Below are 58927 nucleotides of genomic sequence, written 5' to 3'. Positions count from 1 at the left end.
TCATCAGACCCAGTGTCTCGCCTTGGGGAGCGCCTGTACTCTTCGTCAAGAAGAAAGATGGAACCATGAGGATGTGTATTGATTATCGAGAGTTGAACAAACTGACGCTTAAAAACAAATATCCTCTTCCAAGGATAGATGATTTGTTCGATCAACTCAAAGGAGCCAGTGTATTCTCAAAAATAGATTTAAGGTCTGGTTATCATCAACTGAAGATCAGACCAGATGATATATCTAAGACCGCTTTCCGCACAAGATATGGTCACTATGAATTCATTGTCATGCCATTTGGTCTAACCAATGCACCGGCAGTATTCATGGACCTTATGAATCGAGTTTTCCATCCATACTTAGACAAATTTGTCTTAGTGTTTATAGATGATATCCTCATCTATTCTAAGAATGACCAAGAACATGAAAATCATTTGAGAATCATCCTGGAGACATTAAAGACGGAGAAGTTGTTCGCCAAATTCAGCAAGTGCGAATTTTGGCTGAAAGAAGTAATGTTTCTAGGGCACATCGTATCAGCAGATGGAATCAAGGTGGACCCCGCCAAGGTGCAAGCAGTGCGCGAGTGGAAATCACCAACCACACCTAATGAAATCCGAAGTTTCTTAGGTTTGGCGGGATACTACCGGAGATTCATCGAAGGATTCTCTAAAATAGCGAGACCAATGACACAATTACTTCGCAAAGGAATCAAGTATAAATGGAACGAAGAGTGTGAAGCCAGCTTCCAAGAGCTGAAGAAGAAATTGACAACTGCACCAGTGCTAGCAGTTCCAGCAGCCGATAAAGAATATGTGATCTTCACAGACGCGTCCAAAAATGGGCTAGGTTGTGTGTTGATGCAAGAAGGGAAGGTCATCGCCTACGCCTCGCGACAACTAAGGCCACATGAATTGAACTACCCCACTCATGATCTGGAACTGGCAGCAATTGTGCACGCTTTGAAAATTTGGAGACACCATCTATACGGAGTTAGATGTGAAATCTTCACTGATCACAAAAGTCTTAAGTATTTTTTCGAGCAGAAAGACTTGAACATGAGACAGAGAAGATGGCTCGAGCTCGTGAAGGATTACGATTGCGGTATCAACTACCACCCGGGAAAAGCTAATGTAGTAGCTGATGCTCTAAGTCGTAAAACTCAATCCGAGTTAGGACTTCTTCTCACTCAAGAGGACACGCTTGTAAGGGATTTTGACAAATTGAAGATAGAAGTGGTTCAGCCACCGGCAACGACAAGAGCAATTATTGCAACTCTAGTAGCCGTCCCAGACCTCAGAGAAAGGATCGTCAGTGCCCAGAGAGCGGATGAGAGCTTGGAAAAAGTTCGTCTCAAGATCCGAACAGGCACGCCAGGAGGCTACCAAGAGGCAACGGATAACGCAGTTCTTTTTGAAGGAAGATTGTGTGTTCCCCATAACGAGGAACTCAGAAACGAAATCATGAGTGAAGCTCATGACACGCCCTATACCGCTCATCCCGGAAGTACCAAAATGTACCAAGATCTAAAACAGAAGTTTTGGTGGGACGGGATGAAACGAGATATAGCCTCGTTTGTAGAACGTTGCCTTGCATGCCAGCAAGTGAAAGCTTTACATCAACGACCATATGGGAAATTACAGCCATTGGAAATCCCAGAATGGAAGTGGGAGCACATAGCGATGGATTTCGTGACGGGTCTACCCAAGACAAATAGGGGCAACACATCTATTTGGGTAATAGTAGACCGTCTCACGAAGAGCGCTCATTTTATACCGATTCCAATTACCCATGGATCGGAGAAACTAGCCCAACTGTACATTCGTGAGATTGTACGGCTACATGGAATACCAATATCCATTACTTCAGATAGAGATTCAAAATTTACTTCTAGATTTTGGATCAGTTTACAGAAAGAGTTGGGAACGAGATTAAACTTTAGCACCGCCTTTCACCCTCAAACAGATGGACAATCAGAAAGGACAATTCAGACCCTTGAAGATATGTTGAGGACAGTGGTGCTAGACCGAGGAGGAAGTTGGGAATCAGTGCTGCCATTAATCGAATTCGCCTACAACAATAGTTACCAGGCAACCATTAATATGGCACCTTATGAGGCGCTGTATGGAAGGAAGTGTAGATCACCTCTTTACTGGGATGAAGTGGGTGAAAGAAAAATCCTTGGGCCAGATGCAGTAAGCGAGATGATCGAGACCATCCGCCAGATTAGAGCAAGAATTAAAGAGGCCCAGGACAGACAGAAGTCTTATGCTGATACCCGACGAACTGAACTACAATTTAAGATTGGAGATAAGGTTTTCCTTAAAATATCACCCTCGAAAGGGATCGTTAGATTCGGTGTTAAAGGTAAGTTGAGACCCCGTTTTGTAGGACCTTATGAGATCCTTGAAAGAATAGGTCCCGTAGCGTATAGGTTGGCACTGCCACCTAGCTTTGGAAACGTCCACAATGTGTTCCACGTGTCACAGCTGAGACGGTACGTGTTTGACCCCAAACACGTGATTCACCAAGATGAAATGATTCTTAACCCAGACTTGACGTACGAAGAAAAACCTGAAGCCATTTTGGACCGAAAGGTGCAAGAGTTGAGGAATAAATCGATCGCGTCAGTCAAAATACTGTGGAGACACCATGGACCGGAAGAAGCAACGTGGGAACTTGAGGACCAGATGAAAGAAAAATACCCAGAACTTTTCATATAGGTATGCAAATTTCGGGACGAAATTTCTTTTAAGGGGGATAGTATGTAATGACCCGACTTTTTATTAAGGATTATATACTTTTAATTACTGATTTAAGGATGTATTAGAGTTCAGCATCCATTTATAAAATACGAACTTATATGAAATTGATAATTTATATATGTGATGATTTATTTTTTTTTATTTTCAATAGATGATGCACTCAAAATATATTTTGAGTCCATTAATTTATTGTGGAGAATTTAACACTGAAGTGTTAAATATGAATCTTTTATCGATTGTTTACTTAAGCCATGAGTAATTTATTTTATGTTAGAAGCAAGCTCAAATGGATTTTATGCTTCAATAAGAATTAGGCTTATATGTCTTAATGTATTTAAATGAGTTTGGAACCTTATAATTAATATAATAATCTCTTAGAATTTTTTTAATTAGAATAATGGCAAGCATGCTGAATCCTAAAGCATGCTGAAGAAATTCTTGCTACGCATGCTGAAGAAATTCTTCAGTCATACATGCAGGCTGAAGGTATTCATACCTGTGAGTTGAAGAATTTCCATCCAAGCCAACCCATTTTTTTTCTTTTATAACCTACACCATATTCAGCCAAGTCCCACCTCTCACATTCATCTACCATCTCTCTCGCAGCCAAGAAACGACACCACATCTTTCATCATTCAAGGTTTATATTTCTAATTTATATATTATCCTTCAATTGTATACATCAATTCCAGAATACCAACACATGCTCATTAACTCAGATTTACATATGCTTTGATAAATGAAGAAAATGAGTAGCAAATTCATAGATTTACAGTTGCTAAATATGTACTTGTGAACTGAAGTTACAAGGAAAGAGTTAAAACTTTTATTTGAGCAATTACAGTATATGATTCTCGCACAAAAACCCTTTGTGTTGGCTGTTTGCGTGTGTGAGTCGAGGTCAGGGGGAGGGCAGCCTCGGTGGCTCGTCGTCGCCGGCGGTTGACGGACGGCGACGGAGCCGCGGTTGTCTCCGATCTGCCAAGAAAGGGAAAGAGGAGTTTCAGTTTTTAATTCAAATTTACGAACCTATCGTGAGTGATAAAACGAGAGAGAAAGGATGGTGGATTGTCGGAGCCCTGCGACTCACGGCGACGGCGGCTCCGGGAGAGGCGACTGCCGGGCTCTTGCTGCCAACAGCAGCGGCCGGCGGCGGCGCTCCTCCAGCGAGCCACTGACCACCGGACGAGCCTGCAGCAACTCCAGATCCGTCGACTCTCGGCGAAGCAGCTGCAGTCGGCGGCAACTCCGTGCAAGCCAACGGCGGCGGGAGCTCCGAGCGAGACGAACGGCTGAAGGCCAGATCCGTCGACTCCCGGCGAAGCAGCAGCAGCTCCAGCGGCTCCCGTCGACCCAAGCGGTGGCCGTGGCGTTGAACGGCGGCGGCGGATCTGCCATGGAGGAGAGGCGGAGGCGACGGAGCGGCGGCGTGCTTGCGCTGCTGCGCCTGGTTCCAGCGGCCGAGGGAGTCGAGGGTGGCGACACCTGGTGGCTGGTCGCGGTGGCCGAAGGAGAGGAGGGGAGGAGGCGACGGCGAGGCGGCGCGCCGGAGGCGGCGCCGCCCTCAGCCGAACAGAGAGGGAAAGGCGAGAGAGAGAGGTCCGAGAGTTAGAGAGAGAGAAGCTTGAATGTGTGTGTTTAAGTGTTTGTGTGTGTATATTTAGGTTAGAAAAGGGAGCCGGGTTTGGGCCGGGTTTCAGCCGGGTTTGGGCCGGGTTTGAGCCGGGTTTGGGCCGAAAATATTGGGCTCCTTCTTGGGCCGATTTAATTAAATTCTTGGGCCGATTTAATTAAACTCTTGGGCCGATTTAATTAAATTGTTTGGGCCGATTTAATTAATTGTTTGGGGCTTATTCAAAGAAAAACATGATAGACTTAATTTATCTAATTAATTTGGGCTTATAGCTATTTAAATTATTTGAGCTCTTAATTATTAATTTAAATTGAGCTTGATTAATTTAATTATATATTGACCTTTAAATTAATTATTTAAATGGAGTTCTTTATTTCAAGTATTTATAAATGGTTTATAAATAAAATATTTTGAGTTAAACTCTCATTTAAATTAATTCTTTTCAAATGACTTATTAATATGGATTATTTGAAAATGATTAAATGATTTTAAAAATAAGAAAGCATGATCTATGATGATATGATTTATCTATGTAATATTATAGGATTTATTTTTAAATAACGGAATATTTGACTTGATGACATAAATAGAACGAGTTATGATTAATGCGCATGTTGATGTTCGAATAAATAGTTTCGAACCTAAATGATAGTATGTGATAATGTTTTGAGTCTAAGGTTTTGACGAGATAAGATTAATATTAAAATTTACTAATTATTTTAAGGATGATGATGGGCTCACTTATTGGGCTTCATGATTTTATTATCTTGGGCCTCATTTGTTGGGCTCTAGAATTTAATTGATGTTGGGCCTAATATTATTAATGCACTGGGCTTCGAATTTGTTCATTTGGGCTCGAATTAAATTCCTTTTGGGCCTAGTTTATTTTATTGGGCCGGAGATTAATTCAATTGGGCTTTGCTTATTTTATTTCCATTGGGCTAATATATATATTGTTTGGACTCTATTATTTTTATAAATGGGCTCTTATTATTTATTTTGATTGGGCTTCTATTAATTGTTAATAATGGATTTATTATTTTTATTAATTGAACTCCTACTATTTTAATTGATTAAGTTCAATGAAATTTATTAGTTAAGACCAATGAGATTTATTAATTTAGGCACATTATTTAATCCTAATTATTTTAATTAGTGATAAATTTTAAGACTTACTAATTATTAATTAGTAAGTGAATTAGATTATTTTAAGATGAGTAGATTATTAAAGATTTATAATCCGACCTCATAAGACGAGATTTAATTCCTTAAATAGGATTAGCATCTCATAATTTAATTAAAGGAATATGAGTCATGCATAATCATTTCACGCATCCTCATTTATTGAGATTTTTCGAGAATTAGAATCTTATTTTATTTTCTCGGATTAAAGGTCAAGCACCAGAGTTAGAGCTAAACCGTGAGTCTGCTATTCAGGTGGGCTTTCTACGTATAAACTAAAATTATATATTATTAGAATTGTTAAGACTTTATGCTTATGAATTTAAATGATATTGTCAATGCCTAAATGCTTTATGTTTTATTATTAATTGCCTATCTGATGTTAATCGAATTCGGATTCTGGATGGGACCGCAAATCCCTTCGGAATTAGTGTACACCTTGTGATCGTGAGTCATCTAGCGGGTTGGCCGATCATAGTGTCCGTAGAGGGAGGCCTCCCTCTCGGCACGAGTTACTGATATGGTGATTAATGATATAAAATACCTGCGCGGGTTATTGATGAAAGAAATGATATTATGTTTGGTAAATACGAGTCTTTAAAGGAAAACCCTCGTATATTACTACTGTTGAAAGGCTTGACAATAAAATATTATGCATGTATGTAAATTTCGGCAAGTGTCCACTAAGTACTTTTGTACTTAGCCCTGCATGTATTTTTAAATGTGCAGGTTGAGCGGTGATCGAGGATGTAGTGTGCAAGCGGAGCTTTGTCAAACTAGGATGATTACCTCAGAGTAGAGTATATGTCTTCATACATATACTCAAATTGTTATTCCGCTGCGAACACTGATTATGTTAAGATATTATGTCAAACAATATGTATTATTTAATAATGTACTAAAAATATTGAGTACCCCGTTTTGGGATAATATTATGTACGGTCCCCTTGTGGCCTTCATTGATATCTAGATATTTCGATTGATTTCCTTATACAAGTCGAGTCATCAAGAAACCGAACATGCCCCTTTCTTACTCCCGCTCCTAAATTCCCTCCCTTAGTCGCGGTTTCCCCGAATTTGCTATCCTTAGCAAGTGCGGTCGTGACAGTAAATATGATCATGATAAATCAAAATAATTGTATTTTAAATAAAAAAAACTAACAAAATCGTGTTTATATCTTTTCCTAAAATGAAGTGCCAATTTCTATGTATAGGATCTTGATTAGTGGCCATATCAATATTTTGTTTCCAAAATTGTTGCAATAAATAAAGGGAAAAAATTCTTTAGAAAATTTCCAATATTAATTAAGGGTAATTTAGTGATAATAATAATTCAAATTAGGAAATAAAATTTCAAGGGCATTATGTGCGCACATATTATGTGTATTTAGCAGTACTCAACATTTAATTAGAAGTATTCTGTAGGCACACTTGTGTGTGTAATAAATGTTAGAGAACTAGTCTCCCTAGTGACAGACCAGTATTTGTGACGTTCGCTCGCCCTCTTTCTCTCTTGAAGATTTCCATTTCCCCTCACAAAGTGCGCTTTCGGCTCTCTCACTATCACTCTATAAATATTAAGCATTAAGTACGTCCATAAAGGTGTGTGTTTTTTTATTATTTAATCTATATATAAAAAGTGTGATATTTTTTATTTTAGAATTAATTATTTATAAATACATAAATTATACTTAAATTTTAATTCTTAACTAATCTATTTTTTAGTTAAAACTTTCATAATTTTTTTTATATACAAATTATCATGAGTCAAAAGTTTTCTTACTAATAACTTGATTGTGTGAATTTCGATGGGCAATTCGAAGGTTTCATTGAAAAGTTTTTGATGTTATCTTTCTAATAATCATATATTTATATTGTTGGATTTTGATCACCAAAAATGATGAAAAAATAGTTTGAAAGGTGGTGTCACAAAATTCTACTATATTTTTTCTATATTCAGACAATCAAGTTATTGATCAACGAACTTTTGAAGTCAGATCAAATCTAAAAAAAATAAAATTTATGTATTTTTTTGACCAAAAAATAGATCAAGTTAAAAATTAAAATTTAGGTATAGTTAATTTATAAATAATTAACCTTTTATTTTAATACATGTATCATTATATTGTAAATTTTATTTATGTTAAATATTTAGAAAAAATATATTAAATTAATTTCTTTATTTTATACACCTTTTTTCAACTATTTTAAAAAAAAGTTGTGTCTTTTAAATCACATCATACTTTTGGCCGGAGAAAATAAAAAGGAAAGTTCCCATTCATTTTCTCGTTTAGAATTAAAATATTTTCATTTTGTCAAATTCGCCCACAACTTTTGACTTCATCATAATTCTCTCTGCTCCAATCCAATCTACCTAAAGACGTGTGTGGACAATAGTCATAACGGATGCAAATAGTATAGAGTTCGTCTTCCGTGTGTAAAGAATGATACTACTTGTAGAAAATTAATTTTTTTTCTTCGAGGGGTGGTAGAAAATTAATGTATTCATCATTCTAACACATGCAATCATTTACTTCATCTACACAAGTTAGGCTTTTTTTTCTGTTATTTTAGTCGGTTCACATTTTCATCTACAGAAGTTAGGCTCTTTCTGTTATTTTGGTCCCGTTCACATTGAGGTCATCTTAAACTTTTTTTTTTTTTTGAGGAAAAGGCCATCTTAAACTTACAACTTACAATTTCAAACTTTAACAATTTCAAACTTTAACTCATTTTCAGTATTCATTATACTTTCTCCGTCTCACTGTATCTGAGACTCTTTTTATTTTGAACGTCCCACTAACTCTTTTTTTTTTTTGTAAAAGTTTTTCCCTTTAAACACCTTTTTATTTTTTCACCTACACACAAAATACACATTTCTTAATTTTCGTGCCCAAAAAAGGTCTTACTTACAGTGGGATGGAGGGAGTATTACGCTGATTCATAAATTCAAACATAACTCTACAATAAAAAAATTTATTCATTTTATCGTATACTACCTTTTATACTTTTACAATAAAACTTATATAATTTTCAATATAACACATTGGGCCATTATACAACTTTAAAATCAATTTTTATTTTAATATTGTAGTCTTCATTTAATCATTGCTCCATCCATCTTTAATAAACAATTACATTTTAAATTTCTTATCATTTTTGTGTGTCCATAAAAAATACTCTCCCCGTCCTATTATAAATGTCTCGTTACTTTTAGACATATAAATTAAGAAATATGTAGAAGATAAAATGGGTTGGTGTAAATTATTTAAATATTAAATATAGAGATAGAAGAATGATGCAGAGAGACATCAAATGATAAATATACCTTACTTAAATTTAGTGGGAAGCTTGATATACACAATGGTCTGCACTAGGCCAGACATTGCACAAGCTATAAGTGTTATGAGCAGGTATATGGTGGATCATGGTAGAGAGCATTGGGAAGCTCTCAAGAAGGTGCTGAGGTATCTAAAGGGCAGTGTGGACAGAGCTATTTTGTTCCAGAGGAAGGGAGACATCAGCAAGCCTTTCCTGATGGGATACATCAACTCTAACTATGCTACCAACTTAGACAACATGAGATCTCAGTCAGGTTACATTTTCACACTTTTTGGATCAGCTGTTAGTTGAAAATCTTCACTACAATTTGTAGTTGCATTATCAACCACTGAAGCAGAGTACATGGCTGCAACAGAAGTTGTGTGGCTCAAAGGATTAGTGCACGATTTTGGTATTGAGGAAAGTTCTGTAATTTTGAAGTGTGACAGTCAGAGTGCTTTGTATCTTATGAAATATCAAACTTTTCATGAGAGATCTAAGCATATAGATGTCAGAATGCATTTCATAAGAGATATAGTTGATCAAGGATTGGTGAAGATGGAGAAACTTGGGACAGAGGAGAATGCAGCTGATGCGCTGACTAAGGCTTTGCCTACTGCTAAGTTTGAACATTGTCTTAAGTTGGTAAATCTGCTGATTTGAAGTTTGATACAGAATTAAAATGTTTCGGAGGAAGAACTGGAGCTTTTGTTATTGTTGTCGATTATTAGCTTAGAAATCAGGTGGAGATTTGTTGTTTATGATTTCGTAAGCTTATAATCCAGTTTGTATACTCTGGTGTTGTAAAGTTTACTCTGGTGAGGTTATCAGAGCAGAGAGAGCGCGCTGCTGCCAGGGCAGAGAGATCGCGCTACTGCCAGAGCAGAGAGATCGCGAAGCTGTCAGAGAAGAGAGATCACGCTGCTGTCAGAACAGAGGGACCGCTCTGGGCAGAGTCAGAGCCGAGGCATATCAGAGTCAGAGTTGCCAAGGCAGAGTCAAACACTCCAGAGCTAGAGTCAAAGTTCCTTTTGCAGAACTAGAAGTCATAACTGTTTTGCATAACAGTTTCTTTTATGGTTGTTTACAGTTCGTTATTTTCAAAGTTTGCTATATAATGAGCAAATTGGGTGTCTAATAAAAAACACTAGTTAACACTTGTAACATTCTGTAAAATTCTCAGTTCGTGAATCAATAATAGAAGCTCCGTTTCTTGGTCCCGTGGATGTAGGGTTTCAGCCCGAACCACGTAAATCCTTTGTGTTCATCGCAATTTTTTCGTCGATTTTCTTAACAAATATATTACCAAGAAAAGAATGTGACATTTATAATAAGACATCTCATTATAAAAAGTGGGACATTTGTTATGGGATGGAGGGAGTAGTCAATTTTCATCTATAAATTCTATCCCACAACATATTATCATGATAGACCCTATTTCCACTCACAAGATAATTAATTATCATTATGAAGATTATCCTTATGTGAGTATTTATCTCCTCACAATATACTTCATTATTTTTATTAAATTTTCTTAATTATTTTTTGGGAAGAGAAGGAGTATTATTTTTAAGTACTATTTGATTAATTTAAATAGTTCTAAAATTCAGCTAGCCCAAATATAGCTTTAATACTATTTAATTAATTTAACTAATCCTAAAATATCGATCAGTCCAGATTAATCCCCTAAAAAAAGTCAAAAAACTAAATCATTAATGCATATTAATAAAAGGTTTAGGCCACTTATATGATTGATCAAACCATAGTTTTAATGGATGAAGAAAGTATATAATTACTCGTTCAAATTATTTCTAAAAAAAAAACAGTATATGGTATTATTATTATTAAAATAATTTTGTTTACTAACAATCGACACAATATATGTGCATATATTAAAAATGTAATACCCCATCACAAACTTTTTACTTTTTATGCCCATCTTTTCAATTTATTTATAATTTTATCACATACTCCCATTTTTATACTCTTATTATCATAGCACTATAATATTTATTAAAACTCATGTAGATAGAAATAATAGTACACATTTCTAAAAGAAGAAAGGGAATAGTATTCAATTTAAGTCGATAAATTAGTTACGCCCATATTTACTATCCATAATTATATTGTACTTCCTCTGTCCATAAAAATTGCACTATGATTTAGAGAACACACATTTTAATAAATAGCTCAAAGATGTATATAAACTATAAAGTGAATAACGGAATTCAACAAAGTTGGGTGAAGAAAGAAAGCCACAAAAATCAATACTACTACCTCCGTCTACAATTTTTTTTTCTTACATTTTCTTTTTGAAACGTTCATAAAAGAACTTGCTAACTATTTTTGGATTATATCTCATTACTTTTAAATATTTCATTTTTTTAAAAATTATAAGTATCTGAATATAATCAATTATGCAACTCGCACGCAGACGGGACCTCACCGTCACGCAGACAAAAGCCCTGCGTGTGAGACTTCAACACCAAACAATACAACACCGCACACAGGTGGGAATACAACACCACCTAAAATGAAAAAATATCATCGCACGCAGATAAAATTGAACCCAAGATCTATCATAAATGAGAGTTTTTAAGTGCCTCAACTTTGCCACTAAAATAAGGTCTCACTAGTAATACTAATATCTCATTTATTCTTACTTTTTATTTTTTCATCAATCTTAATACTAACTAAAATATATTTTCATCATTCTTAATATACTGAACAATAAGTTTTGTTATGTGGACGTAAAGAGGATGTAAAATCATTAAGGTTTTTGTTTTTGTTTATTTTTTATTTTTTATATATGGATGGAGAGAAAGTACTTAGGAATGCGTTGAGTGTTCCCCCGGATGCAAATACAGTGCTCACAAAACAAAACAAAACAAAAAAAAAAAAAAAAGGAGAGGAGATGGAAGGGAGAAGGGAGATTCCATCTTAAAGTTTACGCCAGTAGCCCATGGTCGTTGACGATCTACAAACTCTTCTCACTCTTCTGTGAAACTCTCTCCCTCTATCTCAGATGGCGGAGACTGCACTTACATTCCTGCTGGAAGAGTTGCGTGATACGCTAAAATGGTACAACGATCTGTTATCCGGCTCCAAAAATGATTTCGACCAGCTCACCAAGGATCTAAACATCATGAAGGCATTCCTTAGCGACGCCGGCGAAAGACGGAAGGAGAAACTGTTCAAGGAGATAGAGCAGCAGATTAGAGAAGTCGTTTACGAGGTTGAAGACACCGTCGACAAGTGCTTGGCGGCGGCCAAGGGCAAGGGCGCCATTAGCCGCCTCAACACGAAGAAGTTCACCTTGGCCAAAGAGGTTAGGTCCCTCAGAGACGAGAAAGTAAAGCCGGTGCTCGACTTGGTCAAAGCCAACTATGCTGCCCCCTCCGGGGCCGGTGCCGGTGCCGGTGCCGGTGCCGGCACCGCTGACCAACAGCAGCCGAGGCCTAAAAAGGTAAATTGTGTGTTTCAGTTCTCGCCTTAATTTGACTATTTAGTTGGTCAGATCTCGTAGGTGCCATATTTGGTGGTGAACAGTGAACTATATATAAGTGATCTGATCGTCGATAATCCGATTGTTGAAGAAGCTCCTTTGCTTCTTTTTGGCGGCGCTGCTTGATTTTGTTGTGATTTGTTGGATAATGTTGGTTGCAGAAATGATCCCCTTTCTTTCTTCTCTTTTTATTTTTGTTTTTTAACGGAAGCTCGATTGCTTTTTTCCAGTGTGCTGCTTATTTGTTATGATCGATTTGTTGGTTGGAGGAATGCTGCGTGATTTTTTAATTCTTTTTTCACAAATTATAATTTAATAGCTTTGTTGCTGCATATTCTAATCACTTTTTCCTTATGTTTGATGCACAAAACGAAATTTTATAGTATGAGATAAATGGGCATTGACCAACAATATTTTTGTTGATAATTGAGAGTTCTGAAAGGGGGAAGGAAAACTGATTATTGGGTATGATCAATTTGATGAAGGATTGGGGAGAACGTTTATTGTGGAAGCGAAATTGAAGTTTGAATTTTTTGAAGGATAAATTTTTTTGCGGGTAAAAGTTAGTTTGTTCGAATAATGTGGTATTTGATGTAAATACGTATTAACAGCTTAAGACAAGAAAGAGTGTGCTACATTTCAACATAATTGAGGATTTGTATGTTCATTTATCAGTCTATCAATTAGAGAATTAATAGTGGTTCATTCAGAAAAATTTCGAACAGCACGGCAGTAGTTTCTAATGTATCAGAACTTGCATTTTACTCAGGATCAGTGCATCAGACGAGAGAAAGTGGTGGGTTTCGAAGACGAGGAAGAAAAACTAATAGGCTATCTCATGGATGAGAAGGAGAAGCTTGATGTAATCTCCATCATCGGTATGCCTGGCTTGGGGAAGACAACGCTGGCGTGGAAGATTTTTGAGAACGAACAAATCTGTTTTCAGTTCCCAGTCCGCATTTGGGTTTATGTTTCTCAGAGGTTCAACAGTCGGGATGTGTTTCTCAACATTCTGAGAAAATTCACCAGCAACGACATGTCTGGCCTCAGTGATGAGGAATTAGCGCAGTCAGTTCGTGGGTGCCTGTCCAAAGAGAAATTCTTGTTGGTAATGGATGATGTGTGGAGGCCTGATGACTGGGAAGTCATACAAAATGTGTTGCCTAGTAGCAATAAATTGAGTAAAGTCATGATCACCAGTCGTCTGTTGACTGTTGGTCAACGAGCTAAAGTTAGCCACTTCAGCACAGAGCCCCACAGGCTGCGTTTCTTTAGAGACGATGAAAGTTGGAAACTGCTCCAGTTGGAGGTATTTGGGAATGAAGAAGATTGCTTTCGTGAGTTGGTAGGCATTGGAATGAAAATAGCCAAACAGTGTCATGGAGTGCCGTTGACAGTTGTGGTGGTTGGAGGTATTCTTGTGGATCTGTTCGTGAAAACGCATATACCCCGTCTTCTCAAAAGGGAATGGGAAACTGTGTCTGAAAATGTGAGCAAGTTTGCACAGAATAACGAGGAGAAACGCATATCAGATGCTGTGGAGTTGAGTTATAAAACATTGCCTGATTACTTGAGAGAATGCTTTCTCTATATGGCTGTGTTTCCTGAAGAACACGTGGTTCCAGCTTGGATGCTGACACGCTTGTGGATTGCAGAGGGATTTGTGCGGCCTAAAGAAACAAGTTTGGAGAAAGCTGCAGAGCAAAATTTAAATGATCTTGTCAGCAGGAACTTACTCATGCTTGATCAGAAAAACCTAATGGGCGAAATAAAAACATGTCGTGTTCATGATATGATTCGTGAATTTTGCAAAGAGATCGCTGTGGAGCAGAACTTATTCCGAGAGATAAGGAAAAATAAGGAAGGAATACTTGAACCTTCAGTTTCTGATGTTGAAAAGTTCCATCGTCTTTGTTTCCATTCTGATCTCACTACCTTATTCTCTAAAAAACTGAACGGTCCTCGCGTTCGTTCGTTCCTATGTTTCTACAAGGAGCCTGTCAAGTTGGATGCTAGATACATATCAACCATCCCGGATGCCTTCATTTTGCTCAGAGTTTTGGAGTCAATATCTATCAGATTCCATCAATTTCCTGCAAAGGTGACCAAACTAATTCATTTGAGATATGTCACTCTGCACATTGAGACTCTCACTCTTCTTCCAGAGCCCCTCTCCCAGCTATGGAACCTACAAACTCTTGTAGTCGAGACAAAGTCACGTTCCATTACCATGAAAGCAAATATATGGAAGATGTATCGTATGAGGCATCTCAAGTTGAAAGCAGCCATAGTCTTGGACCCAAAATGGGATGGTGCAGGCGGTGAAAACCTGCAAACACTGAGCAGATTGGCGCCTGAATCTTGCACGGCAAAGGTATGTGAAAAGGCCTGCAACCTCAAGGAATTGGGAATTCGTGGGAAACTTGCCTCTCTTTTTAAAACCATGTCCATGGAAAAATTGAGTCGTCTTGAAAAGCTGAAGTTGATGAATGATCTACTCGCTGATTCTGAACCTCGCCTCGCTCGCCTCCCTCAGTCCAATTGTTTCCCTCCGAACCTCAAAAGGCTGACACTATCGAATACATTCCTCGATTGGGAGCATATGTCCACATTGGCTGAGATCAACAGCTTGGAGGTTCTTAAGTTGAAAGAAAATGCATGTAGTGGAACTTCCTGGAATGCTGCTGCTAGTGTTTTCGAAAGTCTTCAAGTCCTGATCATCACAAATGCAGATATAGTTGTGTGGGTGGTTTCTGCTGATAGTTTTCCTTGTCTTAGCTGTCTCGTGCTTAAGAACTGCGAAAAACTCGAACATATTCCAGTTGAGTTGGGTAACTACTTGGAGTTTTTGGAGATTGAGCGCCTTCGCAAACCAGCAGTCGACTCTGCCAAGAGGATCATGGAGGTGAAAAGGGATGAGGAGGAACAGCGGAAACCCAAAGTGGGGGTTCGGTTCAAGCTCCAAATCGGCCCTGGATGTGGGCAGGAACCTAATTGATTCGAGCCATTGATCAAGAGAAAGACTATCTTACTAGGTATGTACCCTGCAATTCTTCCTTTCAACACATGACAAATTAACAATACACTGAATTTCATTGCTGATGAGCGTTTAAACTATGCAGTGGGTCAATGCATATTAAAGTTCAACGGAGACGCCTTATTTCGCTGGTGCAGCCTGATGTCTCGTCTTCTGTTTGCTCTTCAAATAGATGCTGCAATTTTAATCGTTTGAGATTAAATTTGTTTTTGAAAATGTTTGTTTTATTCTCTACTTTTGATGTTGTGTGATCGGGAACTCTAGTTCGAAACATAATGTGAGTTGTGTGTTTTCTGTCGTATCAATAAATTAAAAAACTATTGTTGTCAGCTATTTATCAACTGTGGTGAATGTGATTGTGTTTTTTAACTTGCCTATACTATTTATAAATGCTAGTTTTGCTTCTCTAAGAGCATCCACAATGGTGGGTGCGATGGCCGGATCGAACCCGGCCTATCGCACCCACCAGCGATGCTGCACCCGGGTGCGAAGGAGGGGGCGAAGGAGGGAGGCGAAGCTACGCACTCGTGTATTTCGGGTGCGATGGAGGGGGCGTGTAAAACACGCGCCCCTTTTCGGCCGAAAAAAAAAAAAAAAAAAAAAAAAATTTAAAAACTAGCCGTTTTTGGACCGTTTTTTTTTTCCGTTGCTGATTTTTTTTTTTTTTTTTTTAAATTTCTATACTCCCTCTATATATACATATACAACCTCATTCTCTTCTTCATCATCTATCATTCATCCATTCTCCTCATTTATCCATTCCCCTCATCTTCTAAATTATTTCAACAAATAACAATGGAAGGCGATTGGAGCAACTATTGGCGTGAACATCCTCAAAATCCATCCCCCGGCGAATCAAATGCTTCCAGGCAAGGATTCTTGCCGTTCACGCAAGAATCCAATGCCTTTCAAGCGGCGGGCACCAATTTGAACCCCCGGTTTGCCGCCGTTGCCGAGCCCGAGCCCGACGTGGAGGAGATTGCTTCTATGCCGGCGGCATCCAAACGTAGCAACTATTATCCGGCAGAAACGGTGCTAATTTGCCGTTTGTATTGCGAGCACACCCACGACTCTGTGGTGGGTGCCGATCAAAAAGGGGCGAAGTTTTGGGGCTCCATCTGCGCCGAGTACAACGCTAAAAGGCCCGAAGGATCTATTTCACGCGACGTCACGCAAATCAAATCTCACTTTCAACGGGTGTCGAAGGATACGAAGAGGTTTGAGGCCATGCACAAAAAATGCCATGATCAATGGAAATCAGGCATGAGTGATATTCAAATCCTGGAGCAAGCAGAGGCAATGTGGCTAGCCGAGTACCGTGTTCCGTTCCGGTATTCGCATGCATGGAAGATCTTGCGCGAGTCGAAGAAATTTTCAAGTCTCGGCGGGGATGTTCACTCCGATGTCCATTCGGACAAACGATCAAAGGGGTCCGACGGTCTTCCCACAACGACTTCTAGTGACGCCTCTATCTCCACCCGGCCCCAAGGCCAAAAGGCGGCCAAGCGAGACAAGCGCAAAGGCAAGAAAAAGGCCGAAGAGACGTCGGAGGATAACCAAAAAGCTCTCGGGTACATGGCGAATATGGTGAATGCAATGGAAACATTCTCCCAAGTTCAACGTGACCTCGCCGATAGCATGTTGATGAGCCGGGACACCTCTCAAATGAATCCCGACGAATTGGCGTTTCACATGTGCAAGGTGGCGGAGATAAAAAAACGACACAACATCCCGTAGATTTTTAGGATTTTTTATTTTATGTTTGTTTTAATTTAAGTAATTTAGGATTTTAATTTCTTGTATTTCTTTTATTTCTAACAATGTAGGATTTGAATTTTAATTCAATGAAATTTTAATTTCTTAATTATTGTAAAATGGAAACTAGAATAAAACTAATTCAAAAATAAAATAAAATCTATTGCACCCATAGTGAGTGCAATACCATTGTGGGAGTGGGTGCAATAGAAGTGGGACCCATGGTATTGCACCCACTATGGGTGCAAGCATTGTGGATGCTCTAAAAATACACGCTAATAATAATTATTTAATTAAATTAATAAATCTTTAATTTGCCTATACTATTGATAAATGTTAGTTTTGCTCGCATAAAATACACATTAATAGTTATTTAATTAAATTAGTAAAAAATATAAATAATTTATAATTTTTGACATTGAATTTCTTTTTATATTATAAAATTATAATAAAATTAGTACTATTTTATAGTAATTATAAAAAAATCATAAATTTTTTAACTCATATAAAATGAATCTCACCAATAGTATAAGGGTTAAAATAAAGATATTTTTCATAGTTGTATAAGTCAAATTACCAATCAATATCTCAACAATATAGTTTTATCAAATTTATATTAGCTAGTTAAAATGTCCATCAAAATATCTCTAGTTAAATAGAGATATATTCATATATGATTTAAAAATGCATTACCTTTTATAAAAAGTAAAATAAGTCTATATAATTGAATATAGAGTAAATTTTATCCACTCGTATGAGGACAATACAGATGAGAAAAGTTGGATGATTATTTTAAGCACACTAAAATTTATATTTTTTTCGATCGTTTTCGTGAGTTCAAATTGTAATAACGAATTTGATTTTATTCTAAATTTTTTAATCTTGTTCATCTTTCCTCTTTGATAGTTTGTATTTTCTACTGAAAAGTTAAAAAAAAAACTGTTAACAAATGTAATTAATCACTTTATTATCGAACACAGTTAAAATACTAGTTTCTTAAATTTTGTGCCGAAAAGAAGTTGATCAACTTAGCTGAGATTGATAGAGTATTAAAAAGGCAACTTTCAATGCAAAATTAATTTTAAATCAATTTGAAACTTGAGTGACAATTTTATAGTTGTAATAAAATTAAAGGTTTATAACTATATTTTTTCTATCTATTTCATTTTCCTTTAACTTCTTATTTTTTAATTTTATTTCTTTCTAAAATTATTAAATTCGACTAATTATAAAATATTAATATGAATTAAAGATTACGTTAAAAGCGTTAATTTGATAATATATTTACGTAAATATTTGATTTAAAATGTAAAAGTTATATTTATTAAAGATTAAAATTTTAAAAAATTCTCTCTCGTCTCTCATCTTTTTTAAATAAATCTATTTTTAAATTATGTTAACTTAGCCTTTTGCATTTACATAATATCAAATTTTATTATTGTGAATTATTTTTTATTTTTTCAATATTCATCTCAAATATATTCAGTTAAAACTAATTTTTTATTATATTTATAAGTATCATAATTAATGAACTGATATTAATTTTATATAAATATAAAAATATAAAAACATTTTCCCGCATTGCAATAGGTGCAAATACTAGTTTGTTATGAAAATGTAGTTACACATACAAACACGGTATACATATACGATTTACGAACGTACAAATATTACATTTACATTAACCAAAACAAATAAAAATTCAAAGATGAAAATGAAAACATAGTACTATAACAGAAAATACAAGTAGCAATAAAGAGAGTCATTACTTGAGTTTCCCATCATTCCATGAAGAGTGAGAATAAATACTAGGATGATAAAATTCCGAATGGGAGTAAGCATCTGTAATTTGCTTTAGACAAGTCATAACCAAAGGGTTGCTGTCGACTACTTCAATTTTTCCAAAATCTAACCCAAAACCAAGTGCCCCATGAATCTTTTCCAATAAGTGACAATGTTTTATGCTCAAGGAGTAAAGTGATGAACATCCTCCTTCTTTAACTTCCCATTGAACAAGATCAGTGTCTTCAATCACAAGATATCCAAGTTTTGGAAATCTTTTCTCTTCTACAATCCATGTCGGACCTTGAAAGGCATAGCATCGCAATTTGAGGACTTCAAGATTTGGCAATGACCCAATGATACTCATACACTCCCAAGGATAGCCCAAGCCGCTCAAATGCAACTTTTTAAGAACTAATGGGAATGTAGAAAGAGGATTCGGCCGGAGAGCAAGTGCAGACATGAGGTCAGGATTCGCGACAACACATTTAAGTATTCGCAGTCTTTTCAGATTAGAAATTTGATCAAAGAAACTCAATGGCTCAGCAACATCCGGCTCTGACTCAATTTGAATGCCTAACTTCCTTAGATTAGGAATTGCTTCAAAAATGGCATCGGTACAGCTGAGAGCACTCACATCTAAAAGTGTTGAGAGGTATGGTAAGGAAGGAAGCCCCGCAGGGATCTCGTAGGTCGCTTCCCACAATCTGAAGATGCTTTAGTTCTTTCATATCCCATATCTCCATAGGCATGTATGAAGGATCCTCAAAAGGCTTGATGCTAAGATGCCGAAACATGATCAAGAATTGAAGGCTCCAAAGTTTGGATATGGAAGAAGGGAGATCCCCATCACAAGTGAGGGCAAGATACCTCAACTGAATAAGGTTCACTACTTCAATAGGGAACTCGTAGAAACGGATTGTAAGAGCATCAAGCACCCGCAGTAACCTCAAACCAAAACAAACAGGAACTTCATAACGACAGTATGCACCAAAACATAAGAGAGAACGAGCAGTGGATGCACAATTATCCTGCATCAAGTTATGAACATCTTTGATGCTGAATAAAATGTTGTTATGGATGGATAATCGCCGTTGGCCTTGCATACCATCTTCAAGAACGTCACCATACTTGACAAAAGTATGGAAAAACTTAGTTTTCTTAGCTTCTTTGTTGCATAAATGCCACATAACTGTATGAACACCGCAAGTTTTCACTCCAGTTGATTTTCTATTCCAAACTGTGCATTGACGGTAGAGCATCACAACATTATGGTAAATAAGCTCTCTCAAAAGATGCTCACTGTAATCATTTGCAGTTTGCCATCGTAGTGGCTCAGGAAATCCCTCTACAGCCCACAGAGTGAGGAGTTTGGATTTTGGGATCTCGTAATTTTGAGGAAAAACTCCCATGAAGAGAAAGAACGTCTTCAACCTTAGAGGCAAGTACTTGTAACTTGGATATACTACTCTTGATATCGCTTCGTATGCATCCACAAAAACCGAGTTTTTCTTGAGAGCTACCTCGTTCCAGTACTCGGGCTTCCTCTCTGCTTCACATAAGAGGTTGGCTACCGCCACAATCGTGAGAGGAAGACCGTCACAATTCTCTGCAATCTTCTTCCCTATCTTCACTAGCTGATAAGGGCATAACTCTTCTCCAAAAACCTTCTCACGAAGAAGATCCCAACTTTCTTCTTTATTCAACAACCTCATTTTCACGATTCCTGATACATTATTGCTAGCACCTCGACCTACATGGTCTAACCTAGTGGTGATCAAGATTTTCCCTCCAATATTATCATCTTTAAACAAACTATTTTTCAACTCATTCCAAACTTGTTTGTCCCACACATCATCCAACACAATGAGATGCCTCTTACCCTTCAATCTTTCTTTCAAATAATCACCTATGTTTTTCACTTCTTCATCCATGATCATTTCAGCCATGTCAGCATCAACCTGAGCTACAATGGCAAGTAAGATTTCTTTCAACTGCCATTTCCTACCTACTGTCACCCAAGCACGAAAATTGAAGCGTTCCAAAATGTTGGAATCATTGAAGATTTCATTAGCAAGTACAGTCTTACCGATGCCGGCCATCCCAGTTATCGGGATCACCACATGATTCCCATCAACACGTTCCAACCGATCTGTAACTTCGAGGAGTTTATCAGACAATCCAACCATCTTTGACTCATTTCCACTAGGACGAATTCTTAATGGAACAGCAATTTCATCATCGTCGGCGTCTTCGAGCAATTTAGGATTGTCTAATTGCTGGATGTATTCCTGCTCCATCTCCTTCAACGTTTCCACGAGTAAACGAATTTCGTGCTCCGATTCCTGCAGATCGATGGAGAATTGAATCCTATTTCTGCTAATCCCTTCTTCATATTGTGAGAGAATCCGATTTGAGAATTGCGACTCGAGCACATCTTCTAATTTACAGATTGCGACTCTGATTTGGTCGTCGAAAGCGTTGGCCTTCTTCATGCTGCTGCGATCCAGTCTTAAGAGAGTTTTTCGTAAGGACTGTAGCTCGTTATTTACAGATTCTATGATTTCTGGGGAAGGGGGAACAAATGAGATTTGAGAAGATATTTGAAGATGATGAATTGTATGCTTAAGGCAAGTCAGAACTAGAGAAATTTGAGAGAATATATAATTAGTGACTTTTTTAAAGCAATTAACCAAAAAAACAAATACACGTTATATCTACAGTCACTCGCATACACATTACATTCAAATAAGAACAATTTTTAAACATGAGTATATTATAAAATACAATATCTCAGAAAGACAAGGTTATAAATAGGGATTAGGGAGCATGACTCATGACTTGAGCTTCTTATCAACCCATGAGTAGTGAAAACAAATACTGGGGTCATAAAATTCCAGTTGAGAGTAGTAAGCATTTATTATTTGCTTCAGACAAGTCTCAACTGAAGGGTTGCTGTCAACTACCTCAATTTTTCCAATATTATGACCAAATCTCCCATGAATCTCTTCTAACAAATGGCAATGTTTTATGCTCAAAGAGTATAGTTTTGGGCAGCCTCCCTCTCTCACTTCCCACTGCACCAGATCAGTATCTTCAATCACAAGATATCCAAGTTTTGGAAATCTTTTCTCTTCTATAATCCATGTCGGACCTTGAAAGGCATAGCATCGCAATTTGAGGACTTCAAGATTCGGCAATGATCCTATCACACTCATATGTTCCCAAGAGTATCCCAAGCCACCCAAATGCAACTTCTTAAGAACTGACAACGACGTTGGAAGAGGATCCGGAGGAAGAAGAAGTGCAGACATGATGTCAGGATTCACGACTACACATTTAAGTATCTGGAGTTTCTTGAGGTTGGAAATTCGATCAAGGAAACTCAATGGCTCAGCAGCATCAGGTTCCGACTCAATTTGGACTCCTAACTTCCTTAGATTAGGAATAGCTTCAAAAACGGCCTCTCTACAACTGAGAGCACTCACATCTAAAAGTGTTGAGAGGTTAGGTAAGGAAGCGCCACAAGGATCTCGTAGATCGCTTCCCATAATCTGAAGATGCTTCAGTTCCTTCATATCCCATATCTCCATAGGCATATACGAAGGAGCCTCAAAAGGTTTGATGCTAAGATGTCGGAATACAATCAAGAACTGAAGGTTCCAAAGTTTGGATATGGAAGAAGGGAGATTCCCATCACAAGTGAGGCCAAGGTACCTTAACTGAACTAGTTTCACTACTTCAATCGGGAACTCATAGAAACGGATTGTAAGAGCATCGAGCACCCTCAGCATCCTCAAACCAAAACAAACTGGAACTTGATAACGACAGTATGGACCAAAACACAAGAGAGAACGAGCAGTAGATGCACAACTATCCTCAATCAAGTTATGAACATCTTTGATGCCAAATAAAATGTTATTATGGATGGACAATCGCCGTTGCCCTTCTATACCATCTTCAAGATCATCACCACACTTATCTAAAATATGGAAAAACTTGTTTCTCTTAGCTTCCCTTCTGCATACATGCCACACAGAAGTATGAACCAAGCAAGATTTCACTCCAGATGATGTAAAATTCCAAGTTGTGCTTCCATTGCGAAGCAAAACAAGATTATTGTAAATAAGAGCTCTCAAACATTGCTCACTGTAATCATTTGCAGTTTGCCACCCCAATGGCTCAGGAAATCCCTCAGCAGCCCACATTATGACCACCTTTGATTTCAAGATCTCATAACCTTGAGGAAAAACTCCCATATAGAGAAAACACGGCCTCAACACTTGAGCTAGGTACTCAAAACTTGGATACAACACCTTAGATATTGCACCATACGCATCCATAAAAACCGAGTTCTTTTTCTCTACTACGTCATTCCAATACTCGGGGTTCCTCTCTTCTCCACGTAAGAGGTTAGCCACCGCCACAATCATAAGAGGAAGACCTTCACACTTTTCGGCAATCTTCATTCCTATCTTCTCTAGCTGATAAGGGCATAACTCTTCTCCAAAAACCTTCTCACGAAGAAGATCCCAACTTTCTTCTTTATTCAACAACCTCATTTTCACAATTCCTGATACAGGATTGCTAGCACCTCGACCTACTTGGTCTAACCTAGTTGTGATCAATATTTTCCCTCCATTATTATCATCTTTAAACAAACTATTTTTCAACTCATCCCAAACTTGTTTGTCCCACACATCATCCAACACAATTAGATGCCTCTTACCTTTCAAACTCTCTTTCAAATAATCACCTATATTTTTCACTTCTTCATCCATAATCATCTCAACCATGTCAGCATCAACTTGAGCTAGAATGGCAAGTAAGATTTCTTTCAACTGCCATTTCCTACTTACTGCCACCCAAGCTCGAAGATCAAACTGTTCTGAAATATCTAAATCGCAAAAAATTTCATTAGCAAGTGTAGTCTTACCGATGCCTGCCATCCCGGTTATCGGCGTCACCAGATGGAGCCCATCAACACGTTTTAGCCGGTCTTTAATTTCCAGAAATTTATCGGATAATCCAATCATCTTCGACTCATTCCCACAAGAATCAATTCTTGTGGAAACAACAAGTTCATCACCATCATCATCTTCCTCTTCTTCGACTTCTGGGTTGTCTAATTCTTTGATGTAGTCCAGCTCCATCTCCTTCAACGCTTCGACGAGGCACAGAATCTCGTGCTCTGATTCCTGCAGATCTATGGAGAATTGAATCCCATCTTCGGTAATTTCTTCTTCGGATTGTGAAAGAATCTGATTTGAGAGATGGGATTCGAGCAAGTCTTCTAGCTTGCATACTGCCTCTCTGATTTGCTCGTCCAAAGCGTTGATCTTCTTCCTGCTGCTGCTCTTGCTGCCGCGATCCAATCTTATGAGAGTTTTCCGTAACGATTGAAGCTCGTTGCTTGCAGATTCTATGATCTCTGGAGATGGGGGAAGCAACAAGATTTCAGATGAATTTAGGAGACGTTTGATTGTATGCTTGAGCGAAATCACACTGGCGTAAGCAGCCATCTCTTTCTCTCTACCAAATTTAGTAAAGTGTATATAAATACCTTTTTTTTTTTTTTTCCTCTCTTTTTTTTTTCTTTTCTTCTTATTAAGATATTTGCAGCCATGTCACTTGACCACTTTTCTTTAGCTTTCTAAATTTGAGAGAATAAAATCTTAACTATTAAAAATAGCTAAATTAAATCCCCTAATAAAAGCTAATTAAAGGATAATGGTTAATGATAATTCATGCTTGAATTTGGTTGCATTTTGTAATTTTAACGTAATTTCTTATAAAATATACTCTTGGTTCCATTTCAATAAATCATAATATTATCTTGTTGAACGTTTTGTTTCAATATATGATTCTTTAAGATAACATATTACTCCCTTTATCTCTAAATAGTAATGTCCCATTTTTCTTTATGAACGTCGCAATATAAATACTCCCTCCATCCCCAAAATAAGTTCCTTTTTGGGGACGGCACGGATTTTAAGGAAAATGGTAAAGTGTATTGATAGTGGAAAAAAATATGTTATAATTAGTATTGGGAGTGGTGAAAATGTGAAAAAGTGAGTATAATTAGTATTGAGAGTGGTGAAAAAGTAAAAAATAAGAATAAATAAAGTATTATTAGTGGTGGAGTAGTTGTCCAAAAAATAGAAAGTAAGAAAGAGGAACTTATTTGGGGACGTCCCAAAATGGAAAAAGATGAACTTATTTCAGGGACGGAGGGAGTATTCAATTTTTACCAACTTATTTTAAGTATTTTTTATATATTTCTTAATTTTCATGTCAAAAAACTATGAGACACTGCTATTGAGACGGCGGAGTAATATATAACAAACACTTTCACATAATTTACTATATTGTTTACCAATGATAATCTATATAATATATAAAGAAGCAGTTTAACGTCATCCTATTTACCGTCATTTTTGTAATAGAGTCTTCCTAATATTTAACGGAAGTTTGACAGTTTATTTAAAAATTTTGTTTCTTTTTTCAACTTCATTATCCTATTTTTTCGCTCACATGGAGAATACAATTTTTATCCTTTTCTTTCAATCACTTCCTAATTTTTATTATTCTCTCTCTATTGCCTGTGGCTAACAAACAAGCCCACGATCCTTCACCAGATCTTCCAACATTTTCTTTTTCATTTAAGAATGAGGTTTTTTTTTTTTTTTTTTTTTATCTTTTAAGATAATTTCTAAAATATTGTAAAGGGGAAAAAAAGAGAAACATTTGTCATGATCTCTGAAATTCATAGAATGAGAATGGAGAAAAGAAATCAATTCACACCCGGAAATATCGTGAACATAAAAGAAATCTCCTCGGAAATAATGAAAATAGAGTTTTTGATTGTTTTTATATTATATTGATTCGTTTTAGAACTCTTTAATACAATAAAGAAACAAAATATTTGAATTAATTAACATTTAATGAATAATTTTCAATTGCTCAATATACTATGATTACACTTTATATAAAGTTGAAAATTTATCTTTTTAAATTTTGGATTTTTATTCAGTATTTGATGTGAATAGTATTTTATTTCATTTTTAGAATATATTTGCATTTGTTTGTATTTTAATTTTGTTTAATATTTATATTTATTTATTTAAAAATGTCTCTTAATTTCGATGTTCGTCGTGCATCGGACGAGTGGGTGTACTAGTCAATCCATTAAAATCGTAAGATTGAGGTAAGTTCGTGAACCAATAGTTATTAACCCATTAAACAACTAAAGAAAAGCTAGTTAAAAGTCAAATATATATAGAGATGTAGGCAGATCATATACATAACCGACGTAGACTCGTCTATATCAAACAAAAACCAGTTTACGTCATCTAATTCGAATTCTTCAAATTTGTTATGTTCAAAGATTTTCGAATTATCACTGTTTCATTTCTCAAAGCCGCGAAACTGTGTAGTATTCGAATTATAAAATACAATTTCTGCCATCGAATTGCGGCAGAAGACAGTATAATATTCCAATAATTTTCAGTAGTAGATCTGAATCAGAGTAGGTTTTCTGTTCCGCATTGCTCTGTTGAATTAGGCACGAAAATGGTGCAGGACTCGGCGTCCGAGACCGAACCGGACGATTACGATATTGTGCCCGAATTCGTCGAGGTGGATCCCTCCGGTCGCTACGGTCGAGTTCGTACAATTTCTGTAGCTTGTGTAAAATTTTGTTGATAAAGATTGTGGTTTTATGGCTAATGTTGCATTCTTTAACGCTGTTGTGGTTGAGTTTGGTGTTCAGCTTAATGTTCTGATTTATTGTTGCTGTTTCTTTTCTTGGCGGTAAATTAGTTAATTTAGTTATGTTCGTGTTGTTTTTTTGCAGTACAAAGAAGTGCTTGGAAAAGGGGCTTTCAAAAAAGTGTAAGAAATTTTATGTGATTTGATAGTTTCTACTAAACATGGAAATTTTCATTTTTGTTTATCCTTTGATTTTATTGTTCGAATTTAGATATAGGGCTTTTGATGAGTTGGAAGGCATAGAGGTGGCTTGGAATCAGGTGAAACTTGCTGATCTATTGAGAAATTCCGATGATATGGAGAGGTTGTGTTCTGAAGTTCACCTGCTGAAAACTCTCAAGCACAAGAACATTATCAAATTTTACAACTCGTGGATTGATACAAAGAACGAGCATATCAACTTCATTACTGAGATTTTCGTGTCTGGGACTCTAAGACAGTACGTAAGATTTTCAGTAGCTCCGTTATGAATCTTTTGATATGCTTGAGTAGGAGTTTAGCAGCTCGAGTTGGTTTTGTGTTGTTTAGGTATAGGAAGAAACACAAGCATGTTGATGTGAGGGCATTGAAGAAATGGTCTAGGCAAATCTTAGAAGGGCTTTCATATCTTCACCGTCATGATCCTCCAGTTATTCATCGAGACTTGAAATGTGATAATGTTTTTGTCAATGGGAATCAAGGAGAGGTGAAAATTGGTGATCTTGGGCTGGCTGCTATCCTACAGAAAGCTAGTTCAGCTCACAGTGTCATAGGTAAGTTAGTTGATCATAACTTCAAATTGGCTTTTTATGCTTGAATCTAAGGCAAAACTGTGATTCTGAAATAGGTACTCCGGAATTCATGGCACCGGAGCTTTATGAGGAAGAATACAATGAACTTGTAGATATATATGCATTTGGTATGTGCTTGCTAGAGCTAGTCACCTTTGAGTATCCATATGTGGAATGCTCCAATGCTGCTCAGATTTACAAAAAAGTGACAGCAGTAAGTCGATATTGATTTTACTGTATGTAGTTTGTTTTTTATCTTTTCATTGTCTGCTTTAAGTGGAAGCTTGTAAAATACCACAATTATTCCCTTGAGCATTTATTATCTGTCACTACAAAAAAAGAAAACAAAAGTCAGGAGTAAATAGCCAGATACAAGAAAACTGAAGAAATGATGACACAAAGTAATGGTAAAGAAAGCCAGTTTCAAGTCATAATATCTTTTTCTGTTTCTCGCTTTGTTGCTGGATACATTCTTTATTAGCCTAAAAGTCACTTTTATCAGCAGGCTCAGCAACTTGATTGTCTCATTTTCTCTGCTTCCTGGCTTATTTTCTTTTCTTTTTCCACTGTAACTTTTACTTTTGAAATAATAAAAACAGAAACCATATACTTTAGTTTAGAATATTAATTTCAGAATCCAGACGTGGACTGAGGATAGCTAACTGATTAACTTTCTTCTGTGCACCTTTCCACTAAATTCTTGAATTTGTTTAAAGGGAATCAAGCCTGCATCATTAAGAAAAGTGAAGGATCCTGATATCCGGGAGTTCATAGAAAAATGCATCGCAAAAGTCCCTGATCGGTTGTCAGCCAAAGAATTACTGATGGATCCATTCTTAAAATCAGATGAGGACGGTTTAGGTCATTCACTGTGGCGACAATCTACCAATGCAGGTGCAATATAGCCTTTATTTCAGTTCTAACTTCTAGCCACTTGTAATTTCTGGTTATAAATGACAAGCAGTGTTTTCCACCATTTGTAATTGCAGATGCTAATGGCAACTGGTTTGACAATGGTAAAAATCACCATGATTCTGGATTTGAGGGGAGGCGAGACTTCACATTGCAGGGTCAAAGAAAAGACCATAATACAATATTTTTGAAACTTCGAATTGCAGATGCATCAGGTTATTGATATCGTTGTTTCCCATTTACTGCATTTAGTGCTCGTTGTCGTTGAATGCCAGTGGCTTATTTTATTCATTCAGGGCATATAAGGAACATTCACTTTCCATTTGATGTCGAGGAGGACACTTCCATTGCCGTTGCTAGTGAAATGGTTGAAGAGCTGGATTTGACAGATCATGATGTCTCGGTTATTGCTGCAATGATCGATTCTGAATTCCAATCCCTCATTCCTGATTGTACACCTGGAGGGCTTGCAAACAACAACAATTTTGGTGGTGAAACAATGATTGAATTTGGTATATCTGGAGCACACGGAGATGTTTCTCCCCTGACGCATGAAACTCCTCACTCTGGCCCTCTTGTTTTGGAAAGACTCCCCTCGGGTAGAAAATACTGGTCTGATTCGCCCAAAGCTTGTGGCGGATGCTCGCCACTAAAGCCAGGGCCGTCTCACTTGATGTCAGCAGATTCAACTGCCTCTGGAGACACCTGGTCTGAAGTAACGCCACAATCACCATTTAGCCATAAAGATATTAGCACCTCTCATGATGTTTCGCCTCTCAGACATGTGGAGTATGACTCTGATCGCGAAGATGACAGCAAGAAGCAACCGGCTTCTGCACCTAGTGAGTTACAATTTGGTGAAGATGAGCGGCTCCTTGATGCACCTGAAAGCGGGACTCCTCAACCATTAGAAGAAAAAGAAAACGCATCTCCATGTGGAAGTGACGCAGGAGACATCAAGAGTGTTCTCAAGAAACTCGACTGTGTGCTGGACGAGCAGTTCAAGGAGCTGAACGATCTGAAGCAGAAGCACAAAGAAGCTGTTTTTGATCTTCTAAAGGACCTGCCGGAGGAGGCTCATCACAGGATTTTTAGCGTCTGCAACGCCAAGATATATGGCACGAATTGAACCAGAAGCGACGCCTGTTTCACGTTTATGAATACTTCTGAATCATCTGCACAGATATAGGTTTAGATGTTTGCAGGAAATTATCATCCTTTCCCCCAAGATTCAAGTGTAGATTAATGTGGACTGCAACTGCTTTGTGAAGATGAAGTAAAGCTCAGTAGCTGATGAGGAATAATGTATAATGTATGCTTACATAACTTTTTTTCACATATAGTTGCATAATGTATGCTAGTTAAATACTGATACTATTCTAAACTAAAAAAAATAAAAATTACTGATACTATTCTTTGTAGCTTTCGTGACCTGCTTTGGTACAAAGTATTTCGGCTTAGAAGACCTTGTTTTGTTAGTCATGAGATTGCTATAGCCCAATCAAACGTCAACATCTTTTTCCACTACTTTTCCGATTTTATGTACCATGTTCAAGGACTATAACAAAATTTATTTCCTATACCCTAACATGCGAAATTGTATAAAACAACTGCTAAATTAATGTTTCCATAAAAACTGTGACGAGCTCTCAACACTTCGAGAATTTTCAAACCCTCAACCTCAAAAGACCAAACTGCAATTTTATAAGAGTTAAATGCCTTTTCGTAGTTACGGAAAAGTTTGGGGCCCTTTGTGCAGTTTCGAGCTTGATTATTCAGCAACAAGAGTGCCTTCATGCATAACTCAAAAAAGAAAAAGAAAAAGAATGCTTCCATGCAACTGATAAACATTTAGGATCTACAAAATTTAAGCTTCAAATTGCAATTACATAAAATTCAAGTGTTTATAAAACGCAAACAATTAACAAATTTTGATTGATTAGCAACTTCTGATTAGTACCGTAAATAAATCAAACCGGTCACAGCTTATTTGAAATTCAAATTGAAGAAAAAAATGTTTAATGAAGCTTGAAATATAAACAAGTTAAATAATACTCCCTCCGTCCCTAAAATAACTTCATCTTTTTCCATTTTGGGACGTCCCCCAAATAACTTCCTCTTTCTTTCTTTCCATTTTTGGAAACCTACCCCACCACTAATAATACTCCCTCCGTCCCACCGTTTGAGTCCCTTATTCTATTTTGGGATGTCCCAAAATGATAGTCCACTTCTTAAATTTAAATTAAATAAAAATATTATTTTACTAAACTATCCTTATTCAATATTTCACTTAATGTAGTCAAACATAGGATTAAGTGAGATGATTAAATACACGCATCTTCCTTAATGTTATCTACATTAAATAGAACAAAGGGAATAAGAAAAGAATCGACCATTGATGTTTCATCACTCTACCCATAAACACTCTATTTTATAAATACTCTAACATGATTTGTTAGTAAAATGCACAAAAGTTGAGGATAAAATAAAAAATACGAAATTAAATTACAAGATAAAGTTTTGACCGCTAAGTAAGTCATATAGAAAATCAAACTTCATTAATAAGGGTATAATAGACAAAAAACACATAAATTAATATATCTAAATAAAATTAAATATGTTTTCTTAATATGTGTGAAAATTGAAAGGGGACTCAAACGGTGGGACGGATGAAGTATTTTATTTATTCTTACTTTTCACTTTTCACCACTCTCAATACTAATTATAACACTTTTCACAACTTCCAATAATAATTATATCACTTTTTCTCCATTATCAATACACTTTACAACTTTTTATTAAAACCCGTGCCGTCCCCAAAGAGGAAGCCATTTCAGGGACGGAGGGAGTAGTATTTATTTTTAAAATTTTAATTTTTTAAATATAAATATAAAAATTATTTAGACTTTATTAAATTTGTAAACCTGAAAGTATTAATAAAGTAAATTTAATTAAATTAAATAATAAACAAACGGAAACATAAGAAAATTATGTTGGAGACTTTATGCAAAGTTTTTGGGGTCAGACTAGTTGGTAGTTATAGTACACTGTGTTGTCTCTCTAGAATCTCCCCACTCTCTCTCCCATGGCCTCGATCATCGCCGCCACCGCCGCTTCATCGATCGCGAAGCTCACGCACATTTCCTCACCTTCTTTCCCAAACCCCAACCCCTCTCCGAAATCCTCTAAAATCACCCTCACCTCCTCATTCACTACCTCCACCAACTTCAATTTCCACGAAGTCGCCGCCGCCGCCCCTACCCCTCTCCGCCGCTTCTCCGTCCGCGCCGCCCGTGGCAAGTTCGAGCGCAAGAAGCCCCACGTCAACATCGGCACGATCGGCCACGTCGATCACGGCAAGACCACCCTCACCGCGGCGCTGACGATGGCCCTGGCGTCCCTCGGAAACTCCGCCCCCAAGAGATACGAGGAGATCGACGCCGCCCCCGAAGAGCTGAAGCGCGGCATCACGATCAACACCGCCACTGTCGAGTACGAGACGGAGAACCGCCACTACGCCCACGTGGACTGCCCCGGCCACGCCGACTACGTGAAGAACATGATCACCGGCGCCGCGCAGATGGACGGCGCGATTCTCGTCGTCTCCGGCGCCGATGGCCCCATGCCGCAGACGAAGGAGCACATTTTGCTGGCGAAGCAAGTCGGGGTTCCGAATATGGTGGTTTTCTTGAACAAGCAGGATCAGGTTGATGATGAGGAGCTGCTGCAGCTGGTGGAATTGGAGGTGAGGGAATTGCTTTCCACGCATGAATTTCCTGGTGATGATATTCCGATTGTTTCGGGCTCTGCGTTGCTAGCTTTGAATGCTTTGATTGAGAACCCTGGGATTAAAAGAGGGGAGAATGAGTGGGTTGATAAAATTTATCAGCTAATGGATGAGGTTGATAACTACATTCCCATTCCGCAGAGAAGGACTGATTTGCCCTTCTTGATGGCAATAGAGGATGTTTTCTCGATTACGGGTAGGGGGACTGTGGCTACGGGGAGGGTGGAGAGAGGGACGATCAAGATTGGGGATACGGTGGACATTGTTGGATTGAAGGAGACGAGGAGCACGGTTATAACGGGCGTGGAGATGTTTCAGAAGACGTTGGATGAGGCCGTGGCTGGGGATAATGTGGGGTTGTTATTGAGAGGTGTCCAGAAGGCTGATATTCAGAGGGGGATGGTGCTGGCTAAGCCTGGCACAATCACGCCTCACAAGAAGTTTATGGTGGTGGTTTATGTGTTGAAGAAGGAGGAAGGTGGGAGGCATTCCCCTTTCTTTACGAATTATAGGCCTCAGTTTTACATGAGGACTACTGATGTGACAGGGGCTGTGGTCAGGATCATGAACGATCAGGACGAGGAGTCAAAGATGGTGATGCCTGGTGATCATGTGAAAATGGAGGTTGAGCTTATTACACCGGTTGCTTGTGAGCAGGGTATGAGGTTTGCCATCAGAGAAGGTGGGAAGACTGTAGGTGCTGGTGTCATTCAGTCGATTATCGAGTAGAAAGATGAGTTGAGGTTCGTTGGGGATTCTATGGCTGCTTAGCGGCTTTGGTTTTGCCAGTTTTCTGTAAGATCACTTAATTGTCGTATAGGATTGGGGGGGTTATGAGATTACATTTGTAGTGATTGAATTACATATTAGTTTAACTTTAGTATGTTATTACAATTCAATGAAAATTGTTCACTTTGTTTCGATTGCTCTGTTGTTAATAGCAATTTGCTGCCACCTTATGAAAGAATTTAGAAGAGATAAGACCACTTCTATCTTGCTTAGCTTAATAGTTCTCTATGAGTTTTATGATGATGCCCTTTTGACGAACTTGTATATCTATGTGTAACATTTTTTTTTCTTGAGATTTTATTGAAATGAATTCGTGAATCTGTATGTGTTACTGGAGCAACTGTGGCAGTGGAGGTTGGAGAAATCTTTACGAAAAGTAAAACATTCAGCTTTGCAGTATTAAGGTACGTTATCTCTTGAATATAGTTAGCTGTGGCTGTGGATTCATTGGGAAATTTAACATATGACTTCTTTAAAGATTATTTAACTATATGACTTTGTTGCCCTTTCTAGCCGACCCTTACTTTCAGACATGCAATTATTAATGTAGGTAAAATTTACTAGTAGTATTTTTTGATTGAGGAAGACAATTTAGTACTTCAAGAGTGAAACTTCTGTTTACGACTTGTTACTTGAGCCTAATGTATATATGAAATTGCATTATGGATGAAGACTTGACATCTAGTTAATAATGTAACAGGAGATTCAAAAGCAAGCAATACAAACATACAATAGGGAATGCACTGTAAAGTGTTTTATGACTGAACATAAAATTCCATATGATTAACATCCTCATAATAAAAATGATTCTTATATCCTCCTGTCCCTATTTTATCAATTGTTCGAATGCTGAAAGTAAAACTATTCGGCTCTTTATTCAGCACTAATTATGCAACACATATGCTGCATTCTTGTATTATACATGTGGCAAAATCTTGGATTGTTTTAACACTTAAGTTTCCTTTCACTAATTTCCATTATTATAATTCTGTACAACATCATTGATTTGGGAGGAGAATCCTTGCTTCAGATTTTGATCATCAGAAACTTTAAAAAAGTGTATGTCTGTTAAATTGCATGAGTCATCCTGATTGAGTTTTGAATTTCTGTGTGAGATATCTGTGTAAAGTTTCAGACTGGTTCGAACTAAGATCTTCATTCGTAATATTCTGGTTGCCATTTAACTATCTCTAGAAGAGAGCATGTGTTAACTGAAGTGATGGCTAGTAAAAATTATGTATCGGGTTTATGCTAAGAAACAGAAGCTCAATTCAGTAAAGCAATATAGAAGATTTATGGATTGTCCTAAACCATCAAGAGTTAAGGACAAGAACTATAGAGAAGTAGAGACAAAGCTGATAGGTTTTCATTACCTGATCTATAGTACAGGAAATTAGGAAAATACCACTTAGAATTTCACAAACTATGCATATAGAAGACAGGCATCTTATTTATGTAAAATCCTAGTATAACATGATAACATTAAACAAAAATACATGTAAGCCTGTCATGACATTACTGACTCAACTTTTTAATAGACCTTGAAGGTGTCCCATTTGCAAAGTGCAAATCCCTTGTGCTTCTGCTTGATGAATCCATCTGCTTCCACATCGATTGACTTATCCACCACGTCGTGCTTATCAGCCTCAATCATCTTCTTATCTTTTTCAGCAAAGTGAACTTTCTTCTCAGGACTCTGTTGGTTCTTCTGCTGATATTTGTTTTTGCCTTTGTTTGTAGGCTTCTTGTTGAGAACCTCGTGCACGTTTGGGAAATTGGGATAGTCCCCTACCATGCTTGGCATCCGTTGGATTCTGTCGAGGCGTTGGAGATATTCATCCATGGAGTAGCTGCTGTTGTGGTAGTCATAGCTTCTGCGCATTTTTTGGCCTAATTTTGCAGCCTTCTCCTTCTCTCCTCGGAAATTTGGGGTAAGAGATGAAGTATTTATACTGCAAAAGATGTTCCTCTTTTTTTGTGTTGATGATGAATGAATCTGATGCTTTTCTTAAGTTAGTTTTCAGATATTTTCCTTGCCTGTTTTTTCTTTGTGGAATAATGCATCCCTAGGAGTAGTGGGAGATGATGCAAGGGAGTTGGGACTCTGGAAAATTGCTGTCCGTCAAATGGAATCCGAAATCTCTATTTTCTATACATCGTATTTTATTACGTATTTGTTTGGGTTTATAAATGTGTATAGATGCACATTATTGCATAGATGATAATTTTGGTGAAGTGAAATACAAGATTGAAGCACACGTGTTGGCACCGCATGAAAGAATATCTCATACTTTGATGCTCTTTTATGGCGTGTAATGTTGAATTGAAACACATTTTACCTATTTTTCAGGTCTATTTTCTATTGTATTCCAGCTTCGAGGAGAATTAGAACATATTCTTGTAACACAAAAATATAGGGCAAAATCACAATGGTAAGTCTGGGATGAAATATTTCTTCATCCATTATCACTATTACTCTCTCCGTCCCGACTATCTTGAGCCTTTTTTTTTGCACGAAAATTAAAAAAATAATGTTTTGTGTGTAAGTGAATAAAGGATAAAACTTTTGCCAAGCTCGAGATATATATATGAGACTGAGGGAGTCTTTCATTCGTGCTAAATGTTTGGTCTATTATCCATTTTGCGTGGTAAAGTGGATATTCATGAAGTCAAAGATGACATATTCAAACACTACTACTGTTTTTATAGGTCCGTTTTTGAAGTGTGGTTTAACAATCTTGTGTAATTTGCAGGTATTGTATAGAAATATCGGTTTATCCTACCTGAAGTAGTGACTGAGGATGACTACTAATATATCCTTGTAATTCATTATCAACCTGCTACATAAAATCTAGTATTAAATTAATTGTGTGGGACTGGGATGCTGCGGTCTGATTTGTAAGAGAAAAAACACTGCCTAAACTGATGATGGTCTTATTCAAAGAAATCCACTAAAACATAATTGGAAAAAAATATCCGAAAAATAAGGAATAATATATGATTCAGTGGTAATTACCATATTTTAATTTAAGGGAAAAACTTAAAAAGTTGTAAAATGTTAATGAAGAGAGAAAAAATAAAATATTTTTAATTTTGATTTTTTTCATAATTTTTTTCATTTAAAATTCATTTTTGATGATTTTTTATACCACATTAAAGATCTTTTCACAAACTTAAATTTAAGATGTAGTAGTATATTAAGTATTTTTTCATGAATTAAATTTGATGATGTTTAGAAAATAAAATTAAAGAAAAAAAATATATAGAGAAAAATAGTGAAAGAAGATAGAGAAAAATGGAGGGAAAAATCTCATCTTTTATATATTACTACTTACTAGTACGACCACTCGTGTGATGCACGACGAAATCGAAATTAAATAATATTTTAAATAAATAAATAAAAATATTAAATATAAACAAAATATAAACAAATACAACAAAATATGATTTAAAAATAAAATACCAATTATTCAATAAAATTCTGAATTTAAAAATGTAATTTTTAACTATGTATAAAGTGTAATGATAACTATAGTCATTAAATAATTTTAAATTATTTGATAATATTATTTCTTGTAATGAATGAAAATGAGTATACACATTATTATTATTATTATTATAGAGTACTCCACACAATAATAAATAAATATTTTCATACACAAACATAAATAAAAAAAGTTGTACAATTTTAACAAACAAAAAGAAAAGAAAATATTTTAAAATTTTAATAACCTATTCGTTTTAAATTCATTTTTGATAATTTTTTTACCATATTAAAGATCTTATTATGAACTTAAACTTAATATGCATATTGAATATTTATTCATAAATCAAATTTGACGATATTTAGAAAATAATTAAAATTATATAAAAATATAGAAAAAAAACAGTGAAAAAATTGATGGGAGAAGAGAGAGGAAAAATTTGGAGGGATAAAACTCCTCTTTTATATATTATATAGATGTAGATATAGATTGTACCAAATTGTATCTATGCAATTTGGTTTGTTTATGATTTAATTATATTTTTAAAAATAATACTAGTATGACTTATGACCTAGGTTTAATTTAATAAAAATATAGACCAAACTGTAAATCATAATATATTATTATTGTTGTTATTATTAATAATCTTAAAAATTTTGATTTTTCAAAAAAGTATAGTATAATATTAAAACATTTCGAAATCATAATTACCAATAACTGAATCATAGTAGTTGTCCCTAACCTCACTCCCATCTTGCCGCCCATCACACCTCCCTCTATCGCTCTATACAACACGTAAAAGTTTCATGACTCACCTTATTCTAACTAATACCCCACTAGTTGATTTACTGCATGTGTTTCTCTTCAACAAAAGAGAGGTTCGTAGATTATGTAGATTTCATATACATGTGCGAGGAGAGATAATATGATGAGTAACTAATACGTATAATTCTTCACTTCTTGTTATGCTACTAGAATAGAATAGAATAATTCTTACTTTTTTATCATTATTATTTTTAATTATATTATATTTGTATTATTTTTAAACATCTTAGATATTTAATCTTTTTATTACTTTAAAATAGGAAAATAAAAAAATAAATTGCAAATAAAACTGCACCGAATCGTATTAATACAATTTAATTTAGCTTGGTTTCGAAAAAGTTATCAAACCATATTTTACAGTTTGATTTAGTTTTCGTGCAAGACTACACAAACCAAACCGTAAAGACCCTTTACCACAAACTCCTTGCTTTTTATTCTCACTATTATAACATTACATCGATTCATAAAACAATCACCCAATATTTAATGGACACTTTTAAAGGACTAATGAAGTATATGATAAGGAATATGATTTTCGCACTACTTTAATTTGAGTTTGATTTCCCTGTTGCATGAAATTTCATGATATACCTTTTATTTTAGTTGAGTAATTTTTACACGACTTATGTTAGTAATAGTATACACACATAAATCAGAAATGTATTGCTAGAGTTTAGTGAGAAGACGTGTGAAGGAAACATACGTCAAGGCCAAGTTGAAGAGAGGAGCTTGGTAATTTGACAATGTTTGAAGGATTAGGCAGTTGGGTTTCACTACATCTATAAGGTTGAAAGAGTTGAGAAACACCAAATTCCCAACTCCCAAATCTTGGCATTTAAGTAAATCTAGCAACTCAAATTTTTATAAATTCACCACTAGCAACGTGATCTATACCAGACATGCTAATATGAATACATCATGCATAGATAACTAGAAAGAAATGGAATTCAGTGAGAAATACTTATATAAACACAGCTAAAAGTTCAACAAGCATAAATTAGCCCCGTCTAAGATACTGGAAAGGGCGTACCATATTAACATATTTATTCATAGCCATCATTATATGGATCATGAACCATCCTAAACATCCCCCTCTCCAGCGATGAGGTCCATGACAACACGCTTGATGCTCCCATTGTTCTTCTTCAGTAGCTTCTTGTTCATTTCTGTGTTACGAAAACCCTACACGTCACAAGTGCACACGAAAAAAAGTATAAGAAATGCGGATTGAACAATTGTTGATGGCAGGAAAAGCAAAAGGGATGATGATGTTAGTGACCCTACCATCTCTTCGAGCTCTTCAAGGATAGGATCCCACTCGGAAACACCACAGAGATCATCCACTGCTTGCTCGAGATCATACTCGTTCATCCTCAATACTTCCTTGTTTAGATCCACCTGTTTGAAGCCCATCTCCTCAAGTTCCCTCAGAAGTTTATCCTCCATTAGTTGCTTTTCGGGAAGCTCAACAGATTCGGGTACAATGGCAATGTGTGCTGCAGGAGGTGGTGGTGGCGGCGGCATCGGGATAGGCATAGCAGAAGGGACAGGTGAAGGCGGTGGCTGCAACACATGGATAGGCATAGCAGGAGATACCGACGGGAGAGGTGGTTCCATATCACCGAGGTCTATGATAGGATATAAAGCTGATGAAGAGGGAGCAGAGCTCGATCCAGCTCCATTACCAACCAACAAGCTATCATTGATAGGGAATTTCAGCTCATTGTCCGTGTTCAGTAATCCCGATTCCACAATCTTTTTTGAGTCACCGACCTTACGGCGACTGGCATCCGCTGTTGCTTCGGAATCCACGTTAATAATTTCCACGCCAGTCATGGAGCTGCTTATAGGGGGCAAGTTAAGGTTCAAATTTCTTACGGTATCACGAGGCGATTCTTGAATAGTAGAAGCATCAACCTGAGGAGTAACACACAAAACCAATCTAAAATCAGCATTTATAGATTCCCGTAAACATGCAGCAACAATAACATCAAAGTCATTGTCCGTAAACCTGGATTAGAACCCAAACACGCTGCCCAAACTTCTGGCCAGATGGTGAGGCCATCCTCCAATACGAGATATACCGTCCTGGAAGCTCTGGAGAGATGAAATCAATGGCAACATCAAGCTCCTGGTCTACCTGTAATCCAGCAGCAGAAATCTGGCAAAACAGATGCATATTAGGAATTTCCTTTGACACAACCATAGAGCTATCTAGAGGGAAGAATATTGCATGAAAAGTAGACTACTGTCCATGTCATCCCCCCAAACCTCATTACATTCCACACACACGCACACACAAAAAAGACGAACAACATTTGCAAAAAAGATGCTAAACAAGAAACCGTACGAATTCCTGAAAGGGGGTGTAGTCCTAGCAAAGCAAAGGAATATATTTAGTGCATTAAGTATCTTATTATATGCAATAGAATGTCACTCACTTGTACTTCCATAGAATGTGCATCGGTCAATTTATCTCCTCCAATCCAAACAAGTTGAGTTTTTTGGGGCCATGCGACTGTACCATTGTTCCTCATCCGCCATATCTTGGTAAATGGAGTTAAAGGTGCCATAACAGTACCATCAAATATGTTAACATCTTGAATGAAGCGACTATCTAGCTTCGCTGAACCGAGTTTAATCTTATGACCTCTGTAAACATGAGGGATCAGTCCACCCTGGTCCCTCACCCGAAAATGGGGCAAATGATGTCGGTAAACTGCTGGGCGGTCCATTCTGACATATTCATTGTTATTCCCCATTTTATCATAGCAAACACGGCACAAGTCATAATCAACCTTCCTGCAAGTGGAAAGCTCTTGTTACTTGTTTGTAACAATAACTCAAATCAAAATATGTACACAATCAATCAAACAAATAGACTCATATGAGTTCTTACACTTTCGACTTGAACCTCGGGCCAACTATAGGGTGGATACCACAACCATCACAACGAACCCCTCGATGGAAGATATTCCCACTGCTATCATTTTGACTATGACTTCTCCTAAAGGGATTTGCATCAGAAGCGGAATGTTGGGGAGCTGCTGAGGCATTCTCCAGTGATGTACCAGAAAATGGGCACTCATACATGCAACTTAGACCACGAAGTGAGCCCAAATTTACATCTTTGTAAGGAGACCAGGTTGGTGATGTTGCCTTCTTGAAAGCATCAATTACGACAGATGTCAAGTTGTCGGGGACGTGACCTCCATTCACAAGATTAGAAGAACCATCACAAGGGTTCGACCCAGGTTCTGCAACCTTCTCGACATTGATTGCAACAGCTGGAGGGTTGCTGGTCACATGCGACTTTCCGTTAGAACATTCAACATTCTTCCTGACTTTTTCTCTTCTACGAATAGTATGGGGAACACCGCCTGATTCAGGCTTGGAACCACTGGCATTCTCAGACTCAAGGGCAGCAGCCACAGCATTGAAGTCAAAAGTTGGGCCATCCTTCCTGGGCCCAGTTGCATTTTGAATTTTGACCTCGTTACTTTCCATCCTAGCATCTGGCTTAGGTTTTTCAGCAGCAACCTTGGGGGGTTCAGAATCTTTGTTATCTGTAGCTGAGCTGGTCTCAGGAGCACCATTCTGCACGTTAGACATCACAGCAGAGTCCGAAAGCTGGCCCAAATAGGATAAGCTGACTTTTGACAAGTTGTCAGCAAAGTTAGAAATACCAGGAGAAGAGGACGATGCCTTGGATGCCAATTCTTCAGAAAGTTTCGCCAATGCTTCACGCATAGGCTCGGGAACATGCCTCAGAAGCTCAGAGACACCAGCACTCAGATTTGGTAGAGGTTGCACAGGAGGAGACCTAGAAGGAGTAGAACTAACACTAGAATAAGTTTGCTTCCCATTCTTATCATTATTCACTTTTACTGTTACTCTCACGGGGTTCAGACCCTGTTTTACGACATCACGAAGATCATCATCATCAACAAGATTAACCACATCCCCATCTTCGTCAACATAAGTAAGCATCAGATCAGTATCAAGAGCAAAGCTGAAGAGCGAAAGGATCTTCTCTCTCAGCCCATCCATGTTCATGGAAAGTTTTTCATCAACAATAGGGGCATTGAAACGCCTAAGCATATCCCCATACTTGACCTGCGGAAAGTTGTACAGAATGTAAGAACTCAAAAAAAGAAACCAATAGTAACAGAGTTCTACATAAGCTAATACATCCCGGAAACGAGCATATAAAAGGCAGCATTTTTATTTTATTACTCCCTCCGTCCCGCGAGTCTTGACACGTTTGGGTTCGGCACGGGAATTAAGGAGGTGTAGATTAGTGTTTTAAGTGTGTAATTAATAAAGTATAAAATTGATAAAGTAGGAGAGAGAAAGTAATAAAAGTGATAAAGTAGGAGATAGAATATAATAAAGGTGATAAAGTAGGAGAGAGAAGGTAATAATTATTGCCCAAAAAGGAAACGTGTCAATATTCGTGGGACGGCCCAAAAAGGAAAACGTGTCAAGACTCGCGGGACGGAGGGAGTACTATTTTATCAAAAAAGGCATCATTTTTTAAAACACGTGATTGATTCAAATAGCCGGAGTATGAAAAACAAATTGCAGTCATAACCATTACAAATAGAGTATCAATGTGAAAAAGCTGAGAACTCCATCATCAATTAATAAGATTGTCAATAAAATCAGTCATGAATTACAGACCCAAAAAACAGAAGTAATAATATACACACAGAAGAATCCAAACCACAAACTACATGAAAAAACATAACCAAGAAGGTACAGCAAGTAAAGATTTTTCACCGCAAAATGCACGAATAAAACAAAAACACCCACAGCCCAAACCATAAGAATTAAAATTACAAAATAAAATTACAAAATAAAAAACGGTATGAAGAACGCATTACAATAACTCAACACATACAGAAGAATTCAAACCACAAACATGAAAATAACAAACAAGAAGGTACGTACAGTCGAGTAAAGATTTATAATCGCCCAGCTCAAAAAATAAAAGAAAAGGAGAACCCACAGCCCAAACCATATACCTAATATTGCAAAATAAAAACGAACAAAGATGAATTACAGTAACACAACCCACGAAATAGCCCAAAAAAGAACCAGAATTTAAAATCACAAGCCACTAAAAAAAGGAAAATGTTAATGGACTGTAATAAACAAACAACCTTGATCACCACAGTAGACGGAGCCTCCATAGCTAGTAGCGTTCCAGGTAAGCCGCAAACAAAAGCTAGCAATCAAACAAAGCCAAGCCCCAACCCTAGAAAACCAAATTCGCAAATTTTCCAACGAAAAAACCCGAAACCAACGGCGAAGGAGCAAATATCCGAAATTCTCACAACGATTAGTCAGGTTGATCGAAATCAGAGACGGATTTTCACGGCAAACCACGCGTATCCGTGAGCCGCGTCAAAATATCGATGATCTCAATGAGTGAGGAAAAGGGTGAGAGAGAGAGACTGAAACGCAACGGATTTTGTGTGTATGTATATATAGAAGGAAGGTGACTAGATGAAGAGTGTGATCTTAATTTTTGCAATATCGGTTTAATGTTTCGATTATTTTCTCATTTCTTGCTTCCAAAGGAAACCACTAAAGTCATCGAGTTTATCAAGTGGGATCATCGAGTGGTTGAGCATTTACTTGTTAGCGTGTGACTCTGTCTTCTGATTGGTCAAAAGTTGATGACGTGGCTGTGCTCGGCTCAATGTGATGTACGCGATTTTAACCCTGTTTGGGCCCATTTTGGGCTTGGGACTCGATGATATCTTTGGTTAGTTATGGGCTTTTCTTGAATCTTATGTACTGGATTTGAAATTAAATAAAATAATTACAAAAGACATTTTTGTTTAGATTTGTCATTTATGCAACAATTAAATGATATAGCGTGTGTGTGTATATATATATATATAGGGGAGGGCTAGAATAAAAACACTCTTAAGTGTATAAAATATAAATGATTTTCAGCCCTTAGATCATCAAGATCTACGGTTGATTCGTAACCCTGTTGGATGAATTCGTGGTCCAGAGTTCGAATCCCAAAGGTAGCAAAAAATTATTTTTCATAATTCGTAACTATATTTGATGAATTCGTAACTTTGTTGGATAAAATTTGTACATTAAAAAACGTTTATATTTATATTTTAAGAAGTGTTTTTACCGTAGCCCTCCCCTATATATATAGGTGCAAGCAAGATCCGGAGATCTGAAAATCGTGCGTGGGAGGTGGACCAGAAAGCAATGTCCGGTGGATCTCTGTGAAATCCGGCGGCGGCGACGGCGACGACGATTTTGTGCAGCTTTCGGCTGCGGCGGCGATGGCGAGAAATTCGAATCTCACATCCGGCGGCGGCGATTCAAACAATTAGGCGGCGTTCCATTGAGTGTCTCACAACAGGCGGTGATGGTGTCCGGGTATTTCAAGTTTCTGACATTGCTTCACACTTTAAAATTTTATTTGTATAGTTATTGGAATGTGTTGCATAATTTCATATGTAATTCCATAGATGCTTAAGTGTATTGTATAGGTGAAAATTATATATGCATAGATTAAGGTATTCTCAATGGCTCTAACTTTGTTTGTGTTTAATATATGGCCGTTTGATTTTGCTGCGATCTAAAATTAATTTTTATTGCATATTGAATGTATTGTGAAATTTTATGAGTTCTTATATTAAGTTGCATATTCGGATATGAAATTGCATAATTGTTATAGTGTGTTGCACATGTGAAAATATATATGCGTTGATTAAGTTTGTCATAATGGTCTTGAATTTGTATGTGTTGCATAAAAACGACTTTATATATTATCATTGAGATGAATTTGATTTTTGTCAAAATATGCATTTATATTGCGTTATAAAACAGATGGAAGTAGCTCAAAAAATATGCAAGAAATGAGCGAATTGAAAATGATGATGCTCAAGGTATGAAACAAATTTGAACTATGTTTTATGTGATTTTATTATTTTGTGCATTTAATGTTAAATGTTTTATGTGGTGCAGTTAACACGGCTAGAATTATCGATGATTGTGTGCAAGCCACAAGGACGAAATATAAAGGAAAGGAAACGGCACAAACGTCTTTGAAGACACACTCCGTAAGATCTTAAACTCGCAACATATAATTTTATTACTAAATAATATTGAAATGATGCTACTTATTTATTCAAACTTTTAAATTTTCAGATAATGAGCCGAGAGTTATAAGTGCTAGAAAGGGCGTTGTTCGTAAGATCATGGAAGCATTGTGCATTGATGATGATGATTTCATTGAAGATTATTTGAATAATAAGAAAGTGAATGAAAATGTTGGGGAAGAAGCTATTGGACACAATGAAGCTAAGATTCATCCTATACTTCGATCACGCGGTAGCCCGTCACACTTGCACAAGTTAATTTCCTCGCTGAACGAGGCCCAAAAGGAGGATGTGCTATAGACTGGATTTGGCCATTTACTGCAACTGCAGATAACTACGAAGTTAGCGTATTGGGTGGTTAAAAGTTTCGACCAAAATGAGCTGATGATTAAACTTTGTAATGGAAAGTTTATCAAAGTGACCGAAGATGATGTGCAAATGGTGTTTGGATTCCCCCGAGGCCCTAAATTGATCGAATCAATTAATGCTAAGAAGAAACATAGTTTAAAAGATGAATGAGTTTCATTATTTCCCAACCGCAAGAAAGGGCCAAATCATGGTGGGGGATCTCGTTGAAGTTGCACGTAACTGTGTTGATGGTGGTGATTGGTTCAAGAGGCATTTTCTGATATTAGTTACACACACATTGATCGAGTACCGAGCTCATGGATATGTGGTTCCGTTTATTATCAAGTGCATGGAAAACATATCGGTTGTGCACCAATGGAATTGGTGCGATTATGTCCTACAAGACAATCACTTTCTTTTTTGCTTCTTTGAACCTTGTTCAACATCTTTCACTTGAACATCATCTTTCGAACCTTCATGGGTACACACCATATAATGTAAAGTAATAGTTTGTTTTCTTTTGTATTCTTTTACGTATAGTGAATCCACATGCAACTCTATATGCACGGTAGAACTTCACACCATCTTCAAGAGTGTCGAATGTTTGACCAATTTTTGGTTTCAATGAATCAACACATTCAGGTACATAAACATCTTCCACATCTGTGGTATCCAAATCAAATTGCGTAAAATCTGTATGAAATAACAAAATATGCTTAAACATTAAAATGAGAACTAGGAACCAATCTTGGCCTTTTAAATTTTAGATCTAGTGGTTAGGATTGATTCTATTTAAATAGCCGCCTTTTTTGATTTGTTTAGTTCCGTTTTTCCATTTTTTTTATCTTTTTGATTACTTGAAGGATATTTAAGTCTTTGTATATTATTCTTATTTAATTAGATACTCTAAAATAGTGGATTAAGTTGTTAGTGCCGTTTTTTTCTTCTTGTTTTTTTTTTATTCTAGACTCAATAATATATAAGACTTAGTGAATATTATTTTATAATTAAGGAGCCTTATTTATTTTTGTTGCACGTTCCATTTAGGTTTTCAGCGTTTCTTATTTGTTGTTCTTAAAACTCTCTCGTTTTTTCTTTAAGTTTTCTTTAGTCTTCCATACGCTTAATATCAATTCTTATTAAAGTCAGTTGAAGCAAGTGTTTATATACAATGAACACTGAAGGTATATATTTATGAATTTATATTAATTGTCGTCTTTTGTAGAATAATTTCTATGAATTAGGGTTGAAATTTCTTTATCATATTAAATTTTTTTGAAACAATTATTGTTCTTATTTAATAGTTAGTTTTTTGCAATGTTAATTATTGTTGTTTCAATTCTTGATCATTATATCTATGAGTTGCATAAGCAAATTATATAATTGCATAACATATTATTGTGTTACATAATTATATGTTCATTGTTGCACGTCTAATTTTTGTGTTGCATTCCCCCTTTTTTTTGCATAATTAATTATACAATTCATTTTATTTATATGTAGATTTTAGTTGCACAATAAATTAAATTCGTTGCACAGATATGTGTTGTAATTGCATGGATATGTGTTCATGTTGCACAGTTTTATTTATATGTAGATTTTAATTAGTTGCACAATAAATTAAATTCGTTGCAGTGTTGTAATTGCATGGATATGTGTTGATGTTGCACAGATGATCCTATAAATTTATTTTAGAGTTTTTGGCACATCATTTTCTTATTGCACATATTTTACTATTATTAATGTTTAAGCATATTTTATTATTTCATACATATTTTACGCAACTTCATTTGGATACCACGGATGTGGAAGATGTTTAAGTACCTGAATGTGTTGATTCATTGAAACCAAAAATTGGTCAAACATTCGACACTCTTGAAGATGGTGTGAAGTTCTATTGTGCATATGGAGTTGCATGTGGATTCACTATACGTAAAAGAATACAAAAGAAAGCAAAGGATGGTACTATTATTTTACGTTATATGGTGTGTACCCATGAAGGTTCGAAAGATGATGTTCAAGTGAAAGATGTTGAACAAGGTTCAAAGAGGCAAAAAAGAAAGTGATTGTCTTGTAGGACATAATCGCACCAATTCCATTGGTGCACAGCCGATATGTCTTCCATGCACTTGATAATAAACGAAACCACATATCCATGAGCTCGGTACTCGATTAATGTGTGTGTAACTAATATCAGAAAATGCCTCTTGAACCAATCACCACCATCAACATAGTCACGTGCAACTTCAACGAGATCCCCCACCGTGATTTGGCCCTTCTTGCAGTTGGAAAAGAATGAAACTCATTCATCTTTTTAAACTATGTTTCTTCTTAGCGTCAACCGATTAGATCAATTTAGGGCATCGAGGGAATCCAAACACCCTTTGCATATCATTTTCGGTCACTTTGATAAACTTTCCATTACAAAGTTTAATCATCAGCTCATTTTGGTCGAAATTTTTAACCACCCAATACGCTAACTTCGTAGGTAGCTCATTTTTCAGATCTCCAGATCTTGCTTGCACGGATGTCTGACACTTTATTTTGAAACACCCGATAGCCTCAAAAAATCGCATCTGTCGTCGCCGGATTGCACAGAGTTCCACCGTCATTGCTTTCTCATCCGCCTCCAACGAACGATTTCTCAAACCGTCGGATTTTGCTTGCACATAAGTTGGCTACTTTGTTTTCAAACCCTAGGTGAAAGTTAAAAGTAAAGCGAAGAACGTGAAATGTATTTAATTTCTGTATTACATTTCTACCCTTTTAATTTGAATTACATTTAAATTATAAATTAAAATGTTCAGCCCTCTATTTTACTTCAATCAGTGGTTGTTATTGGTTCCTAGTTTTCATCTTAAGGGGAGTTTCTATGTTAATCCCACCTTATACTCCCTCCGTCCCGGCTTTTGGTATCCAGTTGAGAACGGCACGGGTTTTAATAAAGTGATTGATGTGTTGTGAGTGGAATAAGGGTTCCACATTTTATGTGAGAGTTAAAATAATTAAAGTGGAATAAGGGCCCCACCTACTTTTACCAAAAATAGAAATGGATATTAAAATGTGGGACAGCCAAAAAATAAAAGTTGGATACTAAAAGCTGGGACGGAGGGAGTATGTATGTATGTATATATATATATATATATATATATATATATATATGGTGTGGTTCTAGAGAGAACTACATTATTTGTGAGAACGTCAGAACCATCAAATCTAATGCATCCACAGTAAAAATTAATGCACTAAAAAAATAAAAATAAAAATTGCTCCATTCAGGATTCGAACCCAAGATCTGCATTCATCCAACAAGATGATGCATTCAACGTAGATCTTGATGATCGAATGACTGAAAATGATTCTTCGTTCTTCTTTTATTTAGTGGTTCTTTCTTGAACCTATATATATATATATATATATATATATATATGATGCGGTTATAGTGAGAACCACACTTATCGTGAGAACATAAGAACCATTAAAATCAATGCATCTACTATATAAATTAATGCATTCGGTATTAAATTTAATGCATCCGAAAATAATAAATTTTTTGCTCCCTTCAGGATTCGAACCCAGGATCTGCATTCATCCACCAAAATGATGCATCCACCGTAGATCTTGATGATCGAATGGCTTAAAATGGTTCTCTGTTCTAATTTTATTTAGTGGTTCTTATTTGAACCTCTCCATATATATATAGGGTGCGGTTATAGTGAGAACCACAATTATCGTGAGAACATAAGAACCAATAAAATTATTGCATCTGCTATACAAATTAATGCATCCGCTATTAAATTTAATGCATCCGAAAAAAATAATTTTTTTGCTCCCTTCAGGATTCGAACCCAGCACCTGCATCCATCCACCAAGATGATGCATCCACCGTAGATCTTGATGATCGAATGGCTTAAAATGGTTCTCCGTTCTTATTTTATTAGTGGTTCTTATTTGAACATCTCCCTATATATATATAGGGAGATGTTCAAATAAGAACCACTAATAAAATAAGAACGGAGAACCATTTTAAGCCATTCGATCATCAAGATCTACGGTGGATGCATCATCTTGGTGGATGGATGCAGGTGCTGGGTTCGAATCCTGAAGGGAGCATTTTTTTAAAAAAAATTTAGTGCATTAATTATAACAGCGAATGCATTAATTTTTACAGTTGATGCATTAGATTTGATGGTTCTCCCGTTCTCACAAATAATATAGTTCTCTCTAGAACCACACCCTATATATATATATATATATGTGTGTGTGTGTGTGTGTGTGTGTGTGTGTTCATTGAGACCCCCTATTTTTCGTGTGACATGAGGACAATGAATAAGATATATAATACTAATGAACAAGACGTATATCTAACGAACAAGATGTATGTACTGATGAAAAATAAATTTGGTAATGAATAAGACATATATACTGATGAACAAGATAGTATATACTGATGAACAATGCAATATATACTGATGAATAACAAAATTTAAAATATTTTGCTCCCTCCAGGATTCGAACCATGCAAAAAAAATTACCCTGCAAATACAATATCAGACATAGGATTGATAAAATAAACGCACCAAATTGTGTCCTAAATCTCACTAAAATTAAGGGTTCTCATTGGAGCGGCCCATATATATATATATATATATATATATATAGGGAATGACTAAAATAAGAGCATTTCTTAAGATATAAAATAAGAATCATTTTCAGCCTTTAGATCATCAAGATCTACGGTTGATTCGTAATCATGTTGGATGGATTTATGGTCCTGACCAGAGGAGCGCAACAGGGAGTGGATGCCAGAGCTGGGACGAACAGAGAAAAGATAACATGCTTCATCAGACGGGGCTAACACACCCACGGAGGGAATTCCAGAGCTGAAGAGTGTCAGCACTGGATCAGGGCTGAGGACGTACGAATTACTGACAACTTTTACTGAATAATCTTCTCAACTAACTTGGGGCTCGTACCAAATATGAATCGACTTATTTGCCCCCATTGTAAACTTCTATAAATAGGGAACACATTCTCCATTAGGGATGACAATCGGGTACGACGGGTACGGATAGTGACTATCCATACCCATACCCACGAACTAAATGGATAATGGTTTTTAACCACGAAACTATCCATGGATATCAAATGGTATCCAAACCCGCTACCCGCGGATACCCGCTACCCATTGGGTATCCACGAACTCGCTATCCGGCGGGTATCCGTCACCCGCTATTCGCCGGATACCCGCTACATACTATCCGCCGGATACTCACGAAACACAATTTAAATATAAATTTACAACAAATTTAATAGGAAAAAAAAATCAACACAAATAACATAGTTCAAATCCATATGTTGAAATCCACAAAGAACAATGTTTAAATTCAAATTCATCAACTAAAATATAAAATCCAACAAAATTCTATAATTGCTTAACAAAATTCAAATTTAAATTAGACTATTAGAATTTGGGTCTTAGTTCAGTTTCTGTTTGGGCCTATTTTATGATATAATATGCTAGCCCATAATCTTAAAATATATTATTTTATGGAATTTTTTGTGGATATTTGACGGGTAATTCACGGATAATTGACGGGTAATTGACGGGTATTTTTAGCGGGTAAACGGGTTTCGCGGGTATGGATAGTAAGTATCCAAACCCATACCCACGAACTAAATGGATAGTGAATTGCAACCACGAAACTATCCGTGGATATCAAATGGTATCCAAACCCACCCTAATAGGTTCGGATTTTCGCGGATATCCGTTACCCACGGGTAGATTGCCATCCCTATTCTCCATTGTAGAGACACGCTCTCAGTAATATAACATCTTCTCTTTTGCTTTTCACTATCTTCACATCTCTCTCGATTTTTCGCATACTACAGGTGAATCACTCCGCTTTAATCAAATGTTATAATAAACGAACCCATCAAGAGTAATTTATTATTTAGATTTATAATTTCAAGAATAATTCTCTTTCTCTCAACATGAAAATGGCAAACCCAAATAATTTTCATAACTGGTATTATAATTTTCTTTTCTTTTTTCTCTTTTTTTATTCTGCTTTTTTTTTTTGCTAAAAAAATATGCACTTTGGTTAATGATAAGACATTTAATCTACATATCAAATAAAAGATCATGACAAAAAAATTAATTTTTATTTAATATGTAAATAATAAATTTAAAATAAGAAGTTAAAAGTTTTAAAATAAAATATTTTCTATCTTCAATCTCGTAGTTTATATACTCCCTCCGTCCCCCAAATAACTTCCTACTAGGGGACGACACGAATTTTAAGAAAAAATTGTTAAGTGTATTGATAGTGGAGAAGAAGTGTAATTAGTATTGAAAATGGTGAAAAAATATTATAATTAGTATTGAGAATGATGAAAGGTTGAAAAATAAGAATAAATAAAATATTATTAGTGATGGGATAATGTCTCAAAATGGATATGAAGTTGTTTGAGGACGTCTCAAAAAGGAAATATAAAAAGTTATTTGGGGGACGGAGGGAGTTCAATATAATTTTTATTGCATTTATAATTATTTGGTTTGTGGAATTTTATTATTTTAGGATTTGGTGGAAGAAAAATCAAGATAATTGTCCAAATAATATACTAATTTGGTATCATATTACAATTTATATGATTCAACAATATTCACAATATATACCTTGAGCCTAAATTAAAAAACAGTTATAGTAGTATGTGATATTTTTACAACTTGATACTCAAGTGTGAGAATTTGCACTTCCATGCGTCTTTTATTTTGTATGACATCATCCTATTACATTGTTTAGATTATTTATGGTATTTTATTTTGTCGGATGATGTAATTAAATTATGTTTACGAAAATTTTATTTCACCAAAATTGTATTTCCATGTGAAATTATTTATTATTTATTAATCTTTTGTTATTTATAATTTATTTAATTTAATAAATAATTTATTTAATTGAATTTGATCAAAATAGTAATTTCTAAGCGAATCCAATAATATCATTCTACTCCAATAATTTCTAAGCGAATCCAATAATTTATTTAATTGAATTTAATTTAATAAATAATTTATCTTTTGTCGGAGTACAAAATATGTGCCTTTATAATATACAATTTGAAAATATGACCTCAACTCAGGGGTGAATTCTTATTAATTGAAAGATTATTTCATAATCAAATAGGTCGACCTAAACAACAATCAAATATTAAGATGGTCTTGGGTACAATCGGGTTGCATCCGTACTTAGACCCTGATCCGAGCTCATATTCTAATCTGAACCATATAAATAACTTTGTTCTGAGTGCAGGTCAATCCAGTTGTACAATACACTCGATTGTACTCAAATTTTTGTGAATAAATATTATCATTATTATTATTATTTGCAGATATTCCTTCCATTATATATTTTTCTCTATTTGATATTATTTGTTATCTTGATTTCATTGGATCATACAGTATCACAAAATTTCTAAAATAAAAAATTAATTGTAAATTAGCAGCATCTTTTCCTTCCAAGTTCCAACACTACAAATACATATATTTTTGTAAAATATAAACAATTTTTTTTTAAAGTAGACGTTATGACGTGTATATTTACAATATTTGCATGAAAAATACAAAAACCATTCGGTCTTATTTCATTTTGAATCTCATTTTGATTTTTCATGAGACTTCATCGATTCACAATTTATATAAGATGATAAATTTTGTACAATCACATTAGTTTGTCAACAGACTTCGTCGATTAAAAATCTAAATAAAAAAATATACATCGATTTTTTATTAGATTTTACTCATTTTCGGTGGAGACTAAATACAACGTGCCCTAATCTTGAATAGTAGATAATTTCATACCTTATAGCCGGTAACAAAGACAAAAAACACCAAGTACAGCGTTGAACAAATGCCATTGTATATGAGCTCGATGATTTTTTTTGTCCTTGCAATCTCACATTCTCCTTCACTCTCAGACACGGCCGCAGCAGCCGCGCTCGGGCGCTCAAACGAGATCGATTTGGCCACTCTCGACGAGTGGTTTTATAGACTTGTATGGCAAAGCATACAGATCGTCTGCTTCAATGTCAATAGGCTCTTCTCCACTGTCATGTTTGTCAATGGTAAAAATGTAAAGAACATAGTTAAGCAGAGGAATAATAGAGTCGAAAATTCGCAGTTGGTATATTACCCGTCGTCGAGCTGAAAGGCTCCTAAATATTTCTTGCTTCTGCAGACAACATAGGCATCCAGCTGCGGCTCCGGAACTAACATAGCATAAAGTTGGAAAATGTGTTTAAAATCACTCCATATTAAGAAGCTGTTTTATTCTACGAGAAGAGAGAATAATGAAGTGAAATTAAATAAAATGAAAGGAAGAGCGTCATAAGAAGGAAAATTCAACTTATAGACTATAGTTCCAAATTTTTGGCGCGTTTTGCAGCCCAGTCAGAAATCTAGTGCCAAAATCTCGATCCACTGATATTATTGAGAAAAAATATTGAAATGTCATAGATTTTTTTTGGCATATTTCTTAAGGTTAGGATATTTTTTGTAAAGTTGATGATAACCCTTTATTCTATACAAATGCAGAATGAAGAAATGAAACAAAAAGAAGCGCATAAGGAAAAATCAAATTAGTTGAAAACGAGAAGATTCAAGTAACAGATTCGTGCGGGGAGTGGCATGCTCACCCATGTCGTCGTCTTCACTTGCTGCAGATTGCCTCAAATGGGACTGATATTGATCTGGCAATCTAGAGAGTACAGACAGCTCCAGATGATGCTTTATATCTCCAGCAAACCTGCATTAGATGTTAAAAACAGATAATTTTACGAGCAAGACCAATCACTAGAGCCGAAACAAGTTACCTCGAAGCAAATTTCTGTTCCTGCTTAGAGAGCCTATTCCACTGTTCTGCAGTTTTCTGTATTAGAAAGACGTATTTTTCAATCTGCATCAACGTTCATCACAAGTAAACGACGATGTTAGTCGAGAAGCATCTCATTGCTTGTCAATTGAGAGAGGAACAGCACCCGAACAACCACAAAGAGAGACTAAGGCGTAGCCAAAGTTTTACCTTTTGAAGACGAGTGCGGAGATATGATCTCAACAAGAACATGGTCCTGTCCAAGTCCATCTGGTAAAGAGATACTGTTAGTGGATCGACACCATTCTTGTTGATCTCATCCACCATTTCTTCCTAAAAAGTATAAGTCGATAGTTTATCAGTGCAACCTTACATTCGCAGCAAGCATTTTGTTATTCACTGCTAGCAGAATGGTTAAATTTCAAGTGGAAACTGATCCATGCCATATCTCATATTCAAAGTAGGACTCATATGCACACAAAAACCATACTTCATTGCACTAATTTCAAATTCAACAGTCATTCATTCAAACAAATGGTTTAACATCACACAAGAAAAACAATTTTAGTGGTTCTATGAATGTCGATAAAGAAGTTCGGTATAGAAGAGATTTTGAGATTTCAACTTATCATCCACGAGAAAAATTCAATCTACAAACACATTATCATCATACATTGCAAAGATAATTTTTTCTGCATGATCCTCAACACAATTTCAGGTGTGGTTTCTCGAGCTAAGACGAGAACTTTAGAGGAAAAAAAGTTCATTTTATATCAAAGATGTAAACAAAAAACTCCAATTTTACACTGAACACAATAAATTAGCAAAACCAAATTAATAAATTAGTAGAAAATTACATTCTTTTTCAGCCAAAAATGTAATCTTTCAGAATATAACTTCAACTGAACCAGTCAAAACCACACAAATCACGACTGTGAAACCAATTCGTAGACGAAAAAGCAAATTACAACTACAAAAATCCACTAATTTCATCTAAAAAAACCATTAACCCTAACGCCCAAACCAACATTACTAATCCATCGAAAATCAACCACAACGAAAGTACAAATTACCTATACAATTTAGCTAAAAAAGCTTTAAAAGGGGTATATTACTTCTGAAATTATTCGAGAAATAACGCTCACCATTAATTGGATCTGTTGGCGCGACCTCTGCACCAAATCGGCGGCGTATGTGAGAATCTCAGGCGCCGCCTTCTCGTTCCGCCACGCGCTCTTCAGCCGCTCGGCGTCGGTCGTCGACATCAACGACTCATAGTCGTCGGCAGCAGAGCTTTCTCCTGCACCCGAATCCATAGGATAAATTTTTTTCTTCCTGCAAAAGAGATGTGTTATTTTTTCCTTTCTTTTCTAATTTTAAGTGGGAATTAAGCTAGTGAAGAAATGGCGCCAAAATCTTGATGATCGCCACAGTTGGATTTGAGATGCAGGAAGGAATGGACGGTCGAGATCCCCTTATGTCTTTAGGCAGTGTAGAATTTGGATATTTGTTATGCCAAATATTTCATGGTTAATAGCATATAAATTAACGAAATTTCAACAAATTCTCATTTTAAATATAATTTTAAATTTTTTGTTAAAATTATTTAATATTATAAATTTTTAATTTATATATTCACACATTTTTTAACGTGATGACATGAATATACTCACTTGAAATGAATATGCTTGTGTGACATAAATATGACAATGTGAAAAAATAAAACTAATATTGTACTATATATTTTGTGTGGGTAGTATTTCGCTTGTGTGCGATTATTTCTCACTTTGTGTGGTGTAGAGATTTCCGGGTGTAGCTCGACATTTTGACACCGAAAATATCAATTTTCTCATGCTTTGGTGAAGTATAAATGAAAGCGTAGTATAAGAAAGCGTGATCAATAAATCAAAGTAGATAAATAAGCGATAAATTGATCTGTAAATAAAGAATATAAATCTATGGTTCTAGACTTCTAACAAAGAAATTATTCAGTAATATAAATTTTAAATCAAAAGCTAACAATAATTATCTCAATCTAGCTAGTTATACTAATTCTAGGCAAATAATGAAATCAAAGCAATATAAATGAGGGAATGGCAATTGAAGGGCAAGGGAAATTGTAAAGCTGCTTCAAGAAATTGTTTCGCATAATCAAGGTCAAGAGATTTACAAATATTGGCAAATTAATAATTTCCAATCTAAAGTGTAAAGGAATTCCACTATCTAATCTATCATTTTCCTAAGCACAAAAGACAAAGTGCAGAAAGAATGGAATTTCAAAGTGACTGAGCTGTGGAAATCGAAAAGCTCAACTGAAATATTCTACTCATAAGAAATAAGAAGCACGCGATGAATTTAAATAAAACAAACTTAAAGTACTATAAATTCAATCTCGAATCGGAAAACAAATCTTATCTATCTAACCTTATTATTGGAAAGCTGAAATTGAAAAGTGCCAAGTGATAATTGTCTATATCTGAAGTAATTAAAAAGAATTGCAGCAAATAATAATCTGAGAGTGAAGCGGTGGCCACTGCTGAAACTGTTTTCTCATAATTTCTGGCGAAAAATCCTGCAAATAACATAAACAACACAAACACGTGAACTTTGTCATAATCCAGCAATTCTGGAGGAATATAAAATTGTATATTCTTTTGTTCATTTTATTTTGTATATTCTTTTGTTCATTTTATTTATTTTGTTTACCCAACAAAAAGAAGAAGAAATATAAAATTGATTTTGAAAGATGTGGCTCGTTTTCAAGTCCTTCAACATACCTCTTGAAGGCAAAATAAGACGCAAATGGTCCGACTTTTGGTGTTATTGATATCAAAATTTAGAGGTTATTTCCATCTAATCATCGCTTTCTAATTGGCACTAAAATTGTACTTTTTTCTGTACATCCATTGGAGAGAGAATATTCTATCAAGATATTCACATCGATAATTATTTTAAATTTAATATAATATTGTGGTATTATGACTCGTAGTTAGTGACTAGGAAAACATTATTAAAATGCACACTTGAACTTGAAAGATGAGATTAGTCGTCTTACCAAAGTTCTATTTTTCTTTCAAGAATAGGTTATGAATTTATTCTCTCTTTGGCTAAATCCACATTTCTTCTCATTATAGAATGGCAGGGGTTTCCTATGATCAAACCTTTTGTAGTCTAATATTATTCATTCAAATGCATAATAATCTTTTTTTATATATATAAATTATATAAATAAATAAAGAAATTTAAAAAATCGCATGACGAAGAACTCGAACCCAGGACCTCAGGTCTTTGACATTAATCTCCTACCGCTAGACCAACACACGCACACAAATACATAATTATCTTTAAATTTCGATACAGTGAGTAAAGCGATGAACACTTAAATTCTATGCATGTGTAGTCTTTTACAAATACTTAAATTCATAGCTGACTCGTCACTTGGGTCGGTTATTGACTTATATACAAAATCGAACAACTTGATGAGCCCAACTAAAAACAATTTTCAAATTAACCTGAATATAAAAAAATGTATGATTATAGTCAGGTTTTCTAGCTGACTCGTCCTTTTGTATTATCATAAATATTTGTTATATAGTATCTTCTTCACCCTTTTATAAGTTGGTGTTTAACGTAACCAACACCTAAATCTATAAAGGGAAAACATAAAATTCTACCTAGTCGAGAAGGCTGGAAAGAGTAAAAATAGCTGATCGAAAACCTCGCACGAGAAAGAAAACAACTATTGTATTCGAAAATATGAGAGAGCGTAAGTCACAGTACACGAGCTCGGGCCCTATTTATAGATTTACAAGCGGAGGGGTAAAATAGTAAAAACATCTTCGGTGCATGCGTCTTGCGTGGTGGAAGGGTACGCTGGTAATTTCGATAATACGCGGGAGACCTTCCCGCGCATTTAACAACTCCTCTAGTAAAAAATGTCTCCTCTGGCAAAAGCGTCTTCTCTGTCGATGTAATCTCTGGTGGAGATGACTCTTCTGGCAAACACGTCGTCTCTGGCAAAGACGTCTCCTCTGGCCATGGTGTCTTCTCTGGCGTGGATGACTCCTCTGACGAAGGTGGTTCCCCTGGTGAGGGTGACTTCTCTGAAGAACGCGATTCCTCTGGCAAGAGCCATTCCTCTGATGGATGAAATCCCTCTGGTAAGAATGATTCTTCTGACCCATACGGCTCCTCTGGCGAAAATGATTCCTCTGATTTGTACTCTCTCCCTATTCTGCACATATTGCTCCTCACCATAAGGCAAACTAGTACGATCATTCGTGCAATGCACGACGAACATCAAAATTAACGACATGTTTAAATAAATAAATATTAATATTAAATAGAACTAAAATATAAATAAATTCAAAATACATTTTAAAAATAAAATAAAATAGTTCACATCAATTACTCAATAAAAACGTAAATTTTCAACTTTATACTGTAATGATAATTAAAGTTATTAAATAATTTTAAATTATTTGATAATGAAAATTAACATTACACATTATTATTATTATAGAGTATTACACGTCATAGTAAATAAATAAATAAAATTGTAAAATTTTAACAAAGAGAGAGAAAATCAAATATTTTTAAAATTTTCATTACTTATTCATTTTAAATTTATTTTTAATGATTTTCTTTTTTGCCATATTAAAGGTCTTGCCATAAATTTACATTTAAAATACATATTAAATATTTTTTTTCATAAATAAAATTTGATGATGTTTTGAAAAGAATTAACATTATAAAAAGATGAGAAAAATAGTGAAATTTTTGGTGGAAGAAGAAAGAGAAAAAAAAAAAAAAAAAGCTCCTCTTTTATGCATATTACTATGTAGATTATATAGATTACTATAGCTCGGTCCCCAATTCTCCCTCCCAACTCCCAACATTTTTTTTATTAAACTTTGTATGTAATTTCATAATGTTATGATATGAAATGGACCGTTCAAATTTGGCCTCTAGAAGCTCCAGTATATTTCAAGGAAATAATCCCAAGGAATGACACATTGCAATTGGCATTTCTACTATATATACAATACAAGCGATTTTACATCAAACTCCAATACTTTTAACATCCCACATACTTTTCATTAATTAAAATGATTTTAAAATTCCCCATAAAATAGAAAGTGAGTTCAAATTGATTGTGTTGCATCTTTACCAAACTTTAATATTTGACAGGTATCATGTCACATTTTTGAGAAACATGAGTTTTTATTTGTCCACTTAGCAACTCTAAAAATCATTATCTC

The 58927-nt window shown here is 35.9% G+C and overlaps 8 protein-coding genes across 10 annotated transcripts; 4 read left to right on the top strand and 4 right to left on the bottom strand.

The window, feature by feature from the left end:
• The first annotated feature begins 11684 nt into the window (after positions 1–11684).
• On the top strand, positions 11685–15767 carry LOC131005105 (putative late blight resistance protein homolog R1A-10). The gene is made up of 3 exons (XM_057931917.1): positions 11685–12358; positions 13167–15432; positions 15520–15767. The coding sequence occupies exons 1-2, from the start codon at positions 11918–11920 to the stop codon at positions 15393–15395; spliced, it is 2670 nt and encodes an 889-aa protein (XP_057787900.1). The 5' UTR covers positions 11685–11917; the 3' UTR covers positions 15396–15432; positions 15520–15767.
• A 654-nt stretch (positions 15768–16421) lies between these two features.
• LOC131011725 (uncharacterized) lies at positions 16422–18112 on the top strand. The gene is made up of 2 exons (XM_057939529.1): positions 16422–16956; positions 18096–18112. The coding sequence occupies exons 1-2, from the start codon at positions 16422–16424 to the stop codon at positions 18110–18112; spliced, it is 552 nt and encodes a 183-aa protein (XP_057795512.1).
• A 780-nt stretch (positions 18113–18892) lies between these two features.
• On the bottom strand, positions 18893–21619 carry LOC131005104 (putative late blight resistance protein homolog R1A-10). The gene is given in 2 exon segments (XM_057931916.1): positions 18893–19572; positions 19574–21619. Coding segments are annotated over 2 exon segments (2511 nt in total). The 5' UTR covers positions 21467–21619; the 3' UTR covers positions 18893–18954.
• A 186-nt stretch (positions 21620–21805) lies between these two features.
• LOC131011717 (putative late blight resistance protein homolog R1A-10) lies at positions 21806–24493 on the bottom strand. The gene has a single exon (XM_057939519.1). The coding sequence runs from the start codon at positions 24491–24493 to the stop codon at positions 21806–21808; it is 2688 nt and encodes an 895-aa protein (XP_057795502.1).
• A 1757-nt stretch (positions 24494–26250) lies between these two features.
• Positions 26251–29844, top strand: LOC131005103 (probable serine/threonine-protein kinase WNK3). Of its 2 annotated transcripts, none has more exons than XM_057931915.1 (8): positions 26251–26609; positions 26827–26864; positions 26953–27180; positions 27270–27493; positions 27568–27725; positions 28228–28405; positions 28501–28638; positions 28720–29844. In XM_057931915.1, the coding sequence occupies exons 1-8, from the start codon at positions 26544–26546 to the stop codon at positions 29550–29552; spliced, it is 1863 nt and encodes a 620-aa protein (XP_057787898.1). In that variant the 5' UTR covers positions 26251–26543; the 3' UTR covers positions 29553–29844. The 2 variants fall into 2 exon arrangements, with proteins under 2 accessions (XP_057787898.1, XP_057787897.1); XM_057931914.1 differs by having other exon boundaries at positions 26252–26636.
• Positions 29845–31418: 1574 nt separating this feature from the next.
• On the top strand, positions 31419–34919 carry LOC131005102 (elongation factor Tu, chloroplastic-like). The gene has a single exon (XM_057931912.1). It carries the CDS (start codon positions 31509–31511, stop codon positions 32937–32939), a length of 1431 nt encoding a protein of 476 aa, XP_057787895.1. The 5' UTR covers positions 31419–31508; the 3' UTR covers positions 32940–34919.
• Positions 34920–38255: 3336 nt separating this feature from the next.
• LOC131005101 (protein JOKA2) lies at positions 38256–42921 on the bottom strand. Its single transcript, XM_057931911.1, has 6 exons — positions 42475–42921; positions 40209–41425; positions 39751–40111; positions 39321–39470; positions 38594–39226; positions 38256–38491 (listed from the first exon to the last, which is right to left on the bottom strand). Exons 1-6 carry the CDS (start codon positions 42502–42504, stop codon positions 38390–38392), a joined length of 2493 nt encoding a protein of 830 aa, XP_057787894.1. The 5' UTR covers positions 42505–42921; the 3' UTR covers positions 38256–38389.
• Positions 42922–52455: 9534 nt separating this feature from the next.
• On the bottom strand, positions 52456–56209 carry LOC131005099 (DNA replication complex GINS protein SLD5-like). Of its 2 annotated transcripts, XM_057931909.1 has the most exons (7): positions 56091–56209; positions 54812–55001; positions 53877–53999; positions 53668–53750; positions 53491–53600; positions 52989–53064; positions 52456–52902 (listed from the first exon to the last, which is right to left on the bottom strand). In XM_057931909.1, the coding sequence occupies exons 2-7, from the start codon at positions 54980–54982 to the stop codon at positions 52803–52805; spliced, it is 663 nt and encodes a 220-aa protein (XP_057787892.1). In that variant the 5' UTR covers positions 54983–55001; positions 56091–56209; the 3' UTR covers positions 52456–52802. The 2 variants fall into 2 exon arrangements, with proteins under 2 accessions (XP_057787892.1, XP_057787893.1); XM_057931910.1 differs by lacking the exon at positions 56091–56209 and having other exon boundaries at positions 54812–55208.
• Positions 56210–58927: the final 2718 nt, after the last annotated feature.

Source organism: Salvia miltiorrhiza, chromosome 1 (genome assembly GCF_028751815.1).
Source record: "Salvia miltiorrhiza cultivar Shanhuang (shh) chromosome 1, IMPLAD_Smil_shh, whole genome shotgun sequence".
In the NCBI taxonomy this organism is placed as follows: domain Eukaryota; kingdom Viridiplantae; phylum Streptophyta; class Magnoliopsida; order Lamiales; family Lamiaceae; genus Salvia; species Salvia miltiorrhiza.
The sequence above is the reverse complement of the archived record's forward strand: the minus strand, read 5'-3'. Positions and strand labels throughout refer to the sequence as shown.

What these genes read in the sequence shown, in the direction of transcription:
- LOC131005105 (XM_057931917.1), top strand. Translation starts at nt 11,918, where the DNA reads ATGGCGGAGACTGCACTTACATTCCTGCTGGAAGAGTTGCGTGATACG. An exon ending in AGCAGCCGAGGCCTAAAAAG is followed by an intron (nt 12,359 to 13,166) that starts GTAAATTGTGTG and finishes CATTTTACTCAG; the next exon opens with GATCAGTGCATCAGACGAGA.
- LOC131005102 (XM_057931912.1), top strand. Translation starts at nt 31,509, where the DNA reads ATGGCCTCGATCATCGCCGCCACCGCCGCTTCATCGATCGCGAAGCTC.
- LOC131005103 (XM_057931914.1), top strand. Translation starts at nt 26,544, where the DNA reads ATGGTGCAGGACTCGGCGTCCGAGACCGAACCGGACGATTACGATATT. An exon ending in TTCAGCTCACAGTGTCATAG is followed by an intron (nt 27,494 to 27,567) that starts GTAAGTTAGTTG and finishes ATTCTGAAATAG; the next exon opens with GTACTCCGGAATTCATGGCA. An exon ending in GCGACAATCTACCAATGCAG is followed by an intron (nt 28,406 to 28,500) that starts GTGCAATATAGC and finishes TTGTAATTGCAG; the next exon opens with ATGCTAATGGCAACTGGTTT.
- LOC131011725 (XM_057939529.1), top strand. Translation starts at nt 16,422, where the DNA reads ATGCCGGCGGCATCCAAACGTAGCAACTATTATCCGGCAGAAACGGTG.
- LOC131005101 (XM_057931911.1), bottom strand. Translation starts at nt 42,504, where the DNA reads ATGGAGGCTCCGTCTACTGTGGTGATCAAG. An exon ending in CGTCTACTGTGGTGATCAAG is followed by an intron (nt 41,426 to 42,474) that starts GTTGTTTGTTTA and finishes AACTTTCCGCAG; the next exon opens with GTCAAGTATGGGGATATGCT. An exon ending in CACATTCTATGGAAGTACAA is followed by an intron (nt 39,471 to 39,750) that starts GTGAGTGACATT and finishes CTGTTTTGCCAG; the next exon opens with ATTTCTGCTGCTGGATTACA.
- LOC131011717 (XM_057939519.1), bottom strand. Translation starts at nt 24,493, where the DNA reads ATGGCTGCTTACGCCAGTGTGATTTCGCTCAAGCATACAATCAAACGT.
- LOC131005099 (XM_057931909.1), bottom strand. Translation starts at nt 54,982, where the DNA reads ATGGATTCGGGTGCAGGAGAAAGCTCTGCTGCCGACGACTATGAGTCG. An exon ending in GCCAACAGATCCAATTAATG is followed by an intron (nt 54,000 to 54,811) that starts GTGAGCGTTATT and finishes TATACTTTTTAG; the next exon opens with GAAGAAATGGTGGATGAGAT. An exon ending in TCCGCACTCGTCTTCAAAAG is followed by an intron (nt 53,751 to 53,876) that starts GTAAAACTTTGG and finishes ACGTTGATGCAG; the next exon opens with ATTGAAAAATACGTCTTTCT.